The sequence below is a fragment of the Ruditapes philippinarum genome, unplaced genomic scaffold (genome assembly GCF_026571515.1).
Source record: "Ruditapes philippinarum isolate M1 unplaced genomic scaffold, ASM2657151v2 ctg2946_1_1_1_1, whole genome shotgun sequence".
Taxonomy (NCBI): Eukaryota; Metazoa; Mollusca; class Bivalvia; order Venerida; family Veneridae; genus Ruditapes; species Ruditapes philippinarum.
The window spans coordinates 69718-141806 of NW_026856303.1; the positions used below are offsets into that span (position 1 = coordinate 69718).

The 72089-nt window shown below is 32.2% G+C and overlaps 1 protein-coding gene across 1 annotated transcript; it reads left to right on the top strand.

The window, feature by feature from the left end:
• The first annotated feature begins 9494 nt into the window (after window positions 1-9494).
• LOC132746167 (uncharacterized) lies at window positions 9495-53511 on the top strand. The gene is made up of 21 exons (XM_060735244.1): window positions 9495-9529; window positions 20229-20276; window positions 21476-21519; window positions 21729-21827; window positions 22134-22232; window positions 23332-23431; window positions 23590-23765; window positions 24644-24807; window positions 25156-25323; window positions 25939-26009; window positions 28394-28608; window positions 28938-29193; window positions 30754-30888; window positions 31262-31465; window positions 31699-31869; window positions 32758-32826; window positions 33126-33263; window positions 33929-34024; window positions 39771-39872; window positions 42855-42991; window positions 49981-53511. The coding sequence occupies exons 2-21, from the start codon at window positions 20229-20231 to the stop codon at window positions 51500-51502; spliced, it is 4014 nt and encodes a 1337-aa protein (XP_060591227.1). The 5' UTR covers window positions 9495-9529; the 3' UTR covers window positions 51503-53511.
• Window positions 53512-72089: the final 18578 nt, after the last annotated feature.

The following is a 72089-nucleotide window of genomic DNA, read 5'->3' on the forward strand; positions in this document are numbered from 1 at the left end:
TTGATCGCATAGACAGTCACGGCGTTCCATAGTATTCTATCAAAAGATATGTTAGTTTGATGATTTTGACACGTCGTGGTATTCTATCAAAAATTATATACTGGCTTGGTGATTTTGTAACGTTGTGATATTCTATCAAAAGACATGATTATTTTGTTAGTTTGATGATTTTGTAACGTCAAGGTATTCTATCAAAAGATATGCTGGCTTGGTGATTTTGTAACGACGTGATTTTCTATCAAAATATATGCTACTAGCTTGGTGATTTTATAACGTTGTGGTATTCTATCAAATGATTTTCTAACTTGGTGATTTTGTAACGTCGTGTTATTCTATCAAAAGATATGTCAGCTTGATGAGTTTGTAACGTCGTGGCATCTATCAAAAGATATGCTAGATTGTTGATTTTGTAACGTCGTGGTATTCTATCAAAGGATATGCTTCTACATTTTTGATTTTTTAACGTCTTGGTATTCGATCAAAAGATATGCTAGATTGGCGATTTTGTAACGTCGTGGTATTTTATCAAAATATATGCAAGTTTGGTGATTTTGTAACGTCGTGGTATTCTATCAAAATATATGCTAGATTGGTGATTTTGTAAAGTCGTGGTATTCTATCAACAGATACGCTAGCTTGGTGATTTTGTAACATCGTGATATTCTTTCAAAACATATGCTAACTTGGTGATTTTTTATCGTCGTGATATTTATCAAAAGATATGCTAGCTTGATTATTTTGAAACGTAGTGATATTCTATCAAAATATATGCCGACTTGGTGATTTAGTAACGTCATGCGTATTCTATCAAATATATGCTAGGCTTGGTATATATATCTCTCTCTCTATATAAATAATATCTTATATCAAATGTTGGTCCAGATCTGTGTAGTTTGCCTTGTGGATTATTCTGATTTGTAGAAGTAATTTGCTTCATGTAACTTACTCAGAAACCGTTCCAAAATGTGTACCATGTGTAAAACATTGCCATTAGCTAGAATCAGATCAATTTTACAGGGACATTGTGAAATTAGCATGTTACAGATGTGCACATTTTGGGTTTTGCGCGTGGATTAAATTCAGTTTTCCTAAAGTATTTGCCTGAACATTAAGTAACCAATTTTGCACTGTTTTTAATTTGTGTCGCACGTAGCCCATATAATATTTTTAAACATGGAGTCATTGATACATTAAAATTATTTATATTTGTAAGCATGGTAATGTATTCACCGGTGGTGTTGCTTGTGGACTATCTCAGTTTTCCCATACAGTTTACTGCCCAAATGACAGTAAAAAAGATTTAGCATGTCTTGTCAACTCAAATTGTTGACCTAGTAAATGAAACTTATAGAAACGTTTGTAGGCGATGAGATCGTGCATCTAAGCTGTGACTAAAAGCGATTAATAAGGGGGTGAAATGAGTTGATACTCTATAATTTCGTTAGATATTGGTAAGATAAACGATGTCACGAGTGTTGGCTGTCAGATTTTTGTTTACCTCAAAACACAGATGAGTCGATGTATAAAACGATTCAACAGCGATCTTACCAAGAATTTGTACAGCTGACTTCTTGTAAGCAACGGAATAATTAACAGGAGGGCAAACTTGTTAGCTTTTAAGTTATATTATGTCAAAGCTGATGCGTCTTGCTCTAACGACCATTATCTGAACAATTACTGATTTTACTGGCACGTTAAACTCCGCTTGTACATTTATCTCATCTATCTGTGTGAACCAAAAGTATTATATGTGCTAAATCCTGAGGCCAGCTTGAATATTCAATTATTTTTGTCGGTAATTTATCGAATTCCCCGGGTTAAAGCCAAAGCCTCCAGTCTCACTTGACTCCCGGCAAGACCCAGGGACCATCCCGGTAAGTTAACCGGGATGATCCGGACGATCCGCGGATGGAAATTATTGTGCCGGTCACACTTTTCCCCGGCAGCACTACTGTAGTTCCATATTAAACACCAGGATGCGCTGCCGGATCAATCCAGGCAGAGCACCAGGTGAAGCCTACGTTTCATGCCGGTGCTTCCCCGGTCGTAACCTCGATGACCCCGGAAGAGCCGCCGGGACCAGGCAGAGCCGCCCGGTCGATCCAGGCAGATCCTGGCTAGAGCCGAAGGACCGATCCAGCAGAGACCCCGGTAGAACCGCGGTGATGAAACGCCCGAAAATGATTAAACACCTGATACATTAATAGAGTTTTATTTAATATAATATCTATTGTTCCGAAAATAGTAACTCATTAGATGATTTCTGAAAAAATCCTGTATGCTCCAACTGGAATAGAAGAAATTGGGAAGGCTTAATACATAAGCAAAGTTAATCTCGCAAATATTTCTCGTTATGTCCTTTCTTAAAATGATCCGGGCTTTTGCCGTGTGCGCTTACCGGGATCAAACCGTAGCTCTACCTTTATCCTCCGGGGCTCTGCCTGTTTAGTTACCGGGGCTTTTCGGCATTATGTCCGGGGCCACTCGGTAGCTCTACTGTACTGCTACCGTGCAATCATCGCGGGATCATCCCCGGTTTTGTGCCCCGGCAGAGCTACCGGTGTCTTTCCCGGTATAACCCCCGTTGTCCCAGTTTCCCGGCAGAGCTAAGGATAGCAGCCGCAAAATGCGGATACCTTCCGGATCATCCCGACCACCCCGGTGATATTTTCCATCCTGGGGTCGATTCCCGGATGTTTCCCGCGATCATCCCGGTAATCAGTCCAGTATATTCGTGCCGGCAGAAGGTACTCGGATTGTACCCCACGAGTTTCCCGGTAGTACCCGGTATATCGTTTCCGTTGTCACCCCGGACGTCTACCGGGCTCTGCCGGGGCTCTGCCGCGGATGTAAGTGAACTGTAGCTGTAGCTTTAAGCACCCTCTAAAAATGACCTGCCATAAACCATTGCACTAACATCAATAAGACCAAATGAAGAAGGTGTTGTTACTTTCTGATCTTTTTTATATTTTCTTTTAAATATATCAATTCTTTGCAAAACTATCAATACTTGCAGATACAATTGTATGCAGGCAATCAAATCATTGCAGAAACTTTACACATTGAAGATTGAATCGCAGAGATGGAGGATATTTATCAAATTACCCGAAATAAAAAAACACCTTTAGCTAAGCAAAAATTACGAAAATTAATAAAGAGCGAGCTCTTTAGCTACTGCAACAAAAGAGCTGATGATTATATTATATCTCATTTCTGTATGTAATTTAAAGAAGATATCTCAGTTGAGAAATCGTGGTAAGAACAATTCGGACGTTGTGATAAATAGTTCCGTCTCCGTTACTCACCTTTTAAAATATATCAGTAACTATTAATAATTATCATTTAAACTCCGTTGCAAGCTCCGGTAAAAGTCTTTTAATAATGAAGACGAAAACGTAAAATTAATGTATATAAAAATACAGGATTTGAAAGAAGAGATATACAGATCTAGAAAGTTTAACTCCATGTCGAATACATTACAGTTTTCTATTTTACTAAATCGACCTTTAAATTATCGACAAGAATGCGTTGCATGTGCAGTTTAATAAATATATGGCGATATATGGAATCTTTATGGTTTCAGCTCCATATGGACGCTTTTGATCGATGGCGCACATAAAGTTGAAACTTATGAGTTAACAATTTAATTTGTTTGTATTCTATTTGCTAAAGCGCAAAAGATAATATGAAATATATTATGTTTCTGAAAATCAACGACGAGATGGCGTGAATTTTAAATGTATAGTAAGATAAGGTTAAAATAGAAAACATATGTAACGAATCAATTTTGAACTGTTTTTTAAACTTTGTTAAGTATACCTACCGCGTTATTTTGTATAACTCAAAACGTAAATTCAATATACTTAAGGTAATTTGGTAGAATTGTATAATGTTTATAATACTGAAAGAACATACAGTGAAAATCACGTTATGTGTTGTCATTCAGCTTTATGATTGGGATAAACGGACCCGTGAACCAAACATATTACTTTGTTCTGTGTCTCCCGGTATGTACATGCGATATCCAGTTCAGGTAGGTATATAATTCATGTGCAGGAATACGATATTTTCTTTTTGGTTTTGCTTTGCTGGATTGTGGAGAACCAACTAAGAACCAACTGAGTAGAACAACCGACCTTCAAAGTTTCCTAAAATGAAAGAAATCCAATGTCTTGGACGGGGTGTGAATCCTCAGTGGTGATTGGCGACCTTAATCACTCGGCAACAGTTTCTGCAACAAATACAAACTCTGATTTCTTTTAACATTTCGTTAAATCACTCACCTTTAAAGTCTGGCGACGAGACAGAGTAGTCTTCAAATATGAGAACAATCGCCTCAGTTGCCATTTATTATCAAATTATAATAAGAACCAAGCAACATACATCTTTTAAAATTGAAATGCAATGTCATGAAGAGGTCAAATTTTCCGGAAAGTTATCACGATGGCAACAATTTCATTTCGGAGGCAATGGCTAGATATTTTCTTCTTTTCATGTTAGAAATAGAGAATGCTAGAAATAGAGAATGTAATGTAAGTGTCTTAAATTACAAAAAAATGACCAGGCAAGGCTATGAAAAAAGAAGGACCAGTCTCATTTTGTTCGTGCCAAGCTCGATAAATTTTATAACACCAGTCACTTTTTATTCTATTAATCATGTTTTCAATTTCATTTTGCATTTCTTCATTAAATTTTTAAATGAAACATAACCCTGTCAAGAAGGTCTCGAATTCATGACTATATAAGAAATATTTTCAATTTTTTTTAGTATTATGTAAGAGAAATCAACCTTTGGAAATCAAAGTTTATCAGTTTAACATTTAAAAGAAGTTAAACTATTCTACTCTCTTTATTCAATTTCAATATGTATTGATGTGGTATCTGATGGTAACAGATAAAGCTGAATTTATCAGGCATGTGCTTTATCAACATAAGTCAATGAAATGGCATGATACAGTGGTTTCAATTAAATGGAACACAATGAACACAATGAAATGGGGAATAATAACTGATGATTGTGATTCTGTCATGCATCTATGAATATAGAGAGATGATTAGTAAGAATAAATAAAATAATACATTATGCTCATTTCATTCATATGTCTAATATAAGTGAATACTTGATCTAGTATATTTCTCTCAAAGAAGTAACTGTTATTGTAGATATGTATTTTTGGCCAACAATTAATGCCTGGACAATGTTTAGAAAAAATCATAAATCAGCCTATAAATTAAAAAAGTAATTTTTTATGATTGAAAGGAGGGGTAAATTCGAGCGATATTAATAGATTTATTTTTAGCCAGTGCGTTATTTTTTGTATCTAAAAAATTGTAAGTGAATACTAAAGTGAAATCGGTAACATTATTTTGACTGTTGACATAATCTTCTTTCAAATATATACCCCTTAATATGCGACAAATGTCACTTAATTAAATAAAATAGCGACATGAACAGAGAGTAAATTAATTTTGCATGGTGTTATTATTAAATATTTTTAATGCTATTACTTTGACTCTAATCTTTACAAATCAAAGAACTTTCACGTTATGCACAATTATCATTCGGAAAATTTATGCAATGTGAAAAGTTAATTTGTTTTCAACGTAAATATGTCATGTAAACTATTTTCATTGTGATTAAATAGTTTTTAATTTGTCTAGCATAGCCAAGACTCATCCTTTTAATAAATAATAATTCCATGTTCATCGCTATTTTATATACTATTAAATTGTTTTTTATTATTACCAGAAAAATTAATGACTGAATTACATATATTATCGTTATCTCTTATATTTCAAATAACTTCAATGCAGATGATTCCCAACTTTAAATACGCCTTCCATACGATTAACAAAAGCTGATGATGACCAACTTCACTTATCAATGTGAGATGCATTGGTATGGTGTGAGTTTGGTCATCTTTTATAATCATACAAACAGCTAAATTAAATATACCATTAATTCTAACATGACCAGCACTTTTCCCTATTGAAAATAGAAGAACCGAAAGTGAGTGTTATTATGCAACAAAGTCACTTTTGACGTTCTATATTAAGAAATATGACGTTATCATTATACATGTGACGTAGCCATTAAAAAATGCGACGCGCTGAAAATAAGTCGGAAACATATCGGGGAAAAATTTTAGCTTAAACAACGCAGCATTTATTTTTTGATTTGTTTAGAATCAAAATAAAAAATTTAATTTTCCAAATCGGGAACCTTTTGATAAATATTTTTTTTGTCGCAGAGCGCATCAAAAACGCCCTGGATATAATTCTCTCCCGAACTCCAAACAGTAAATGTTATTTGAGCATAAAATACTTTTTTGGGAAATTTTTACGATGATTATGGCCATTCGAGTGTATCCGTGTAAGCCGTGTATGATTTTTAAAACCTCAAAAAACTGGCACGAATGTCATGTCCGTGTATGATCGTATAAATGACCGTACAAGACCATGTGAAACCGTATGAGATCTATATTAACTACAACCGTATTTGAAGTCCACTTCACAAGTGAGCCCAACCGTGTCAAGATCGTATATAAATCGTATGGAATCCTTCGAGACCGTCCCCATGTCCTATATCCAACACCTAAATGTAACACGATCATGGTACAATACACACGAGTGTACACACGGTTACATACGATTGCCATACGACCAATACGGTTCACGTACGAATCATACATGGCACTGATGGCAGACACGGTATAGTACGGTTATAAAGGTCTCGTATGGTCTTACACGGCCTATACGTCAGCACGAAATGTACAAAGCAAACCACAACTACATAGAGTACTTGCTGCATCACACTAGAATGCATCTCAAGAAGAAGTTTCCAATGCACAGAAGAAATACAAGAAGGGACACCCGGCCCGCCGACCACTTCATTGACCATCCTGCTAACCCTGCCGATCCTGATGAGCTAGAGGACCACCGGCACTAATTGAAGAGATACCCATATCTCCCAAGGATTCAGACTCGGATGCCAAACAATTAAATGTTTCAATTGATATCAAAACATAAACAAATATGTTATAATACGAGCAAAACTTGAACAGAAGTCGACGGGACCATATGATTACCCTGTGAAACCGATTACATGGAGTAGAGGTCGTGTTTAATCGTACCAGACTGTACTAGACCATACTTGAAACCGTACAACAATCGTATGAATTCTTATAGAACTCAAGTTCAAACATTGCTTGACCGAGTATGTCCGTGCTTTATTCGTACATAGTCGTGCTTCATTCGTGTCTTACTCGTACCAACAGTTTGAGCTAAATACCCGTACCAGACAATCCGTGTATAATGGAGTATACCGTATTGGAACAGTGTGCTTTACTGTGCTCTATGTGAATCGGGCTTAACATAAAGCCCATCTCACACAGAATACACGGCTTATACCGTTGGCAAACCGTGTAAACCGTACATACAACCGAACTAACCGTGAATTTAATCGGGTTACACTCGGGCCATTCGAGTGTATCCGTGCAAGCGGTGTATAATTCAAAAACTTAAAAAAAATTGGTGCCGATGTAATGTCCGTATATGATCGAATAAACGACCGTGCAAGACCGTAAGAGACCGTGTGAGACCATTATACAATCGTATTTGAATATATTCCAAGAGTGAGCCCAACCGTGCCAAGATCGTATATAAATCGTATGGAATCGTTCAAGATCGTCCCCAAGTCCTACATCCAACACCCGATTTACATCCGAATGTCACACGATCACGGTACGATTCACTCGAGTGCATACACTGTTTCAAACGATCGCCATACGACCAATACGGTTCAAGTACGAATCATACATGGCAGACACGGTATAGTACAGGTATACACGGTCTCACACGGCCACGTACGGTCTCAAACGGCCTCTACATCAGCATGAACTAACGAAAACCACAACTACCTGCTGCCACCCTCAGTTGCTAGAACTATACACTATTTTCATCCAAAATTTAACAATATTGAAACGATGTCTACAATGAAAAGATATTCTACAAAGTTCTCCATTAATAAGATCATTTTATGTAGTTTTTTAACTCCTAAAATCTTTTTTCAGAAAACTGATATGTTTTGTGGGAGTTCAATTTATCATGAGGGGAAGCTGAAGTGTGTATTGAAACAATATTTCACATCCATTTATGCAGAAAATCTTTGAACCACTTATTTGTTTCACAACATTACTAAAATACGAGTAAAATGTATTTTGAATACAGACGCCACCTTATTTAAAGTTTTGCAATTCAAAAGTAATCATTTTGGATTAATGTTTATTCTAGATAAAATTTGATCAGCATTGAATTCATTAATAGTGTTCAGGAGACATGATTGTCTATCGCGTCTGGTTTTGTCATTTTAATAATGTGGCGTAGATCTTTAAGATTTGAGTCATCATTTAAGTTACTTTTCTGCTATAGGCTTACACCTATTTGACTTACTTCGGCATTAAATTTTGAGCAAACCAATGAGAACTAATAAAATTTTACGGTTTTAAACCTAGAAAATTAACGCAACGGGTTTACAACTCTATTATGAAAGGTAGTGCGCCTTGAGCTACAACGGTAAAAATGCACAGGTGGATAAACTTGGGGAAACACAACACATTTAACAACTTCCGTAAATAGAATACAACAAACAGTTAAGTCGATTGACCTTTATCCAGAATTCTAAAACCTGTTTGGCAATATTGACATGAGACTAAAAACTTTTCGGGAGGCTTTTCAATAGTTTCATTTTTTGTTTACAGATTTGCGCTTAGGCTTTGTGGTTAAATATAGTTCTCAATGCTTTAAACCATAATTACGACCCGAAAGTCCAGTTTCGCAAATTATAATATGTTACTTATTCTGTAAATACCCTGCCAAAGAAAGGTAATTTATCTCACTTCCCAACTCAAATACGAGTACCCTTTATCAAACTATGGAAGGCATTTTTTTAAATTTAATTCCCCCTTAACTGAATTTATATAATATGTCCCAAATTTAGTTTAAAGTATCCAAACTTAGCATAAATTCGCTAAAGGATCATCAATGAATTGCTTTTCCCGTCCTTTAGAAATCTAATGTATAATGTATATAAAAATTATTTTGTAGTTTTTAAAAGTTTTTCAAAGGGATAGGATCAAACAGTTGCGAAGTACAGTTAGTGGTCTCATACGCATTTTGTAAACAAGTTGCATTATTTATAAAACTATTAAATTGGTCAATGCTTTTAAATTGATCAGTTCATTTTAAGTACAAAAGCCAAAGAGAAAATGTTTAATACTCTTATGCTTTACCTCAGAAAATGTTCATAATTAAGTTTTTTGACAGTGTGTGTCTTATAACCCTTCAGAAAAATAAATACAAAAATATGTTATACCAAAGTCGAAACTTAATCCGTCTAAACTTATGCAGAACAACTGTCTACATATTCTTGCGTTTTGCTCTAATTAGTATTTGCCTATATAAAAGAGCTAGCGCCCACGGTATCGTGGTATTCTGATCTTATTGAAAACCCTCGCCTGGAAGATACAAAGTAAGTGTTTTTTTAGATTTACTTTTTAAATTTGATTTCAGTGGCATTTGATTTAAACGTTTTACGTTCGTTAAATATATTTTCAACTGCGGCAAATAAGTTTGACTTCTTTCATTATAATCTTACTTTAGAAGAGTGCAAAGAATCTACCATAGTTTTGAAATAATAAGAAACTCAACCAAATAAAAGTGTTTATGAAAAAAGAAACTGATGTAAACTGAAACCTGTATCATAACAGAAAGAGGAGAAAAAACCGGTTCAGATTTTTCAACCTTTGATGGGGCATCCTTGTATCTTTATACAATAATTATCTAGATACCATTCTGAACATTTGTTCCAAAAATTAGGAAGATTTACCATCCCGATTTGGAAATATAGATATTTCAAATTGTAAAACTTTCCTATTTTCACTCATTTTACACTAAAAAATATAACACGTGTACAATTTTGAGAGATTTCTTTATTTAAGATTTTTCAAATAAATAAAATGCTAAATCAAAATTTGACCAAGCAATATGAGCAAAAAAAGGTGAATACTGAAAAAAATGCCCCATCAGGAGAGCTTGAACTGACACGCGACATATACTTATTATCGTCATTGAAAATGAATACTATTCAGGAAAGAGGCTCTACATTAGGTATCAAATACCTTGCCACCTTTTGCTAATTATTTTGACTCACAGATCTTGAAATTTTAAATTACCATCGCTGGATGGATTCAAATGTAAGGTTTATTTTATGTCTGAATGTGATGGTTTGTTTTATTTTGAAATAATAGATTATTAGATGTTTAGATTATTAAACGCTTAAATTATAAATGAATTTGTAAGATAATCAGTGTACAGACTCACTTATTTTTTTGCTGATTTCAAAAAAATCAGCAAGGATAAATAAAAATTTTCCCACACAATTTATCAAAAGTTTGTTTAAACATAAATTTAATTTCAGTTTAAAACGCAAAACAAAAAAAAAATCGGTTGGTTGGCCTCTAATGTTGAATAATGTCCAATTTAGCTTACCAGTTGAATTTTACAACACTTACACGAGCATTTATTTATTAAAGATAAAATAAGTTGAATGTAATATATTTAAAAAAAAACACAATTCAACCAAAGTTTAAGCTTTAAAAATTGTAAAATGATATAACTGTTTATTTATATCATTCTGTTGTTGCTGTTTAATTATTAAAAAATGATAAATATCTGTGATTTTTTATGTATGCGTACATGCGTGCATGTTTGGTGTTTCTTTCACCAAAAAATGATGAGTTATGTCATATGGCCAACCTCAATGCCAAAACGTGAACTTACAAATCTTAATATGCTTTCCATTATCTCCGGTCAAGTCTATTTATTTTTAGTTATTTTATTGACCCCGTCATAGGTACAAAGGGGTCGGGGAGAATCCCAGGTGTATCTTACAATTACAGAATTAGTATAATTATATGATATGCAAAAATATAGAGAGTATTAATTTATATAACATTTATGCAAAGCAAGATAATAAAAAGTTCAAAAACACATACAAGTTCATATATGTGTCAAGCCTTTAAAAAGAGACAGGTAATTCCATAGAAATTTTAAGATGTATCTATATATTAAAAAAAGGGTTATAAAATTATATTAAAAATGAGTTCAGAGAGGTTCTTGTTATTTGCAATTTTGAATTGTATATGTCAGAACTCAAAAGCTGGTTTTGATATAAACGTACTACTGCACGCATAAAGCTAACCAATTTATCAACTTTTCGGGGCACTTTCCGTCAAACTTCGGATAAAGATCACGAACGAAGTTGTGAGAATACATAGAACGAATACGGTATAACCTACTCTAGGAGACATAACGTGTTTACAAATAATAATTTATTGCTGGAAGTTGTTGACTTAGTTTTCAAAATATCCATTTTAAGTCCACCTAAATTAAGTAAGTATATAGATTTAAAAGTGTACTAGTATATAACATTATTTATGTAATTATCAGTATGGTTTTAGAAACCGAAAGTACATAATGCCTACCCATGGACAATAATTCGGATTTGTTTATTATTGTAAGCTTGCATTTTATATTTAACATTATTTAATGATATTCAGACATATTTTCAAATATAATTTCACAGAAAAAGGCTTTATTTTTTTTTCGATCTCAAATATATACATTTGTATTCATAAATCAAGGATTACACCCTCTGTTTATGTGTACATCTAAGTACTATCTTCAATCCGTATTAAGTTTAGGTTACAAGATGGTCCGATTGCAAACCAACTATGATTCATGCAACCCATCGTACGATACGAAGAAATATTTCTGAGGGTGTAAGCACATCATGCATATTTAAGCAAGCGTAATAATGCGCATACGGCGGTGTCTGAACGTTCTCACAACGTCATAAGCGTTGACGTCAAAAACATAATATAAAGTTTCCAAATTATTTTGGCACTATCATGTTGATGCTTTAAAACCTATTATTTGGTGAATAATTATGTTCTCACAGTCACCATAAGGAGTCCTTTTGTTGGAAAAGTCAGGATATCATTCAAGGTACGTTAAGTGTGCTTACAACTCAAACCTTTAACAATTAAACTTTTATTTGATTTAATTGTGTCTGTGTGCGTGCGTGCGTGTGTGTGTGTGCTATCAAAACATACGCATCTTAAAATTGAATGCATAAATATGCTTAATTTATTTATATAAGAAAAGAACTTCTATTATTTTAGTTTTTGTTTAAAACATAGAATTGAAAGCAAATGTGTCAGTCAGTTTTGATTTACTTCATTGCAATAAGAATAAGTTTGGATTAATAAAGTGCATACATAAAACATTTAGATATATATATTTTATCAGTTAGAATTTATTTAAATGATAGCATTACAATTTCTTCAAAGGCATTTTGATGCATGATAAATGTCATCGGACGTCGCTTTCATTGTGATACGCCGCTTTTTCGTTTCCATTAGTTATTTTAGTCGAACTAAACAGTTATTGATGACATTACATCGATAATGTTCTGCAGTTTAAACCGATTCTGCGTAATTCTGGATTATCCCTCATTTACATATTTTATAAAATTTGAGTTTACAAAATAATATACCATTTGCATTAACTAAAAGTTATATCTTCATTTTATTTTTTTGAATGACAGTGGACGAAATTTGTGTTTGATGTAAACATCGCTATGAAATATTGTCAAAATATTGAAAAAAACAACAAAAAAGAAAAAAAAAAAACAAAAAAAAAAAAAAAACAACAACAACAAACAAACATAGTGTTAATACTCAAGATGCAAGATCATTCTGTTTCGGTCTATAATCATTGAACTTGGTCAGTAAGGTTGTTTACATGATTTATAGGTCAAGTGCCAATACAAGGGGTCATAGGACGCACGCGCATCATCAAAATTCTGATATACCGCAAACACTTTTCTACTGGTATTTTGAACAAAAACGAATCATGTAAAGCAATCAGAATAGATTTGAATTTGATTCTTTTGCAATCTTTAAGAAGATGTCCTTACTTCTAGTTTTGATATTCCAAATGCCTCGACACAAGTCTTCCCTTTCTCGTCAGTATTTCGCGCTGGATGCGATTTTGATTGATGATAATGCGTACACCCAGCTTTGAAATGTTACAGAAATTGAGAAATTGTCGATTAAACTGAAAGTTTCACACAACTTAAAGTTAGTTTATTGTAGAATCTGTTTCATTAATATATTTTTAAGCTTTGATATTTTTCCTTTGTACAAAAATGTATTAAAATGAACTAATTACAGGAAATAGACATAATAATACTGCGTACACTCTCAAAAAATCGAGATACTGCGTACACATTTATGTGTTATTGATTCTGGCTACACTTTTTGAAGCAGTCTAAGTTCATAATCGGACACTGGCAAAAAAAAATATGAATGAAAAAAAAAAGACTATAATCCTGTGATAAAAGTTTGCTCCATTACAATGTTTAAAAAAGGTTTGAGTTTAATATTTTTCATTTAATTTGTTTACACATTTATGTAACACATTATACTGATAATGTTTTTCGTACACTGCATAACTAACTTTTTATAATCAAATTTATAGCTCATTTAAGAAAATAAATGTGTGCCGAATATCTCGCAAAATCTTCTTCAGACAACATGAAGGACGGCACCGGCATGTGATCTTTGTACAGGCATGTGCTTTTTGTCTGAGAATATACGAATTGTCATACCTCTGAACGCATTTTTGAATGCCATTGTGGAAAATGAAAATAGAAAGAGATATATTTCCCATAAATTTTGTATTCATGACCTCTTATTTAGAATTCAGTGCTTTTATATGGCCTAGCAACCCTTCGTGCACATATAACGATTATTTATCAAAATAAACTATTCTAAATTAATGGATTATCTTACACATATCATCAAGTTGTTTATGAAGTTGTTGAATACGAAATGCGACATCCGTTTCTATGGGAAGTTTTGAGGCAAACAAGATGTTAAAACTCGTATGACTACAATCTTGTATAAAGTAAGGTGAGAAAGTTAATTTTAGGGTGCATCAAAAAGTAAATATATCTTGATTTTGAGTTAACTGTGCTATGAAATAGCAGGGTATGTGGTAATATAATCACGGAGGCCGTAGGCCTATAAACATCTGAACAAAATATCGTGCTATATGTATAACACAGAGCAAACAAAATCAAAATGTTTTTTCCATTATAACATGTCAAGAAAAAAACTTAAGTTGGACTTGCATGGTGCGTTAATTTGTCTCTGATGTTCCTTAGCCATTATTCGCCAGTAACATGCTTTATTGGCAATAATGTACAGTGCGATATCTCAGATAAAGCATATAATTATCTCTTAGAAAGAAAAGTGTGCCTTCCTTTAAATAGAGCACATTTATCTATGTTATGTCCTTATATCATATATAACCAGATTTATAAGAACACAATAATAGTTGTCACTCTATTCCATGTCCAGGTATCACTGTAAGTACATGTATATATCATATTGCATCTATTTATAAACTAGATTACAACAATACATAATAAAGTTATAACATCACTCCTCAAGTTGAATTAAAACTTTGTTCTTAATGAAATACAAATTTTAAGCAAATAAAATGTTTTAAACAATAAACAATAGAATGTCGGAATAATTTCTTTGTATCTAACTTTAAAAAGTGTTGTAGATAATTCAATGTTGTATTGAAATCTGATACCATCAATACAACATTCCTTTTGTTTGTAAATTAGATAAACAATTATATTTCTACTACATGTTACACATTACAGACATAAACTCATGTGATCCATCGTACTAATGTTTTGAATAAAGTACCATTCAACATTATCATTGTTTAACATAGTTCAAAGAATTCCAATAATAAATAATCAATTACAACAATTTCAAGAATATTTTAAACAAATTCATAGGTAGATAATATGTATACGCGCAAATAACCGAATCTATTTAACTTTCACAATTAGGTTTAATACACTTTGTTACACTATAAAATCCAATTTTGTCTATTTAATGCTTTAATGCACGTAATCGCGAAGATATTGTCGCGATCGTCTGTTTCTTACTTGTCTCGCATGATTATTTGTTCGTTCAGTATTATCATAACGCGATGACCACATAGACTTCAAATCATCATCATTCGTTTCGCCATAGTGCGTATACGAAGTTCTATCATTTTGAAACTTTTTCGCACATGACGTATTTCTCGTAACAGATCGCCCATTTCTCTCCCCTGTTATCATAGAAACTAATTTCTTGTAACAATGTAAGGATCTTGATCGTATCGTGCTGTCATTTTTGTTGGAAAAACACTTTGTTACAAACTTTGATATCTTTTCGTTAAGCCAAATTCTTGCGATCTTGAAAGGCTTTGCTTGAGATTTCGATTTTTCGTCATTTTGCCTAACCTGTTCATCGATAGAGTCGTTGTTTGATTGAAGTAATTGTGAAAGTCTAGTCGAAGGTTCTCTTTGAAAAGCATCTTAAAAGGCGTAAAAGATATATGGACATGCTGAGTAGCTCTATATTGTCGTAAGAAACGAAAACACTCTTGTTTCCATTTTCTTTTGATCACCGCGGAAAGAACACATTTCATTTACGGCTTGTTGAAAGCCTCAGCCTGAGAATTACTCCTAGGCCTTGGACTAATTTTTCTGTGTATAAAACCCATATGTCTCGCGTAATCTGCAAACTGTCTGCCTCCCATTGTCTGTTTTGATTACTTTCGGTATTCCAAACTGTGATATAATTTTATCGATAACTGGTATAATTGCATTTATTGCTGTTGATCTGACAACTTCCACCACCGGATATCGCGAATATTCATCAATAACCACAAGCAAATATTCTCCTGTATCCAATGGTCGCACAAATCGGCGCTAAGATTTTGCCAAGGTCCTTGTGGCAATTCAGACATTTTCAAAGGTTTGCGCTGGTGTGTTTCTACCGTTTTGCTTGACAAGCTATAGACTGTTTGCTAGCAGTTTCTATTGTGTCGTTTATGTTAGGGAACCAGCATTTCGATCTTACAAAAATTTTTGTACGATTAATACTATGATGTCCCTCATGACCATGACCAAGCTGTATTGCCCTAGCTCTTAGTGATTTTGGCATGACGATTCTATCATTCTTTAATAAAACAAATTTACAATGAATTGATAGTTCAACTTTCACATTCCTCAATGAAAGTACTTGTCTATGTCAATTTCAGGATCCTTCCAGTCTTTAATCGTTTGCATGTACCTGACCTTGTACATTCAATTTCCTTTTGGATATTTTTGTCATTTTAAGATGAATGCTTAACTTCGTCCTTGGTCAAAGCATTTGATATGGCTTTCTGAGAAATGAAAGGCACTATTCTTCTGCCAAATTTCGTTCGTCATTGTTACATGCCAATGGATGATTTGACATGTACTCTGATAGATTGTCTTACCCTAAGTACACTTGGTTCATGTATAAGCTTGACCGTAGACAAATACACGAGGGCCTCTGGACGGTACTAAAATTTATGCTGGAAAAACAACGAATACATTTAGATTGGAGAAAGATAATGGGGAACTAGGGATATGGCTGTCAGTTTAGAAAAAGTTTTGTCTTGGGCTTGAACGTACTTGTTTATAAAACTTTGAATCCTTTTTCCTGAATGGCATTTGGTGGAAGGAGGCACTGTCTGTATAACATGTTAATGAGTAGATATACTCGCAATATTTTCAATGCCAAATCCCCGAAAAAAAATAACGAAATGCGCGTCAAAATTATTTACAGAAATGTTTTTTCTATGGTCATCCAACAGATCAGGAACACCCACTTTACTTCTGAGTGGCTTTTACGTTAAAGCTGAATTGACTTAAGATTTCAAAAGATTGACTGTTAAAAGGGTGTTTGACCAACAGCTAATATTGGAAAATGCATAAGATAAAATTATAAATCTGCCTAAAATATAAAAAGACTGCCCCACTCTTTGTATAAACTGAGCGTTATGGGTAAATTCTTATAGATATTTACAGAGATTTTATTTAGATCTATGCATTATTTATTGTTTAAGGGAAGTAAAATATTAAATTGAACGGAATTATGACAAACTTAAAACTTATATTGATATTCACCTAATCACTTACTATATACCCTTGTATGGGCATAAGGTCAATGGGGTTTACAATAAGAAAAACAAAAATATGTCACTTGCATGTACGATAAAATGTAACAGAGTGCGGAATTAAATCTATAAAGGAAAGCAAAATACATATTTCAATTTTATGTTTAATCAAAAATTTTATTTATGTTTACCATGCAATAAAACAGTTCGAGCTCGAACTCGACTGTTATGTGGAAATATCATATGATATTTCTACATAACAGTCTCGACGCTATACTATAACTATAAGGTAGTGAAGGGTGGCAATTTGGCACAATTTTATATAATTTTGGGCACAATGGCACTATTTTTGGGCACTATGGCTTAATTTTGAAAACCTATGGTCTGTGTTGGGAAACTTATGGGCCCGGGAAACTTATGGCCCTTTTAAAGATGGATAGGGAACACTTAAACCCTGTAAGAGGTTAACACTACTATAATGAGGGTATTGTGTTCTAAAAACCTGTACTGACATGTTATCACTGTACCAACTCTCAATAAGCTAAAGCGTTTTAACGACACAGATCAGGATACAATTTACCACGGAGTTGTATATCGGGTATAAAACCACTATTTTTCAGGCAACCAAACCAGTGCTCGACCAGGTGGTTTTATCTCTATCAGAACTTTTATTTTTTAAAAACAGATATGACTTTTTATGTTCAACAATTCTATTTCAAAAATATTTTGAAACATTTATGTTTTGGTGTCTACAGATGTAAATATGAGAGTAAATATGATACGATAGAAATGCTAAACATTGACAAATAAAGTGTTTAAAAGAGTTTTGGAATTTACAGTTAATGGAGTGTTTGAGATTACTAATACTCAAATTTTTTTAAATAAAATCACTCTGCAAACGTAGTTAAGTGTGATACTTGGTGTAATATACAAATGGTCTACACTTTTAGTGGTGTGTTCCCGATTTGTTTCCGTACAGCTGCCATATTTGTTTACATGTTCATAGCCCCTGCCCTTTATGGAAAGCTGGGTTTTGATGTTTTTTTGGGCGCCTTTCCTATTGAAATCAATTGGTAGCATTAAAGTAAAGACAGTTTAACAAAATATTGTCCACATTTGCCCTAACTTATCACTATTTCAGTTTTTTAAATAGTTTTTACTGCTACTTTTATTATAGAATTGTATTTTTTCGCTGTTAAATAGGCCAATCTTCTACCAAACTTAGAGTACTTGTACATGGTGTAGAGGTTACAGGTCAGGTACAAATAGCACGCACACACAAACTCCTAGGGTTTTTCCACTTTAATACATAAATCGTACACAAATAGAAGTATTGGTCGACTGCACTGAGCTGGTCTAGCACAGGTACTGTGAATCTATATATTGATCAGTGTACTGTACTTCAAGACACGCGCAAATTTAAATTCAACGAATCGTGTGTATAAGATCTATTCTACTTTCAATATCATTTAACTTTTATAAACATAACTTTATTTTTTCATAAATATTTTATTAAACTTTACAATTAAACTTTATAGATCTAGATATTATATTAATCTTTACAAATAAACATAATGTATAATAATCATTGAACATAGTCTAGTTTTTAACATGAAAACATTGTCACATTTTTGAAAAAGTCTTTCTAGTAGTCATTCTGATATAGTGACATTTTATTTTTATATTATCTATACCGTAAACTAAACAAATAATTACACAAGTTGAATAAAGAGAACAACTCGACTTAATGCTTTATTTCATTTCACATAAACATAACATATTATTATAACTCCTCACAGTCATTTTTCACTCCTGTTCCACTCGTTTTCTTCACTTAACAATTCAAAATTTATATAGATAAAACTCAATAAAAAAAGCTTCTTTTAGGACCAACACAATTCATCCCGAAAGAAAATACCTGTCATATAGTGTCAACGTATTTACCCTTCTTAAGTGTTTGAAATTATTTTTTGTTTCTTTAAAAGAAAAGTGAAATGAGTTAAACAGGAGTGAAAACTGACAGTGAGGAGTACAGAGGAATGAGGAGGAGTGAAAATGGTATAAGGGACAAAATTCATAATGATAATGCTTGTTGATTATTCAATACATAAAAGTAAAATAAATGAGCTTACTATTAAAATAAAATATCAGTTGGAATAAAAATATAATATCTACATTTGAAGCAATAAAATGATAAATAACAAGAAGAGCATATCGCCGGGTTTATTACTTGAAAGGGCAAATAAATTAAATTTGAGCAAACTTGATAAAGTTTTGAGCCTTAAAGAATGCTACAGACCAAGTGATCATCCATCCATAAATTTGTGATACAATTTGACTATGACTGTCTTTCGGTATTGCGATATTCTTTCTTTTACTAATCTTAAAACCTAGATAATTACATAATCTCAGTATTTTGATATACATGTATACTGTTTGTCAGGATGACAATATGTATTTAAGATAACACAGGTATACTAGTCAACTCAACCAGAGAGTTAAAGTTTCAGCTTGAATTATCTTACTCTCTATAGAAATAGGAAAATTTGAAACTTTAACTACACAGAGGAAAAATGTAAATGGTTGTTTTGATGAAATGTATTCAGTAAACAAGATTACTCTTTTAATAAAACAACTTTAAACACAGGGTGGTAAAGTGATATTGTATGAAACAGTGCAAAATTACTTTGAACAAGTGATAACCAAGGTTACAAAATGTGATTCTGAATAGAAATAATTGAAACTGATGCTAAAGTATCACAAAGAATAAAGATATGACAAATTACATTAAGACAAGCAAAAACAAATTGCTAAAATTGACATGAGTTCATAAAAACTTAAGTTTTGTCCTATATGTAAAATGCTAAGTTACAAACGATTATAAAGTAGAGCCACAGTATGGTATTCTCAGTGTCCTAGCTTCGACCACAGATCTGGCTGCACAATATTTTGTTTTGCTTTCTTTATTTTGATTTCAATTATTTTTTGATAGTTATTTCATGTACTTGACTGCGAAAAAACAAATCAATGGAACAAATCAGAGCGTGAAAATAATTATTGGCTCTATGATGGATGTATTGTTTTATTTGAAAATACTATTTCAGATGGCTACTGCGAAACTAATATTTGAAAATGAAAGAACAAAACAGGAGGTAATGTATCTTTTCACGGTTTTCAAAATTAAATGTTGAATCATTAGCTACATTTACGCTTTTAAAGATTAGATATAACATTGAAAAATTAAATATAAAAATTGAAACAATACCGTAACGATATTTGCTTTTGTCAATGTTATTTATATCATGGAGGTGGAACCCCATATGTATCTCAAAATGAGCATCGGTAAAAATATATGTGAATTTCCGCTGCACCAGATGTGAAGCATAACACCAGATGTGACTATAAAAACAGGGCAACGCAGGGTAAGTTTTCATCTTTTCAAACATTTATATAAAATTAAAATTTTTTTTTCCACGTAACCGTCTGTCGCTAAAACTAATACTTGTGGAATATTAAAGTGATAGATAGTTTTATGAATGTAAACATTATTATAGAAACATATTTTATGACACGATAGCTTGACAAAGTTCAATACTTTCAGTTGGTTTGTCCAAGTTACATATCCTTTATTAGTGAATTGTTTATCATACAAGTACTATCCGCTCTGCGTCAACATTTTCATGTACTCGGGCCTTTTAGTATCTCTAATGCTAACATAAGCTAGTGAGCACTGTCCTTATAATATTACAAATGAACGTTCAGCCAAAGCTACGAAACCTAAATTGTTAATATACACCGGCTATTGAATGATTATATGGAAGTGGTCCCTAATTTTGTAGATGATTTTCTACATCATTTATGGATCTCTTCAGCACATATAGAGCTCAAATGCAATTTTGAGCAGCGATCTCTTCGTTTGTAGCCAAATCTCAATAAATGTTTAAATCAGGATTTGTCTGTCGTAGAAATTCAAAACAGGAATGGGTAATATAGAGGAGAGTAAGGAGGGTAGAATCCCATTTCGATTTTTTGAAAAAAAGATTGACCTATTTTTACAGTCACATCTGGTGTTATGCTTCACATCTGGTGCAGCGGAAATTCACATATAATTGTTACCGATGCACATTTTTGAGATACATATGGGGTACCATCCCCGTGTATATGAATCCAATGAAATGCATTGCTTAATTCATACACGAATATAAAATTAGATTAAATAAAGTTTTTCATTTTGCTGTTTTTGTCTTCCTGTTAATTCTGCATAATTGTGGCGTTTATGCACAAACTGCCATAGTCAGATGGAATTTGTTTAATTTGAATATAATTGAAGAAAGTATTTATATATTTTTAGAAAATGAACGAAAGTGAAAGTGCCACACTTCCTATTGAAGAAAGGTATTTATGTCGTTGCATTTTTAACATATTGAAATTCCTTTACTGTAGTACATGTTAATGGACACGTTGTAAAAAGGTACTCCATACTATGATCATATGCTACAGCAAAACCTTTAAGTTTCACGTAAATATAAATTACTAGGTAAAGCTTTGCATTATCTCCCAATGTTACAATGTATAGTATATAATTCCAAAATTTGATTAAACAGACAAAAAGGTGGGATATACGAGTGTGTGTCTAAATATCCAACAAACATTGATTATTTGAAAATGATTCTGGACCGTGGAACAGAAGATGTTAACTTTAGGTGAGTACATCCCAACAAATAAACGATAATTTTAAAAAATAAAAAGTAAACTGTAAATTATAGCATTCGTGTAATCCTTTAACATAAGTAATTGTTCTTCTTACTCTTACACACAAAATTTAAATCAAACTTTTTTTTATATCTTTTTGATGCTCATTTGATAAATGAATTATGTTAAGAGGAAACATAGTTCACTTCTTGACTGTACCACTGTTGATAAGGGCTGATCAACCAAAAGTCACAGATGAGTTCAAAGAAAATAATTGTAATTTGTTAAATTACTGATTTTATATATATTATTTCCAGAGGTGAACATGGAAGAACGGCTTTACATGAGGCAGTAAGGAAAGATGCAGTTGAAAGTGTCAAGCTTTTAATGTCAGCTGGTGCTAGTTTAGAATTCAGGTTAGGTTAACTCTTTCTACAAAAACTTTTGCTGGATCCTATGAACGTTGCCTTTGCATTGTTGATCTTTGTGTTTCAATTTTAGGGCACGCGCAGTCATTTATTTGGGGCATGGAATGGCACTTGAATTTTCCATAATAACTGCGGTATGAGCACATTTAAAGATTTTTCTAAAAACAAAATTTAACCATTTTCAGGATTAGATGTTGCATTCTGCTAAAGCTGGAGCTAGGGGACAAGGACGATTACTTGAACTTGCAATTAGCACAGTCAAACCGAACCTGCAACATATTCATTTTTCTCGTTTCAGTCATTCTTTAGGGATTCCGCTTTTCTTTTACTTTTGTTGCCGAAACCTTACTCTCACTACGATTTACTTCATATAAGGGAGCGTCCGTCGCCAAGTGGTTAAGGTCGTTGACTTCAAAATAGAGAGAAATAAGAATCCCAAAAAGAAAGGCGAACAAGACAAAATTGAAAATGTTGCAAGCTCGGTTTGATTGAGCCAGTTCATGGACGGCAATTGAAACTGCAAGTTACCGTCTACGCCCCCTAGCACCGGCTTAAGCAGAATTCAACATTTAATCATTGTAATGGTGAAACTATGAATTTAATGCCATCCGCAGATGTGTTCGTACGGCGGTTGTCATGGAACCTTCAATGTGACACTTTCGTGCCATTCCATGAAAAGCGGCATATGGTCCCCAAGTAAAAGAATGCGTGTGCCCTAAAGCACTTCAAACCATTTGCCCAACACCGGTATGGGTAAGAATCCCGACAAGGACTTTAGATTCTTTCATGTGAGGAAGCTATCCAGCTAGCTTACGGAACGCCTTAAATAATGCACGGAAGGGCACCTGAGCTCTTCCTCCACCAGAATAGTTGCAACATTGCCATATGACCTATACTGTGTCGGTGTGACGTAAAGCCCAATCGAACAAAGAAACAAACAAACTTCATATAATTTGATTTATTGTTTTCAGCTTTACAGAAATTGACTCATTATTTTTAAATTTGGTTCAATCATAAAATCAATATCATAAATACTGTCAAATATTTAAACATATGAATATAAAGTGTGAAATCAATGTATTTTCAGAGATGTAGATGAAAATACTGCTTTACATTATGCTTATTTGGATGCAAAGCCTGAAGAAAATGCAGGAGAAATTTTCAAAATTTTATTTCCCCGAGGCAAGGTACTATATTATACTCCTTTGTTGAAACAAATTATACAAGATAAAATGAAATTATTATCTTTATATTACTCTGTACTGTGATCAAATACTTATTTAGAAATATTTTTAATACAATGTGACTAGATTTAAATCAATACTTTTGTCCTGTCTTCGTTAAGAACGCTGAGAGCATTAGAATAAGTAAAACCAGAAAATTGTCCGAAATTCAAAAGTGCCGTTGCCATTTGAGAACATTTGAACAGACTTGGTTCGACGCAGCAACGTCTACAAATAAGAATGGGGATAACATACTTGAACTCGTCTTAAAAGGGGACAATCTGAACGAAACTAAAAGGTATTTGAATACTGATATTTATCTTTGATAAGTTGATTTTTTTTCACACAACGTTATACTTGAAGCATTTGTAATCTGTCTAGTATATCTTACTTTTGAAAACTTTGTATTTTTTCTTAAAACGTGCATTTTTATTCGTTAAACAACTTATCTAAAAACTGTGATGTACATGTTTTGTTTTCTGGTGACAGACCTGTATTTCATACAGTGCACCCAATGTCGTACGACCCTCTATAAGGCAATTGTGTCTAAACATGGATAGAAAGATTTATACCCAATGTTAAGTAGATGCTTCTGGTAACACCTCTAATGTACTACCAATGTTTTTTATTCTTGAGGAATATTGCTCTCCAGATTGTTCTGCATTTTAATAGAGGAAAACAAAAGAGAAAAGGGTATCTTAAAATATGTACTACCAGTAGAATGAATATGCAGAGTAAAAGTGTTTTTTCTTGTTTGTTTGTGTGAAATGAAATGTAATTATTAAATTGCATTGAGATAAAATTGAACACTCACAGATTTTAGCTGATTACTTTTAAACCAAGTTTGATATTTTCTTATTTCTTTCAATGTCAAATTTTGTTTTTGTTCCACTCAGAGTCATCTCGTTTTGTAGTTTCATACTTTTCATAGATTTCATTGGACAAGAGAATATCAGTACAAACTTTCCTGTATTTAAACTTTAGATTCCATTGACGCCCGAACAATAGGCATCGAAGCAAGTCTTTCATGCTCGATTTAAGTAACCGTAATCGTGACCTTTGTATGAAGTTTAAATTTACAAAAAAATAAGTTCGCTTCTCAGAATATTTCAAAACCACCCAAGTTAGTAAATGCATCAAAATTTTAATATACACATTTAATTTCGTAATTTACAGGGAAATTGTTCAGTACTTGATCAAAGAAACAGAGATATTTTACCTCTTAAAACTTCTTAGAAACACACAACGGAACTCAACAGTTGAAGTTGGTATACCCTTTGAAAGCACTGACAACTTTTCAATTAATTCACCTTTTAGACGGCTTTTAGAGCTCTATCCAGGTACATGTATTGGAAGGTTTCCCGTTTCTCATCCCTTTTGATATTCAAATATGAGTAGTCAAATTGCAATTTACATTGCATTCAAAATTTCACAGTGAATGCCTATAGCTATTTGAAGTCTTCGAGAATTTAATTGGAAAGAAAATACCTTAAATAACGCGGCAAAATCGTAACAACTCTTGTCTAACATGAAAATAATACAAGTTGCCTCTGCTTATTATAACACATGATAAAGTGATTAAAATAATTTGTTTAATTTCAAACGGATATCGTTGTTTCATTTTTATAACAAAGAACTAAGCTTTATAAATCATTATGATAATATATACATATAAGATGTTTGTTCAGAAATTATCTCTGACCTCATGGATAGATGCATAGTAAAAGATACAGGAAAAGTTCATTACCATTTTGAGCTCCTGGATGATACCTACCTTTTACATACATGGCCACCGCAACAGGAGTACTACTGCAAATGGCTATACGAATCCAAATGGGAACATATTCATGCTAAAGGTACGCAAATTACAAAAATTGAATCACTCTATATGTACAGTTAATTATAAACATCAAATTAGCTACTGAAGATTTTCAGGTATTAAACTTCAATTTTTGAAAACAGAGTGTAGTTGCATTTACAAAATTAATATAAAAACACATTATAAATAAGTAAAGAAATGTTAATACAAATGAGTCGATTGTACCATGTAAAATGATAAAATGATTTCATTTGACGTAATGTTAATATTTTATCTCCTGTTCTCTTGACAATATGTACTTTATTTGACAGTGTTTCTAATGTGTTGCTAATTATATATTTGGCTGATTTGTGCCATGTCGTCATTTCGTTCCACCTGGCAGCAGGAAAAAACACGTGTTTTCGCCTAGCGAGCAAAAGTACAAAAAGCTGAAATTTATCGTATTATCGTGTTTTTGCAATTGCGCCGCGAAGCGAAAGAACGACACAATGTTGAGCGGAGCGAAAATACGACATTAAATAAACCAGCCACCATATATGTTACTTAGAGGCGTTATCGGTAATGATAACAAACAGCATAAAGGCGTTATTAATCTTATGCATTTAAAATAAATGTGATAAAGTGAAAAAGTGAGATAATTTACATTTCACAGAAAAAAAGAGTCGTGAAGTCTACACAAAAAAATTGTCGAAAATAAGTAACAACCACCCTTTGATGTTAATGGTAAGAAAATGCTTATTACATTCTAAAAAGTAGATTCCAAAGAAATATTTAAATTAACTCAAAATTTGATATTTTTGCTAGAGGATAGTGCCTACGTGTATTTTGCAAATAAAATGACAGTCACAGAAAAGATCAACAAGGCAAGGCGATGTTCACAAATTGTTGCGTTACAAAACCACGCAACATCAGCAGGGAACTCAATAAAAACAGAAAGAGTAGATATTGGTGGTAGCTATTCATTTGATGCTCGGGTTATGGTGAAATAGTAACAAAGAATAACAAGTCACACTTAGTTGAGGAATAATGGATGTAAAGCACCATTGACTGCTAAATAAGTGTTAGCATTATTGTGAACATCCATTCACTTTTGAAGTAACAAAATAAATACTAATTATATAAATTAACCGTTACGCAAATTCGTGCGGACTATTTAACATTGTTTTACTGTTGTTGTCATTTTCACTAATCATTTTATTCCCTTTTTTGTGTGGGAAATCTTTATTTCATGATCTTTGTTTAAAAAATATCCTGACCAAGACCTTTGACATTGTTAAGAATCTTGTTTATTATCTACTTGGAATTTTATTGGTTTAATAATTAGAAGAATTCAGAAAAACAAATGAAATTTGGTGTACGGAAGTTTTCACATTTTCACTATCGCTCATGTGCAGATTCCATCAGCAATTGCAACTGTCATGTATTTCTTGTGATAAATGCTATCGATGGATTACCCTTTCTTTTTATACTTCACAACAGTGTCAAGTGTCATGTGACAGCCGTGAAAAGTTCATTTCTCTTTAGTGTTATTATTTTTCTGGATCATTGATGATTCCATCACTTTTAAGTGCAGAAAACTGTATACCACCCAAGCCGTTCCTGGGGGGGGGGGGGGGGGGGGGGGTGGGGGGTACGTGAAAGATGTTGCACATTTCATTGGCCCTCAAGTACAAACTTAATCAGAACGAGTCTGCAACTTTCATGTAATTTTGTTGTAATTGATGCTTCCGAGGGATCACCCCTTTCAAGATTTCTTTACTGTTTTGTTTACCTACACATTTACTTATTTGTAATATTTAGACTTGATAAGGGGCCTAGACGATAACTTGCACTTGACTGTACTGTCCATGAACAGCCTTTTTGTTGTTCTGGACTTTCTTGAGGGATTCTTATTTTCTTTATTTTGATAAATTCTGATCTATTTTTAAAATCCAGTTTTTGATGTTCCACTCGTTTAGAGCATTTGCATTTTTTGACTTAGGTTAATTGCCCTTGTCGTTGAATGGCACGAACCAAGCCCCTTCAAAGTTTCCTGATTCCGTCGTTTGAACTCATCTGTGGATCGTTTGAACTCAACTGTTGATGGTTGCAATTCAAGTTCTATGTTTAAATGTTGACATCTGCTTAAAACGGTCATTAGAAGTATGTTCGGTAGTTTTAACTTACCACTTTTCTTCATGAACAGACTAAAGAAACAAATGTGCAAGATTTGAATATTGCTGGTTTGACGTTCTTTAATGTATCTATATACTCTACATATTATGCATAAGTCAAGTGAAAAAAACTGTGTACCACCCAAGCCGTTGCTGGGGGCGTGAAGGATGTTGCACATTTCATTGGCCCTCATGTACATACTTAATCAGAACGAGTCTGCAACTTTCATGTTATTTTGTTGTAATTGATGCTTCCGAGGGATCACCCCTTTTCAAGATTTTATACTGTTTTGTTTACCTACACATTTACTTATTTGTAATATTTAGACTTGATAAGGAGGCTGGACGGTAACTTGCACTTGATGTTACTGTCCATGAACAGCCTTTTTGTTGTTCTGGACTTTCTTTAGGGATTCTTATTTTCTTTATTTTGATAAATTCTGATCTATTTTCAAAATTCCAGTTTTTGATGTTCCACTCGTTTAGAGCATTTGCATTTTTTGACTTAGGTTATTTGCCCTTGTCGTTGAATGGCACGAACCAAGCCCCTTCAAAGTTTCCTGATTCCGTCGTTTGAACTCATCTGTGGATGGTTGCAATGCAAGTTCTATGTTTAAATGTTAACATCTGCTTAAAACGGTCATTAGAAGTATGTTCGGTAGTTTTAACTTACCACTTTTCTCCATGAACAGACTAAAAAAACAAATGTGCAAGATTTGAATATTGCTGGTTTGACGTTCTGTAATGTATCCATATACTCTACATATTATGCATAAGTCAAGTGAAGAAAAACGATTACTTTGAAATAATTGTTTCACGTTTTTTTATATGTATTGATGACGTCAGTAAAGGCATTTTATTTGATTAAATATTATACGTAGGTAAAGCAGTTATATTCCTTGTTCCTTTAAAATGATTTGCTATGCTTCAGAGAATCTCTTTCGCTGATTTCAGCTTAAACATAACAGAGATAATACCTCTAAAGGCCCCGGAAAAAGGGATGTTTACAGACAGCTTGTCGATCATCCTCTTGTAAAGGCTCTGATTGAACATAAATGGTTACATATAGGCAGAAAGTTTCACATCTTTAGCTTGATTATATACATGGTATTTCTATGTAGCCTGACGACGTTCCTAATTGTTATCGACACTCTTTACGTGCGCTTCCAGTAAGTTGACACAAAGGCATTATTTTCTTTATCTTTTTAGAGTATGCTGGATGCTAATTAGTTCGAAATAAATTTGGAAATAGATTTAAAAAAAACAACTAAAAACAACTGAAGAAATTAGGGTATATGATTCCAATACTAAAATTATCTTAAGTGTTTCCAAATTGAATGCATCTTTAAAAAGTAGGCTGTTTTGGATGCTTTACTTTAAGTTTATTCTTGGGAATCACATCGATTTGTTGTTTTTTTTGCATGTAAGAGCTATTTCAAATGTCGATATATTATCATTTTAATTAGCATTCTCTAAATTTCAAACTTATCTTTGGCAGGGATTCAGAAAACATATCGACAACTTCAAACAAAACAGGCTGTATAAATTCTACAGTATGCACATCAACGTATATATGCAGTTACTCAAAGGATTGCAACAACACGACCCCTTGTTACAGTACGAGTTCATATAATGTGACAACAACACCAACCACTCAAGATCTTGTCACATGTGAAACATATGGTAGCGATCCAATGATTACTGTTTTGCAGATATTGGTCATATTCCTGGGAATAATCTTGGCTATTAAAGAGGTATTTAATTATTACAGTTTACACCTAAATTATAGATTTACTGCTTGTCAGTAAATGCAGCCGCATTTTGTCAGCTCGTACACATGTTACGATTTACATACATAATGTATGAGCTGTGCACGTTAAATACAGCTATTTGATTGCTGAATACGCTACAGCGTACATAGCTCAGTTGTATTGGATAATCAATGTTATTTTCTAACCAAAATGGTTATCCTTATCATTTCAAGTCCAGATATGACTACAACAAGGACTACATTTATGCCTTTGGAGACTAAGTTTGTGCCGACAGATATGACCACGACTATGACTACAGCCCTTACTTCGACTAAACATTTACAACAAATTGTTGGACTTAAACGACTACGATTTCTAAGACATCTTTCACTACTACCGGGACTACTACGAGATTATATAAGGTAACGTCTTTTAAGATTACATGTAATTTAAAGTCTATCACTGCTTAGACTAAAAATATAGCTTCAACGATGACGAATATCATAGGACTTCTACCAATACAAATAAATTTGATCATGACGGCGATCATGCCCTCCACAACTTCGTCTACGATGAATACAATTTAAACGACTACGTTGACAACAGCTTCAATGGTGACCATTGCCGAATACATCTAAACGACATGACATTGACGACGACCAAAAAAACTAAACATAGAAATGATCAAAGGCCAAACAAAATTAGAAAACTACAGGGCGACAATTATAATGAATACAGTTTTATAACCTGTATACGTGTTTAACAAACGTATCATTCACGCGTAAGCCCTTAAAAAAAAAAACACTTTATGGTTAATAGATGATTATTTCCTTCACAAAACAATTTATGGTAATTATTATTGGCACACAAAGTAAACGTAATGAAGTGAAGGTCGAGTTAAAATTTGCTTTTTGATCACTTATTTATCAAATAGTTATATCGGATTTTACTGACAAGTACATCGATTTATACTTAAGCTTGAAACATGATTAGAGTAATGTTACCTTGACATTAACTAGCATTATTATACGATCCTTGATTACGGGCGTACCTGATCAGGGAAGTTTTCCCAACCACTGTTTTGACATGTCATCATTTTAGACTAATTAATTTTTGTTTTCGGATATTGTGTAAGTCACGCAGTATAATATGCAAAAATTGATTTATTGACAATTTTGTCGTACTTATTTCTTAAAGGTGGTCAGTAAAAATGGTTTTACAAACAAGGCGTTACGAGACCAGTATACGGTTATATCAAAATTTTCTTTCAGTCTTTTAAATCTTTATTTCACTGTTTTAAGGTGGGAGATGCGGAATTTTTTACTTTTATAACTGATATTGTTTCCTCTATTCATCATTTAGTAATTTTCTGTTTTTCATTATTGTCGAGTAGTTTTATAGAAAATCGCCAAATGCATGTTTGTATGCAAAAGCCAAGAATCATTTAATATATGCTTTTGTAATGAAGTGTTTAACATTTTGTCAGACATACTTTTTCAACGTTATGTAATTTGAATTGATAAAAACATTAATAATTAATTTTTTCTCTATTTCTTACCGCAGATTTACCATATAGTGATGACATATGGGTGGGAGTACTTTAAACAAGTCAAAAACTGCATTAAATTGACAACTTATGCAACCTCATTACTTTTTGTGATCAACTTATCGGAGTGCAAGGACACAGCGTATAGAGAGGTAAGCTTTTGATGAGATCAATCAATATGTATGGGGTTTCAATATAAGAATTGAGCTACGAACATTATAAAGACTGATCATACTACCAAATTACACTGACGTATGAGCTAAACTTACTTTACAGTATCATCCAACCTTTTAACCGTTACATTATCATCGGATTTTATTGTTTCATAATTGTAAATTAAGTGAAAAGTATATGCATATTATTGAGTGTTTGTGTGCGTATGTTACACGTGTGTTTGTATAATATCACGCATGATACTTGTTCATGTCTCTATTCACGAGCTATTTTCACAAGATAAATCTCCTTATTAAATTAAAAAATGTAAATATTATAATAAACACTCATTTTATGTATTCACATTTTCAGACATGGCAATGGGTTTTAGGCACAGTGGCTATTTTCCTGGCATGGGTCAATCTGTTAGCTTATGTAGAGAAATTTGACTGGCTTGGGATTTATGTTTCTATGCTGAACAAAATTACAAAAACGTTTTTATGTAAGATTCTTCCAATCGTTGCTATTTTACTAGTAGCATTTGCTTTAGCGTTCCTGTGTGCCCGCAAAAAGGAGGTTTGTTTGTTTGTTTTATTTCATCATTATGACATGAGCATGAATTCTTAATTTTCTATAAATTAGTTATGAATCATTTATCCTTGCGGATTTGTGAAATTTAAGCTTACTTGATTTGATTTCGATCGCTATTGGGGGATCTGCCTCATTGGAATATACCTTTATACATGTTTTAAACAGAGATACAGTGGGACACGGCAATGTTTCGTAGTGTTGTTTTTGTTTTGTTACAGGATAAATTTAAAGGTTTCCTGGTGTCATTGCTGTCAACATCGTCAATGATGGCTGATGGGTTCGATTATGAAATAATTAGTAAAGATCGTAATACTTTTTTGGTTTTTATCAGCCATTTGACTTCCAGCACCTTTTTGATTATTATGACTATTATAATAATGAATTTAATGGTAAGTATTGGATTTGTTTGGAAAAATATATTTCATTCAGAGTATGTATATGAAGACAATTGACACAATGATGGACCGAGATCTGCGAAAGTCAATAGAAGTCTTCTTATGATTGAATTGCAAATAATGCCTTATCTTATCAATGACTTTGTTGAAAGAATTGTGTTAATTAAAGATCATGTAACACAATAAATTTTTTAATCATAAATATGATGCTCATATTAAAATTTATCAATATTGTACGTTCCAAAAAAACATTATTTATAAAGATATTACCGATTTATAATTTCATGTAAATAAAGGAGGGAATAAGAAATTTATTTTCTATAAAGTTAAGTCAAATTTTACAATAAGAAATTAATGCATATATTTTGATGATTACATGTAATATGCACACATATTTGCAGTACATATGTTACATATTCTTCGATGCTTGAAAATTGTTGTACATATATATAATTTCACTTAGTGTGGTTAACCATTTTGACCCGAACATACAGGCTCTTTAATACAAGATTTCTATGGATTTCTTCTTCACTTCATTATACTTATATATATATATATATATATATATATATATATATATTATATATATATATACTTTATATATATATATATATATATATATATATATATATATATATATATATATATATATATATATATATATATATATATATATATATATATATATCGATCGAGCATTCAAGTTATAACATAATGCAAAAATGACCACTGTTATGTACTCGATTTTACAGTCTCATTTATTACGCTTACCAAAAACAAACGTGTATATTTCCAAGTGCATCAACAAGTGTTCATCACATGATTAGATCTTTGTTCTACAATTAAACAAAATGCTTGACCGTTTATGATTTTAAATGATAGGTTGGCGTAGCAATACGTAATGTCGAAGCAGTTCACATGCATGCAATGGAAGCACACTCAACATTGCAGGTTTGTGCTTATTAGTTATGATGGCTCGAATTATTGAGTAGATATTGAGAACACGCTCAAAAACCGAGACACTACAAAATCAAACAGTTAAAAGATAATTTCTGAAGATTATTTAGGTAAACTTTCTGTTTATCTTAGTAATTACACTATTACAAATCAACATATTTATAATGACTTGCTTTTGATCAGTCAGATTGAAGTAGAGACCTAAACTTCCTGACAATAACTCGTTTAAACATTCAAAAAAATCTATCATGTCATAGTTTGCTGATTGTATCAGTGTATTGTTTATTTTACAGATTGAACACAGTTTGGAATTGGAGCATATTTTCCAGGTTTTTATCACATTTTTAATGAGATTTAGACGTACAAAGAAGTTTGGTATACAGCTCAAGGTCAAATTCATCCAGCAGCCTAACAAAGAAGTACTAGCATATGTACGTACCGTTAACATTTCCAATTGTATGCAGCATCATATTTTTAATTTTTTTAATGAAGTTATAAAAAGAATGCCTTGTTTATTTTAAGTTTGCTATTGTGTTGTGAATAAAGAAAATGAAAGTGATTTAAACTACTCAGGTAATATGCATCCTTTGTTTACAGTAACATTATTAAAGTTTATAAATCTGAACTAAAATGGTTTTTCAAAACCTTAAAAAATAATATACATGATTGTATAATGACATGCTTAAAAAAGACATATCAATTCTTAATTACTTATTAAGTGGTTATTAGTTAAACTCAAGTAAAATGTGGTATTTATGAATTCGAGCTATGTAGAACCAAAATAACACAAATACTAACTCTAACATATGTGATACATAAATGAGTTATGATAAACTTTGAAATGCTGTATTATTTTAAAATATCGTAGGTTCACGCGACATGATAGCGATAAACGAAACGCAAAAAAAAACAACAAATAATTATTCAAAACTGAAAAAAAACCGTAAAAATCATTTTGAGAAAAAACATTTGTGAAATAAAGAAAAATTTTGTCGCGGCAATTCAACAATAATTAGATATCTATTATGCAAAGTTTCTTTTAACAAACAAACACATGCATATAAGTGATTATTTAATTAGAATATTATTCGAACAGACACGATCTTTGGACATCGGAAGAAAGAGGTACTCAAAAATAGAATATTATGAGTCGAAACCGGAATGGCACACATCGGCACCAGAATATGTAGCGGTAAGATTTATATACATCATTCCACTGAAATATTTTATCTAGAAAGATATGGGTAAAATATTGGTTTGCTTATTAAATATGGTATCATTAAGTGAAAGCATTAAACGCTTGTCTGATCGGATCTATTTTAAGCACGGTACGTTCTGTATGATTAGGGCCTTGTTCGTGTACATGTATTGACATGACGCTTTATGATGGAAACACTAAATATTGACCCGAACTTTACGACGACATGCTGGGTAAAAATCTAGTGGTATAACCCTTTAAATGCCATCAAGATTAAAAGTAGTGCATAAATCCTTTTCATTTTCCGTGTTACCATAAATTTAAAGGTTCGATGCAATGGTACTCAAGTGGTTGAATGTTTAAAAAAAAGAAAGAAGAAACTAGAAATTAGGAATGTGTCCATAACACGGGGACCTCAAACTCCACTGTTTTGTCAATATTATGACTCTAGGGCAAATGTTTTTCGGGCAACACGTGGCACAAGTTGAAAACAAAAAATCTGTTACAAAGTAAAATGTAAGAACTTTACAATTACTGAATAAATCCACAAACAAACCCCTTAGTGCAAAAATACACATGTTGACCAATATTTTTGTAAACTTTCAGGACAACAGGTCAAACACTTTTTGAGTTATGCATGAACGAGTAAAAAAAAGTGCAAATTGCAATGACTCTAACAATACTGAAAAAAGATCCTCATGCAAAACCCCAGATGCATAGCTTCACAGTGATGTTGATCATTATTCCAGTAAAGTTTGTTGATTTTAACTCAAGCACTCCAGTGCAACATGATGGAATGGTCAAGGACAATAACTTTGACAAAACAGAATAAATCCTTACGCAAAACCCTTGGTGCAAAACTTCACATGCTGAGCAACATCACTGTCAAGTTTCATGATTCTAGGTCAAATACTTTTGAGCTACGCACGACACAAAATGATAACGGACGGTCGAAAGGACGCATGGACCGACGGACGGATGTTTAATCTAAATCCCCCCTCCCCCTAAAGTGGGGCACATTAAAACGTCATATTTCAAGATGCAGCAAAACTATAAAGGTGAAAACTTACCATTCTTAAGATTGATGCAAAGAAAATTTCGGTGTCCAAACAATTGCACTCCGCCACCGTATATAAAGGAATAGATCTTAAGCGGAATTGATCGTTTACTAGTATTAAACGTGTGTTTTCAACAGTTTAACTTGAACACCAAAAATGTATATAAAAAACCCCAACAACAAACAAACAAACGTTTGAATTTTGAAATATACGGATTTACGCTTATAAAATAGACAAGCCTTTACATTTATCTTTTACGTTTTTGTAACATATTTGTGGCATCAAAATATTGGCGTTTTTTTTTTACCTCATCTGACTCAAAATGCTCAAGACGAGCTTTTTTATCACAATTTGTTCGGCGTTCATTGTCCGTCAATGTCCACGTGTGTCCGTTGTAATTTTTTCCCTGTGATTAAGCTATTGTTTGCCCACCTTCAAAGAAGAGGGGGTATATTGCTTTGCATTTGTCTGTCGGTCGGTCCCTAGACCAAATTGTTTCCGATCAATAAACACACGCTTAGGCCTAGGAACTTCACACTTGGTATTATGATTGTTCATGACCAGTAAATGACGATTGATATTGGGGTCAAGGGGTCCAAGGTCAAGGTTAAGGTCACATTAACTTTGAAGGTAAAATCGGTTTCCGATTAATAACTAAGAAGTGCATAGACCTAGGATCTTCAAACTTAGCACGATGATTGTTCATGACCAGTGGATGACTTTTATTGATTTTGGGGTGAAGGGGTCAAAGGCCAATGTTACATTGGCCTTGTAGGTAAAAGTGGTTTCCGATAAATAACTAACGAACGCTTAGACCTAGAAACTTCAAACTTGATATGATGATTATACATAACCGGTAGATGACCCTAATAATTTTGGGGTCAAGGGGTTAAACGGACAAGATTACATTGACCTTGTAGATAAAAAAGGTTTCCTATCTATAACTAATGAACGTTTAGGCCTAGGATCTTCAAACTTAGTATTATGATTTTCATGACGAGTACATTACTCCTATTGATTTTGGTATGAAGGGCTCAAAGACCAAGGGCACATTGACCGAGAATGTAAAAACGTTTTACAATCAATAATTAAAAGAACGCTTACGTCTAGAAAGTTCAAACTTGGTATGACGATTGTTCATGACTGGTAGATGACCCTATTTATTATGGGGTCAAGGGCCAACGGACAAGGTCACATTGACCTTGTTGGTAAAACGGTTTCCGACCAATAACTCAAGAACTGAAGTTGCCTTGGTTGATATTTTTTATTAAACTAAAAACGCTTTTGATATACACATTTCAACGTCTTATGTAATATAACAAATTAGCTGTCATTAAGGAGGCCTACATGAATCACAAAAGTTATGCATATATTATTTGGTAGGATTTGTGATAACTTTGTCATAAAATTGCTTCATACTACTCAAACTTTACGGTCACAATTACCCAGTGACTTGACATGAAAAGTAGATAGCCCCTATTGATTTTATCGTTCCCTATGTCAAGAGTTAGTCATAATAAACTGACCACATGACTAATTGGCTGCCGATAGGGGGCATTCATGTTTTACAAACATATATTTTATGGTTTCTAAATTGTTTGACTTTTGATCACCTAGGGTAAAAAATTGTCACACACTCCAAATTTGGAAAAACCTTTAAACGCTCTACAGTCTTCTGTTTCGGTCCAAATATCTTTGAATATAGTTAGAAAGGTTGTTTTGATGATTTTAAGCTCAATAACCAATATAGATCACCCGGAAACAAAAACAAGGTAACATTGTCCAACTGTTAAAAAACATTGTTCTTTTACTCAAGAGTTTCTGTTTAAGTCTTTAATCATTGAAATTGGTCAGATAGGTGGTTGACATGTTTATACGTCAAGTGCAAATATGGGTCACATGGGGCAAAACGTAGGTCACACAACCAAAGTATGGAAATAGCATCATAATACACTACAGGAAACATTTGTTCCTAAGTAGCCTTGGAATTTGTCAGAAAAGTCGTTAAGCCATTAACAAAACATAGGTCACAGAGTCAAAGGTAGGAAAAACGTTGTTAACATTAGGGGTAATATTTCATTCAAAATATCGTCTGAAAAATGGGTCAAAAACTAGGTCACAGATTCAAATTTATAAAAAAAATGTATTACACTCTTAATTTGTTAATTTTCTTACTTTTTTATATCCCGGCAGTTTCACATAAACAACATAAGCTATAGACTTGAAACTTCATAAGAAGATTGATCTCATTGAGAAAGAGATACGAGGACTCTGTACTTCATGATTTTAGACCGGGCTAATTCTCCTACAATTAAAAGCTTTTGACTTAAAACTTCATAGGATGATGGATCTTATTCTGAAGAATTGCAGTGCACAAGAACTTGTATACCGCATTTCATTATTTTTTATTTATTTCCCTATGTTAATTCTTTTACTTAATAGGGTTATCCAGAGCATAACTTGGTCACTTGTAGTTTGATTGACTCAAAATTTGGTATATTAGTTTTTTTCATTGACCTGAAGTGCAGCGCTTAAGAATCCAACACGGAGTCCTCCAGTTGATATGTCATTGTAAAACATTTCCATTGTATTCTTAATTTTTAATAATATAACAGTTTTATTGATCTTGATGTAACATTGTTACAATCAGTTCAAAAGTCACTAAGGTTAAAGGTACATGTACATTGTAAGAGCAATATTTATAAATAACCTATATGTAAGAAGAAAAATGCCTGTAACAGCTATTGTACTGTTTACAAGGCAACACATCCGACTCGCGGAGTTCTATCACTTTGCTACGATTTACCTAAAATAATTGAATAACGATTTATTCTAAAATGCACTAGGGTGTGAGGTATCACAGTAACGCCATCTTTATAATCATAACAACAATTAGTTTAATTATCTTAAAACAATTGTTTAACCCCTTTACTATGGATCTAACGTTAATACGCATTTACAGATTTTTACATGAATAATTATACACAACAAGATTTTTTTCCACTTTTTCCTGAATTGGACTTTCAAAAGAGCTGCAGATACAGTTTGTCCTTTCGTGATCGTCAGAGGCAACTAAGTGGGTTTGAATAACTGGAGCGCGTGCAACCCTAAGCTTCAACAGTTGGGATTGTGTTACTTTGAAGACAGCAACACCCGAGATCAGCCAAAATATTTTTTTCTGCGAGGTATAGTCAAAAAGTTCCCGAACTCTTACCATAACTTTGTTATTTTGTGTATGTTTTTATAATGACATATATCACATTAAAATTTAGAGAAATCGCTGCATGAATATATAAGAGTCAATGATTTTCATAAATGTTACACATATTTAACACCCCGTTAAAGTTACACACTATGTCATGTACGGAACACTTCGCGACGTCGACGACGCTAACGACGTTCAGGTAACGTTCATATTCCAGAAACAACTTTGCTTTGTTTTCATCTGTTAGTAACCTAGGTACCAAGCGGGCGCATACCTTATTCATGTTTAAATCCTTCGTCACTATCTTATGTACAGTTCCATGACAAAGCCCGACGGTGTCTGTGATATCATCAATCGACTTTCTCCGATCTTTGGCGATGACGTCCTTCACATTTTGATTTGAGCGCTGATCGTTACCCGGTCTTCCGCTTCGTGCACTTTCGTTAATTTCCGTCTGACCTTCCCTAAAACGCTTGTGCCAGTCAAACACAAGTGTCCTAGAACAATTATGAACTCCCTCCTTCTGATTCAAAAACTTCCAGGTATCAGTCGGAGTCATTCCAGACATCGCACAGAATTTAATACTGCCCGCTGCTCCGTACGTTTTTCTGAGGTTGACATTTTTTCGTATAGAAATTTTCACAAGGCTTGAATAATCGTGCACAAAATGGCGATACGTCATCCGATCACGCTGAATTTTTGCAGTTGTTTACTAGTAACGGTCAGTTGACGTCACGTACAAAAATCACGACGTTCTTGCGCCAGTATTTTGAGACATTCATGAAAGAGTATCATTCACTTCTAGAAAAATCAAATTAATTCTGAAATGCTCCGTACACGGGTTGCTTGCATGTTTATGTGAAAAATGGTCGAAATGTTTAGGCATTCATATTATCGTAACAAATTTTCCCCAAAGGTTTCCGTATTTTGTCTTATTATGATATACAGGAAATATGCCACAAATGCAATGTCTGGTACTTTGCGCTAGAAATTAAAATAATCTCAAACTGCGATCATCCACAAATAGCTTAAAACCAAATTTGTAATGGAAGTTATAGAGCCCGTTTGATTAAGACTGTATTTAAAAGGCAATACAAACTGTAACTTAAATATAACTCACGCCTCCGGCCCGGTCATCCGAGTATTCAATCTTCATATATAGAAATCATTCAGTCTTAGTGACCATGACATATGTTACAAAAAGTTGTCTCAGTTCAGGTACTAATGTACGCAGATCATACACACATTTATTCAGAATAAAATGTTGTTTTTTTTTTACTTCCGAGCATTCTGTTTATTTCAAAATGGCATATGTCTGCACATAATGATTCTATATCAATATGGATACCTCATTTTTCATTTATTTCAGAGAGACAGGTATTCGCGGCACTTTAACAATAATTAGATACCTATTATGTTTAGTTACTTTTGAATAGACAAATGTGTATAAAGGATTATTAGAATATGATTTGAACAGGAACAGATACGACCTTTGGACATCGAAAGAAAGAGGTACTCAAACATGGACAATCATGAATCCAAACCGGAATGGCATCCAACGGCACCATATAATATAGCGGTAAGATTTATGTATCATTTGTACAGACTCAATCAAACCGAGTCTGCAATTTTCATGTAACTTTGTTGTGATTAATGCTTCCGAGGGATCATCATGTTTCCAATTTTTAAATATTGGCTCGCTTATGAAATATGGTATAAATTAGTGAAAGCCATAAACGCATATCCCCTCGACTCTATTTCAAGCATGTATGATTTGGGCCTTGTTCGTGTACATGTATTGATATGACGCTTCATGTAATAAATACTTTTGACACAAATTTTACAACATGCTGAGTAAACATCTAGTGGTTAAACCCATTGCATTAAATGCCAGCAAGATAAGAAAGTAGTGCATGAATCCTTTTCGATTTCCGTGTGACCATAAATTTAAAGTTTCGATGCACTGGAACTCATGTGGTTGAATGTCAAAGAGAGGCGAAGAACGTTTTATTTCATAACGAATGAAGATGTAACAAAACTATAAAGGAGAAAAATTATCATTCTTAAGATTGAAGTTTAAACAATTTCGGTATCCAAACCATAGCACTCCGCCGCCGTATATAAAGGAATACATCTTAAGCGGAATTGAACTTGTCCAAAATTTAACATGTGTTCCCAACAGTTTAACTTGAATACTAAATAGTATATAAAAAATAAACAAACAAATTTTTGAGTTTGAAATAGAAAAGCCTTCACATTTATCTTCTATGTTTTAGTGACATGATACATGTGGCAACCAAATTCTGTTATTTTCTAGGATGTTTTTTTTGCATATTTTGTTTTTTACCTCATCTGTCTCAAAGTTGTCAATGTGAGCTTTTGTTATCACAACTTGTCCGTCGTCCATCGTTTGTTAAAGCGTCCGTGTGTCTTTTATTTTTTCAAGCAACTTCTACTCTGAAACCGCGATGAATTTTCTTGCCATGAGGGTAATGTTTGTGCCCCAATATACAGAACATTTGTCAGAAACGTTGTTTTATATGATTACTTATTCGTTTGATTACTGGTCATCTAGGGTCAAAAACTAAGTTACACAACCCGAATTTGTAAAAACCCTGTTAACACTCTAAATGCTTCTGTTTCGGTCTGAATATCTTTAGATATAGTCTTGATTGTTTTGACGATTTTAGCTCAAGAACCAGTATTGATCACCAGAAAACAAAAAGTAGGTAACATGGTGCAAATATTGAAAAACATAGTGTTTTTACTCATGAGGATTCCTTTTAAGTCTGAAATTGGTCAGATAGGGGGTTTAAATAAAAATTAGGTCAAGTGCACATATTGGCTACATGGGAAATAAACCTAGGTCACACAGCAAAATATGGATTTTGCTTCGTAAAACTCTTAGAGAAACATTGTCTCCCAAAAACCCTGGGATTTTTCAGAACAGATGTTTAGCAATTATGGTTCATTTAGGATCAAAAGATAGGTCACAGAGGTACTATTATCTTTCAAAATATCGTCTGAAAAGTTGCTTCTATAATTGCTTGGGTCCAAACTAGGTCACAGGTTAAAGTTTATTAAAAATGTATAACACTCTCGAGGTAATATTTCAAGCCCAAATATTATTTAAAAAAAGGCTTTCTTCATTCCTATCTTAACAACTTTGAACTTTGAACTTTATAGGAAGATAGATCTCATTAAGAAAAAGGGCAGTGCACAAAAACCACTACTCTGCACTTCTTTTTTGAGTTATTGTCCTTCGTTAGTTTTCATACTCTATGACCGGGCCATATCTCGTAAACTATTAAAGTTATGGACATCAAACCTCATAGGATGATATATTTCATTAAGATAAGAATTCATTAAGATAAAGTGCAATGCACAAGAACTGGTACTCTGTTCTTCATGAATTTAAGTTATTGCCCTTTGTTTATTGTCTTACTTTTTTATATCCCGGCCCTTTCACATAAACAACATAAGCTATGGACTTGAAACTTCTTAAGATGATAGATCTCATTGAGAAAGATGAACGAGGACTCTGAACTTCATGATTTTAGAGTTTTTGCCCTTTGTTAATAATATTTTTTTTGACCGGACTAATCTACACTTTAAAAGCTATTGACTTTCATAGGATGATGGATCTCATTCAGAAGAATTGCAGAGCACAATAACTTGTACACTGCACTTCATTATTTTTTATTTATTTCCTTTTGTTAATTTTCTTACTTAAAAGGCTTATCCAGAGCATAACTTTATCACTTGTAGTGACTCCAAATTTGGTATATAAGTTTTTTTTATTGACCTGAATTGCAGCGCTTAAGAATCCAATACAGAGTCCTTTATTTGATCTGTCAGTGTTAAAAAATCATTTTCATGGTATTTTTGATTTTTAATGATATAACAGTTGTATTGATCCTGATTTAACATTGATACAATCAGTTCAAGGTTCTATCACTTTGCTACAATTTAACTGAAAATAATTAATTAACGATTTATTCTAAAATGCACTAAGGTGCGAGGTATCATAGTAATATAATCTTTATAATTATATCAACAATAACCTTTTTTAAAACAATTTTTTAACCATTTACTATGAATTTAATGTATACGCATTTACAGTTTTTCAAAATAACTATACACAACAAGATATAATCCACAGGAAATATGTCACAAATGAAATGTTTGATACTTTGCGCTAGAAATAAAAATAATCTGAAACTGTGCTCATCCACGAATAGCTAAAAATCAAATTCACAATGGAAATCATAGAGCCGGTTTGATGGAGACTATTTATAAGAGACAGTACAAACTGTAACTTAACTGACGCACCTCGGCTCGTTCATCCGAGTTATCATTTTTTTCAAATATAGTAATAGTTTAGTCTTTTAAACCATGACATATGTTACCAAAAGTTGTTCTATACAAACATCTTATTTATTCACATAAAATATTGTTTTGTTTTTTTTACTTTTGAGCAATCTGTTGTTTTATGATGGTATATATCTGCCACGTAACGATTCTATGTCAACATGGATACCTAATAACTTTTTTATTTCAGAGAAACAGGTTTGACATGAATACACACAAGTTGAATGACTGGGAATGTTTTAACCGGTTTATATATCTAGGGTCTGAATTGTCATATAATCCGCATAACAAATATCCATATCGTAAGAAAGCTGAGTGTATAGACAGGTGAGTATTTAGAATTTCATAGTAATATTTGTTATATGTAAAGAAGCTTTTACTCATCTCTGTAACGAGAATGTAATTTTTAGGCAAAGTAAGTTTTAAAGACAATTGATTAAATACTTAAACTAATAAAACCCCCGTACAACGAAGTTGTAAGGGGGTATACTGGAATCAGCTTGTCCGTCCGTCTCCCCGTCCGGCTGTCCGTCGGTTTTTCCTTGTCCGCCCAATAACTTAAGATTCATTTGATAAGTAGATGACCCCTATTTATTTTGAGGTCACTGGGTCAAAGGTCAAGGTCACAGGGGCTTTGACTTCAAAAAGCTTGTCCGCCCAATAGCTGAAGATTCCTTTGACCCACAGTCTTCATATTTGGCATGGAGGTTAGTCATGATGAGAGGATGATCCCTATTGATTTTGAGGTCACTTGGTTAAAGGTAAAGGTCACAGGGGCCTTGACTAAAAAATCTTGTTGCCCAATAACTTAAGATTCCTTTGACTAGAAGTCTTCATATTTGGCATGAAGGTTAGTCATGAATAATAAGAAGGTGACCCCTATTGATTTTGAGGTCACTGGGACTAAGGTCAAGGAAACAGGGACTTCGACTTCAAAAAAATGTTTGTCCGCCCAATCATTAAGAATCCTTTGCCCCACAGTCTTTATATTTGGCATGGAGTTTCATCATGGCCATTAGGTGACTCCTATTGATTTTGAAGTCACTGGGTCAAAAGTCAAGGTCACAGGGGCCTTGACTTAAAAGGTTGGCCGCTCAATTGCTTAAGAATGCTTTGGTCAAAAGTCTTGAAAACATATTTGGTATTGAGGTTGTTTTTGACTAGAAGATGACCCCTTTTGATTTTAAGGTGACTGTGTCAAAGGTCAAAGTCACATGGATTTTACTATAATAAGCTTGTCTGCTAAAATGCTTAAGAATGCCTGTCCGCAGTGTATTGATTTTGACATTTTCACATTTGAAGCATGTATAATACATAACTTAGCAATGCACTGGCTTAGTAACCTCAGATTTGGCAGGGAGTTTGTCCTTGAGCTCTAAATGGCCACTGTTAATTCTGTCAAAGTGGTATGCTTGGGTATTCACGCCATGACAGTGGCAGTTTTAGTTTATTTTGTTTACTTTTTTTTAATAAATAATATGCAAAACAAATAAATGATATTAAATGATGTAACAGGAATAATTGGTAAAAACACAAATTGTTGTTAAACTTAAAGATACAAAGTAACACAAAGTAAAAAAAAATGCATAATGACAAGTCCTGAAAATAATCCTGACCTAACATAGATAAACAACCTTTCGAAAAAGATAAGACATTCTTTATCGGAACCAAATTTGAACTTTGCTACCTGTAACCAACACCTCAGATCAGTAAAAGATCTGATTTCCATTTGGTCGAGAAAGGGTGAAACAGCACATTGACAATTGTGTCAAATTTTAAAAGGTCCATTCGGGTGACTAAGAACTTTCTCGATTGGCATGTGCCTTATTTTGCCTACTCAACGCACACTTAAGCACTATCGGTGCCTCGCTTCAAATCAGGTGTGCTATTTCAGGTGCTGCTGTTGTGCATTTATACTTTTTTTATCAAGATCTCTGCCGAGACAAGACATATACGGTTTAAAAGAAGGTATCATGGCCAAAAATGTAACTTTAAGAAAGACAGCATTGTTTATGTCATCTTTGTCAATTTTAACACACTTTTTATCATATCCCTGTGCTACCAATCCAGTCTTCCTTGAAAAAAAAACTCGGATAGTGTCTGACTATTGATCCCTCATAATATCCGAATCAGCGCTAAGAGACAACTAAAATTATGACAATTGTAATGATAAAGACTGTGGCAATTAAGATAATGATGATATTGATTATGATGATGAAAGGGATGATTATAATGATGTTGAGTCTTAGTTCAGAAAATTCAATATGAATGCTAAGTGATAATCTTTAGATTGAAATCGGGAGTATTTTTGCCATAGACTTGCCATGGACAGCATCTGAAAACTTTGTATGTTTGTTAGTAGTAAAGATGGTAAAACGAAACACATTACCTTTGCAATATGTTTATTATTTGAACAATTCAAGAACAATTCAAGATTTCATAGCTTTTACAGTGAATTATATATCAATATCGGTAGCTTTTTTTGCGAAATCAACTAAAACGGAGTCATTTTTTCCGCGTACCGTCGTTAATTTATCATCCCGCGCACAGCACAGTATCATTTGAGATAAAAAAACCCCATATAAACACAACATGCATGATGGAAAATGACCTGAAAGTCACCATTTGAAGTAAGTGTATTAATAAAAGTGTGTCTACAGAATATTATGATCATTGAAGGTTATGGTTTTACCTAGTATTTATCAAAAACTTGTATGATTTCTTGTTTTAATGAAAACAGATAGAGCTGGCTTGAGAAAATTATCATTTGGAATACTTTTAAAATGAGAAAATTCTGTTGTCAGTCAAAAAAATTATTTAGTATAAATGTAAGCATCAAAGATATGTATACACAGAATATTGTACACAAATTTATACTGTTGATTTTTTAAAAAAAAAAATCATAAAAGCATGACAAATGACCGAGTTCTTCGTACCGTATCATGGATCCGCACCGAAAATTGTGACACCGTATACATTAGCGCTAGACCTGCATGGCATTATGATGCCTTACCTAATGCTGAATAATCTTATTTATATTTATTTATTGTTGCCAATCTGTGTGGCGAAGCTTGTAGATGTATATAATCATTTACAAACCGGAGGAAAATGCATAAATACTAAAGATGCTTCAGTTCTAGAAGTAAAACTGGTTCTTTTATTTGTCCGGCGTAAACTTATGGGACCACGGTCATATTCGAAAGAATTTGAGTTTTGAGATCAATTCGATTAGGGCAACCTGAGTGAAAATTGCTAACTTTCTTATAATTGTAAAGAAGCAAGTTTATATTGAAAATGTTATGTATATTTAGCACAAATATGCATAAATAATTGTTACCATTTTACACATACTCTTTGAGATAGTGCTTACGACGAGAGTTCTAAAAAAGCTTTTCAATCTACCAACTCGAACCGTACAATTTATTATTTGTCAATTATCATGTAAATGAAATGTTTATAAGTTAAATATTTATAAAACTTAAGAATTTGAGTAAATACATTGGAAGAGTTAGGAATCGAACCCTTGACTTCTGGACTGAAACGTCGGACTTGCAATTCTGGCATCGCTTGTCAAGGCGTGAGCTCGAACGCCGCCAGCGACCATCCTATGTTTCCTTGAGCATGAAACTTACATTGTTGTGGTTAAAGTTATCTATAAGTTTTAAAATAGCCTATCAATAACTGGAACTACAAGTATCAACAGTGTCAAAACATACGAGCAAACCGACACAGATATAAATAAAGGGAGAATTACTCAAGCACATAGTTGCCGCCTTTCCTAAGCTCAGTAACATGAGTAAGTTACGTGTCCTGTCAATTAGTTAAGTAACTAAAATTCAAATATAAAAGAAAGACTGTTAGAGAAATACGAGCTTCGGTTTGCTTGTGCATTGTATTAGCAAATTTGAGAGTTCAAGTTCAATTACTATTATCAGCAAATAATATGCAATTCGCGAGTCAAAATAAAAGTTTAACTTCACAACAGACATAATGACTGCTACGAAATCATAAAATTTTAAAAGGAAATTATCTTTAAAAAAACTATAAAGGTGCAGATTGCTTCCAGGCCAAGGTCATCCACTGCCCCGCTTACCTTTACTGGTAACCAAACATGTACCTTTTCTTGTCTACAATAAAAATAACCACAAAAAAACGGTTAAACGCATTTCAAGCAGCACACCTCCAGATTCATGTTTATTTTCATGAAAATTTAAAATTGTATTTAACAGTATAATATTGTAAAGTTACCAAAAGAATGCAATTTACACATTATCAATAGCATTTGCAATCTATTTAAATTACTATAAAGAGGTCAAAATATGCAAAATAGCCCTTACTAAGTTAGTTATACTGAAGAAATATAATTATACATACTGAAAAATTCGGCCATTAATCGTACATAACATGTCCATTTTTACTAGAATTTTGAATCTTTTTACCTTTCCTAAAATTTAAGTACATTTTTCTCAGGTTTGATTTTATCGAAATATTTTTGCTCATATGGAGGCGTGCAGCTTTTCAAAGTACATGTATGCAGTATTTAAGCGCAAAAAGAAGCGGTGCCATGGTTCTGCATGATGCGGTACCACGTTTATCAAAGTTTTCTTGATTTTACAACATTATTTTGCATATTGTGTATAAAATTGTATAAAATTGGTATGTGATCAGCTCGTGTCAATGCTTTTTGTGATTATTTGACATATGATACTTCTTCCGACAACTATACTTTCGGAAAAGGATGAAAAATGTACGCATCAAGAACGCAAGTGTTTTACATGTATAAAGGTGTTTTCATTAGTTTCAGGTTATAATAGACAAATATTGTTGCAATTGGTTTTACACACATAGATGAAACATTCAAAATATCCGTGATGTATGCAAACTCTCTAAATAGAATCAATTTTAGTAAGAAATTTTCGCATTTCTGAACTAACCTCTTGCACTTTTCAGAAGATTACGTAAGAATGATACGGTGTTGCGCGCACGATGATAAATTATCGACGATACGCGGAAAAATGATGCGTAAACCCTTGTCACGTGTCTTTGTACATACATAGGTCATTCTCTGCTGAAAACAAGTAGGCAACATATTGCACCAATCTAGTAAATTTTATTTTACTGATAAAAGGTGGAATGTTAAGTTTAAAAGAAGTATACCACAAAACACTAGTATGTCTTAATATGTCTATATCGTTCTAGGGAATATGTTCATTTTTTTCAATTACTTCAATCCAACAGTAAGCTAAACAAAATCGTGATGTTTTGCCTCACCTACCGCCTCCAAATGAACCAATTATTCTTACACATTCGTACACATCGTACGTTTTACACGTATCCATTTTTATATTATCTTTTGGCAAATATAGATAAAATGTCAAAATATGAATCTCAAAATCATTAAAAAACACCTTACTTTCGGCTTCGTAGCGACACAGATTATCTCTTTGCTACCGAGGTTTCTGGTCACAGGTACCTTCTCTCTATTTAATTAAAAGCACGGGTACCCTTTTAACTGTATTAATTAAGTAATATTCAATTCAATTTTTACTTTTTTAATATGATTTTCGTTGTATTAAGAATTGAGTATTTGAGAGAGAACTCAGTAAAATAGTATAATACAATCTTTTTTCAAGAATCGTTTTTTTCTGTAATATAAGAAGTTGGTAGTTATTTCTAAATGTTCAAAAAGATTTATTTTCAAATCTACGAAGTGTTTCGTTTAGTTTGTAATTGGCAAAGGCTTACTTAAAATACGTTACAGGCTTTGGCTGTTGGATATTCTGGCGTGTACAAGGGCTATATACTACAGATACAGACATCTATGGAACATCAGTTTGTAATCGGTCAGTTTTGCATTGAAAATATAAATGACTACCGAGAGATTTGAAAGTAATGCTAATCTCGATTAGAACCTCTTTTCTTTGAGAATTGATTATGAAATGGAAAGTTTAATATTGTGTAGCTATCGATTACTTATACAACAGAAAAATAAAACGATTCTGGGTAAAATGTTGTGAATGTGTTTTACCATGTTATTGACTTCTTAACTCGTTCTCAATCAAATCAGACAACAGCACGCCAAAATACTATAACTTTTATTTTACGTAAATACCAGTAGTGCGTAAAATTAAGTTTTTTGGTCGCATACTCGATTTTTTATTCCGCCGTTTTTTCAAGAAAAATATGATAAGAAAACGGAAGGTATTTAATTAATAAAGTGCTTAACAAGAAACAAAATGAGAAAGATGGAATATGTGACAGAAAAATTCAAAAGCAAAGAGCAAAGTAAGATGTTTTTCTATGAATTTAAAATGCATTTCAACTATTTATTTGTCCAAAGATAATACAAAAATATGCTATTTACATAATCAAATCATTTGTAAATTTTGGTCTAGAGAGCGAGACGGTGGGTGTAGCGAAACATCGCGATTTTGTGTTGCTTATTTTAAAGATGCAGTAATTGAAAAATGGACACACTCCTTAGAAAGACAAAAATTCTAGTGTATCGGGGTATACTTCTTTTCCTCGCGACATACACTCATTTATCGGATGAATGAATATTACCTAGATTAGTATATATTGCTTACTTGCTTTCAGTTGAGAATAATCTGTGTATGTGCAAAGAGGGCACCTTTTTCGTACATGTCGCAAAGAGTGTACTGAAATTGATATGCACTGTTTTTACTTAAGCGAGTAAAAACATGGGTTGAATTGAAGTGGGAAAAAGAAACAGGCAGCTATTTCAATGTACTTACATCAACAGACAGACAATCGTTCTGAGTTAATCTGATTCCTTTGATCTGTTGATCTCTAAGACCCTATAAGCATTATTTTCCAAAAAAAAAGCAAAACAAAACAATAATGGCACTTGTGTCGGAACGGACAGGCGGGCGGGCAGGAATTTGCTATTATAATAAGTAAACGAAAAACATGTTAAACATCTTAAACGTCTCCAGGCGAGTAAAATTGAACACAGAAGTTCAACAGTTCTATAATTAAATCATGCCATATTATTTTGCAATATCATTTTCTCATTCTTTAAGTGATAAGATACATTTGAGTATGTGAGAGAGTAAATTGCAAAACACTACAAACACAGTATAAAAACTAACATTATAATGTTTGTAAAAAATAATAAAAGATGCTTTTAGAGATCAACGAAGATGAAAGGAGTAAAATCAACTCACAAAAATGTTCATATAAATTATCCGTTGCAACCATAAGATGTTTAACAAAGTTAGAAATAACAGTTTCAAAACATTGTTTGTAGAGATATAAAATGCGCTTACTTTTAATACATACGCCTATAATTTCAGACTTATTGGTGCTGGGAAAGGAGTAGAGGTGGTGAAACAATTATCTACTATAAGTAAATATGGCAGATCATGGCGACAAAACTATTTGATATTTGCACTTGCAATATGTGCAAGATCTAACGATAAGGAAACAAAGAAAGAAGCATATAAAGAACTCAGTGCGATATGCCATTTGCCGACACATTTATTTTTGTTTGTCAATTATTGCAAACAAGAAAGTTTGCGGTCAGGATCCAAAGGTTGGGGAAGAGCACATCGTAGAGCTATAATCAAGTGGTACGAAGAAAAGGCTAAATATCCAGTTGTTTTAGCTCGATTTTTGACAAAATACAAGTCACGTAAAATGCAAACAACCTATAAGTATGAGGAAGGAGAGAAGTATAAGGAGGAAGAGACCTGGTCGCATACTGACATATTAAAGAACGCACATCCACAGTTCAAAGATGATTTCATGAAAGTAGTTCAGAAATATCTTTATGGTGACTTTAATAAAGCAAAAAGTTTTGCATCAAGTATGGAAAGGCCAAATGAAAGTATTTTAAAATTTCTGAACTACATAGAAGGTACAGAAATAGCAAAAACATGCACTGATGTGAAACTCGAGGCACTTATTAAGGAGTATAATCTGGAGCGAGAGCATATTCCAACACAGAGACCGATGATTCCCATGGTTTGTAAAGCGATTATGTCAAACATGACAGCGGAAAAAAAGATTCTCAATATCAATCTGATGGCTTCTAAAGGCCTTTGTAACGAGGGGTCAGAATGCGAAAAAGAAATGATTGCGATACTTAATGACGAGAAATTTTTATGTTTTGAAAAGATTCATCCAATCAGAATTCTAATTACTTTATTGTCGTACAAACTCGGAAAACAACAAGAGAAAACTAAAACTAAGAACGCTAGGGTCAATAGTCGTAACGTAGAATGGAATGTGAACCAAAACATCTGTCGGGCGCTCAATGAAGCCTTTTATCGATCATTCAATACCGTTCAGTCGAGTAAAAAGCGCTTCTTGATAGCGATTTCTGGTAGCGAACATATGGATACAAAATGCACTATTTGTCCTACAATTAACTATAAACAGGCTGCAGCGGTTATGATGATGCTAACAATTCGCACTGAAGAAAAATGCAAAATTGTTGGATTTTCTGATGGTCTAAAAGAACTAACAATAGAAAAAAACGACAAATTGGAGATTGTAAGCCAGAAAATAAGTGAATTAAAAGCCGGCGAGACTGATGTTTCTATTCCAGTTCGTTGGGCTCTGGAAGAGAAAAAGAAATTTGATGTTTTTATAGTGTATTCCGACAACGACAAAACAAAGTGTCATAATGCATCTGAAGCTCTGACTGAATATCAAAAGGAAATGGAAATACCTGAAGCAAAATTGATCGTTGTTTCGCTGTTATCCACTGACAACACCATTGCAGATGATCAAAATCCTTTCATTCTTAACATTGTTGGTTTCGACAAAAATGCTGCAGTTATCATGCAAAAATTCGCCAACTCAGAAATTTGACGTATTGATTTATTGTTTGTAATATATGGTCACTTGGCAATTATATATGTAAAGGCCTGAATTAATTTGAACAATTGTATAGACATATGTGGCTACAAATTTATTCACCGACATGCTCTAAGGAATCTTTTTCTAAACATAACAACGGACGAATTAAGAAATGTGTATCTCAAATAATGACTTTTTATCTGACAAAGTATAGAAGTGACTCAGCATATGAAGCAAGGCTACTCCAGAAAGATAGCTTATCAAATGTGATGAATATATGGACTTTAACTGGTTCAATATACATACAAACAAAATTTGGACTGGTAAAAAGAAATTGCATAAACGGATAATCTAATGATGTACTATTGAAATGAACTCAATAAATAACATGAGTTTTTTGTCTTTAAATTTTGAAATCAACAACAAAATGACTTGAAGTAACATAATGAAATATGTCAGGAAAACCATTCATGATCGTAGCCTTTAATGCAATGTAACCAGGCTCGGACGAGACTATGATGAGACATTCAAAGTTTATAAAAATGTATATGTGTTCATGCATGTGTTTGTGTATGTTTTAATGTGTGTGTGTGTGTGCGTGCGTGCGTGCGTGCGTCTGTGCGTATATGTGTGTTGATATAATCTTTATAACGTTCAGTACTGATATCAGGCAAACTCATTAGATATGTTATGTGTGGTTATCTTTATAACGTTCACTACTGATATCAGGCAAACTAATTAGATATGTTATGTGTGTGTGTGTGTGTGTGTGTGTGTGCGTGTGTGTGTGTGTGTGTGTGTGCGTGCGTGTGTGTGTGCGTGTGTGTGTGTGTGATGATGATAACACCTTGCTATTCATATATATGCATGTAAAGTGTGTTTGTACTTAAATTGTAAGGAGTCATATTCAAAATCTTTTCTGTAATTTATCTTTCTAATGACATATTATAAAAAAATAAATAAAAATAAAATTGGATCAAAATTGTCAGAAGAAATGCAAATTTATAGTTTACTATAGATTTACACATGCATGTGTTTTGATTTGTAAATTAACATGATATTGGCTATACAAGTGTTCAAGATTGTCAGCACATTCTAAAGTAAAATACCTCTGTATTAAAAAATATTCATGTCAAATTATTAACTATTGTTATAGATTCTTTATAAAATCAATTATTTTTATTAATCAATAATATTATTTTTATATCTTAATCACATCACAAGCCAGTAATTATGAAAATATTTTATATATTGATATTGTTCAAATTAATAAGTTAGTGTCGTTTTTTATTGAACTAGAGTGTGCTTGGATTGAGATATGTGTTGTATATATAAATGTACAAACTGCAACTGTTTTATATTTAACAGTTTAAATGTCTAACTGGTTTTGCTATATTATTAATTTAGTTATTGACATCTGCGGTGAAATAATTAGTCTGGCTCTACAGAACGGAAACAAACGATAATAGAGAAATAAGTTTGTTTTTAACATTGAACTTTTCACTTAAATTGTTCGTGTTTAATCAACGTGCATTCTGCTACAAAAAGAAAACTACTTTAGAATCTGAAATTCTTTGCTTTAGAAAAGTACTAATTTACTCCTTTGGTCGGCAGAAATGTTTTCAGATATAGTTCAGTTTTATGTTCTGTCAATCCAATGTTACTCAGCGCTTGATAAAACTTTTAATCTGATAACGTTTTTGCAAATGCATTAAAGAAAACAAAAATGCTTGATAAAATTATAATCTCTTATCTTATATTTGTGTACATGTATTATGTAGGATGCAGAAAAAAGTGTCGGACACGCACTGTCGCCACACAGGGATAATTCCGTCTCTCGGCTCGTCGGCTGAGCCTCGGAACAGCCTTGAACAGTAACTTGTTGTATCGGTCTGTACATGCAGTTGGTGTACTATTCTTTTTACAAAAGTAAGATTAGATAGTAGATTCGAGTAGTTTTGCGTATTATTGTTTTCTTTCAATAATAATAATAATAATAATAATAATAATAATAATAATAATAATAATGATAAACAAAACAAATTAAAAAAAAAAAAAAAACACACAATGAAAGCAAAGTTATTTTTTTATTTTCAAGCTCCATGAGCATATTCTAATTTTATTTTAGAATCCATTTTTCAATATTCACAAACCCAAAATTAATACATTACTTTATTCATTTTTTTGTTGCTTTGTGTATGCCGTTGATTTATGTTTTGTTTGTTTGTTTTTGTGTTTTACTTCTTCATTTCTAAAAGTATTTACATAAAACATCAAATATGTGTTACTTATTATCATCCATATCATGTGTGGCAAGATTGATAACTCAAGCATTAATATTTCATGAATTATTTTTCTATTGAACTTGGATATATTGTATAAAATTGATATTTTCTTTATTTTTTTTCAAAGGATTTAGGTTTCATATCAGCTCCAATATTAAAATATTAATATGAAAAGTTCGATATTGAATTATTTCACCGTTTAACTTAGAATTGTCTTTGTTATTTTCTGTAACTTCTTTATTTAATCAAGGATAAAAGTCAGACTTCACAAATGTGTTTGGTATCATTTAATTTCTTACCTTTAATAATTTGAAAATTGTTATATTTTAACAAGTATTACTTTTGTTATTACTAATAGTATATACTCTAGATTTAAGATAATTGTTTTTTGTCATAACTCACATCATGCACGACAGGCAATGCTCTAGCATCATTATTTCATGAGTAATTTCCTTTTTGGACGATTTTAAAGATTTTAAATTTGTGTCCTTTCCATTATAGCATGACATGTCGACATTGAATCATGCATATTATATGGTGTAAAAATATTGAATATTTGAGTTGTGCTGTCTTGGAAAAAATATAGAAATAAATAGAAACAGAAATGTATTTTATAGCATAATTGATTTTTCTCATAGTTTCGCTTTCTTTTCCTGCGTCCAGCATTAAATTGGTCGACCTTCGCTGTCTCCTCTGATAGCTGCATTCTTATCCCCTGTGAAAAATATTTAACAGCTGGTTTGTTTTTAAATGAATAATTATTTTATATCTAATTAATCTTATGAAAACTACAATCTATATATATATATAAATGGTGCGTATGTTAAATTAGCTAGTCTCCTCTTTTAAAACTTTACTCATCACAGTAAATGAGTTATTTATAATGATGGCCTAACTGAAGAGGATAAACTATGTTCCCAGGCGTCTTACTAAGGTTGAGTTAACCTTACGAGTGTTTTGTATATATGAAATAAAGAATTCAAACAAAGTTATAAGGGTTATAAAGTTTTATTCAATGTGTTGGTCCACAATAGAAGACGCACGCGTATAAGCGTCTTCCCCTTTTTTGAATTAGGTAGAACTTTTAAAATACAGCTTTTAAACGTAGTGTTGGATATAATCCCGCCCCATTCCTGCCCTATCTATGGGAACTGTTACCGATTTGCAGTAGGAAATATTATACTCACTTAGCCAAATATGCAAATTATTAATAAAGTGTAGTTTTCCCAATAATAAAATATGCTCGCCCATATGGTTTTATACTTTTGTTTGTTCACATCGACACAGTATAGGTCATATCGCGACGGTGGAAGAAGACCTCAGGTGCACTTCCGTGCATTATTTCAGGCACAAACGGGCACCTAAGTAGAACCACCGACGTTCCGTGAGCTAGCTGGATAGCTTCCTCAAATGAAAGAATCAAAAGTCCCTGTCGGGATTCGAACCCACAGCGGTGAGGGGCAAGTGGTTTGAAGTCAACGACCTTAACCACTGACTTCAAACCACTTGCCCCTGACCACTGTGGGTTCGAATCCCGACAGGGACTTTGGATTCATTCATGTGAGGAAGCTATACCGGCGGCGAGGATAAATAAACCCAAATACACGCACGCACGCACGCACACACACACACACAAACTAAAGACCTATATAAAAAACGTTAATTTAAGAAATTTGTTTTTTTAATTTTCCATATTTACGATTTTTTAAATTAAACATAACGTTGAAAGAATTAAGAAGACAAATTGTACACCGTAACGGTGTTTGCTGTTGTTGATAAGAATTGAATGAAATGCATCGTTTAATTCATACACGAATATATAAAAAAAAATTCTGCTGATTTTGTCTTCTTGTTAAAGATCCTGTATATTGTAATTAAGGATGTAATAACACTGAAGTGAAATTTCTAAAATTTATATTATTATTTTTCTGAAACAATTTCCATGTTAAATTTTGCATTATAAGCAGTCATCAAAATCTATGCATTCATTTCGTATTGAGAAATTCGAAATTTAGTATTTTTTTAGGAAATGAACGAATCTGAAAGTGTCACATTTCTTATGGAAGAAAGTTATTTATGTCGTTCAAACCATTCTTGCATTTTTTTTAAACATATTCAGTACAACTGCGGTTTTGATTGTTGCAAACAAAAGTCGGAAAAGGCAAAGATTGAAAGCATACATTGATCTTTTCATACTTCATGAAATTCATCTACTGTAGTGGATGCGTCTGGACACGTTTTTAAAAGGTTAACATTACGAACACTCTTTATATTATGATAATATGCTGAAGTTCAGCCACCCTGCAAATGCTATATTGATCATTAAGATGGTGACAAAAGAGATGATCTGATGATAACGATGATGATGTGGACGATATAAGAGGAGGGGTAAATGACAATAATTTTCAGCTAAAAAAAGTTGAATGATTATGATCCTTAATTATGATGATTATCATTATGATGATGATGACTGGGGTTATGATTTTAATTTTTACGCTGAAAATAATGATGATGCGGATGTTTTGAATCTGAATATGATGATAAGATGTTAACGATGATGATAAAGCCGTTTGTGGTGATATGGGGAGAAGGGAAATGACCCTTATTATATACAGAAAATTCCAAGTGAATGATAATAATGATAATTTGAGTTGTGATGGTGATGATAAGAAATATGATGATGATGGTGATGACAATAATGATTGGATTCAAATTTTCGGCGGTGATGAAGAAAACAACGATGCTTCTAAAGATTATGATTATCACACATTATGATTACGTTAATGTACCTGAGGGTTTAAATATTGCGATGATGATTGCAATGATGATAGAGGCATAATATTAATATTGGGTAGGAGGAGATGAGCAATGGTATAAAGTTCAATCAATTCTATGTAAATGATAAAAATGATATCTGGTGATTATGGTGGTGTTGGTAATGGTGGTGGTGGTGATGATGATGATAATGATGATGATTATGGTGCGTTGGTTGTTAATGTTTATGTTGACGATGATTTTGACTTCTTAAAGATGCTGTGTGTTGTAATTAAGGTTGTTTCCACACTTAAGTGAAATTTTATACATGTACATAATTATGATTCTGAAAAAACTTTCAATCATCAAAGAATATGTCAAATATGTCGTGCAAATATTTGTCCACATTATATGTAATCATTTTAATGAATGCATTCATTTTTTTTTTCTTTATAGAAAAAAAATTCCTTTATTAACATGGAATGTAAATTCGGTTTTATCTAAATAATGCTTTTTGTAACTAACTATATTAATAAATCTTCATTTAAGCATTAAATTTATGATATAAAAACATAAAAGATTGAGTTACAGGAACTTTAACTTGTTATCAGTATTGTATCCAATAATGCTCAGAAACAGCAACACGATAATACTATTACAAGTAAAAAAGCAGTAGTGCGTAAAATTTAGTTGTTGTTGTTTGTCGCATAGCTACTTAATTCTTTCTTTCGCCGTTTTCTTCAACGCAAAATATGATAAAAAAGTGGAAACGGAAGGTGATTAATTAAAACAGTGCTTTAGAGGGTACCGGTGCTTTAAACAAAATGAGAAAAACGGTTTATGTGACAGAAAAATCAAAAGCAAAGAAGAAAAGTAAGATGTTTTTTATGAATTTCAAATGCAATTTAACTATTTATTTGTCCAAAGATAATATAAAAATGAAAACATGTAAAGATATGGTGTTTACATAATCAAACCATTTGTGAATTGTGGTCTAGAGAACATAGCAAGACGGTGGGTGTAGCGAAGAATCGCAATTTTGTGTAACTTATTGTAAAGTTGCAGTAATTGAAGAATGGACAAAACTCCTTAGAAATAGAGAAACACAGAATCCCTAAAGAAAGCCCAACACGGCAAAATTGTAAAATGTTGCGGGCTCTGACATAGTTTAAAGATTTCTAATATTGTAGGATATTCTTTTCCTCTCGACATACCGTCTTTTACCAGATGAATGAACATTAACTAGATTGGTGTAAATCGCCTACTTGTTTTCAGTAGAGAGTAACCTGTGCATTTGCAAAGAGGGTACTGATATTAATATGCACCGTTTTTCTTAAGCGAGTAAAATGGGTTGAATTGAAGCGGCAATACGACGAAACAGGCAGCTATTTCAATTTACTTACATGGAAATACAGACAAATAATCTTTTTGAGTTGATCTTATTATTTTAATTTTTGTTGATCTCTAAAACCCTATAAGCATTCTTTTCCAACAAAACCAATAATGGCACGTGTGTCGGCAAGGACAGGCGGGCGGAAAATTACTATTATAATAACAAAATACATCTCGAACGTCTCTGGGCGTGTAAAAATGTAAACAGAAGTTCGACATTCTTATATTTAAATCATGCGATATTATTTTCTTATTCTTAAAGTGATAAAATGCATTTGAGTATGTAGTAAAGTGCAAAACTCTACAAACACAGTGTAAAAACTAACATTTGTATGTTTGTATAAAAACATAATAGATTCTTTAAGTGATCAACGAAGATCAAAGAAATAAGATCAACTCACAAAAAAATCATATAAATTATCCGTTGCAACCATTAGATGTTTTACAAAGTTACAAATTACAGTTTCAAAACATTTAGTTTGAAGGGATATAAAATGCGCTCCCTTTTCATACAAACGCCTATAATTTTAGACTTATTGGTGCTGGAAAAGGAGTAGAGGTGGTGAAACAATTTTCTACTAAAAGTAAATATGGCAAATCATTGCGACAAAATTATTTGATATTTGCACTTTCCTTATGTGCAAGATCTAATGATGATGTAACAAAGAAAGAAGCATATAAAAACTATTCCGTATCCCAACACATTTCTTTTTGCTTGTCAATTATTGCAAACAAGAAAGTTTGCAGTCAGGATAAAAAGGTTGGGGAATAGCACGTTGATAAACCATGTACTGTTAGTCCTACAATTAACTGTAAACAGGCTATAGCGGCTATGATGATGCTGACAATTCGCATTGGAAAAAAAGGCCAAGTTATTGGATTCTCTGATGGTCTGAAAGAAATAACAATAAAAAAACTCGACTCACTCGAGAATGTAAGCCATAAAATAAGTGAATTAAAAACCGGTGAGACTGATGTATATATTCCAGTTCTGCAACCGAAAAAGAAATTTGACGTTTTTATAGTGTATTCCGACAATACCACAACAATGGGGCATAATGTAACTGAAGCTTTGAACGAATATGAAAAGGAAATGAAAATACCTGATGCAAACATGATCGTTGTTTCGCTGTTATCCACTGACATTATCATCGCAGATGAGCAATATCCTTTCATTCTTAACATATTTAGTTTCTACAAAAATGCTGCAGTTATTATACAAAAATTTCGCCAACTCAGAAATTTGACATATTGATTTATTGTTTGTAATATATGGCCACTTGGGATTAATATCTGTCAATGCCTGAAAGAAAATAATTTTAATTTGAACACTTGTATGGACATATGTGGCTACAATTTTATTCACTTACACGTTCCTAGGAAATTTTAAAATATAACAACGGGCGAACTAAAAATGTGTATTTTTGACTAAAGCAACGCTGATCTCACGATCATATAAATACATTAATAAAATAAAATTTGGTCTACTAAGTTAATGACATCTACTGTGAACTAATTATTCTTGCTTTACAAAACGGAAACAAAAGATAATAGACAAATAAGTTAGTAAACTTTAACATTTTTCTTTTCACTTACATTGTTCATGTTTAACCAAACTGCATTCTGCTTTAAAAAAAAACTACTTTCGAATCTGAAATTATTTGCTTTAGGAAAGTACTATCTTTACTTCTTTGGTCGGCAGAGATGTTTTCAGATATAATTCAGTTTTACGATCTGTCAGATTTTCATATTTATTCAGTATTGTCATGGTCCATAAGGTCATGGTTCATCAGAACATGTGACATAAAATACAAAATTGTGAACATGTAATAGCCGGAACACAGAAAAATATACAGAAACATATACATAAAAACAGGAGAATAACAGGAGAATGACTGGCAATTATATTGTACCAATAAAATAAAAGATATGACTAGATTCTCAATTATAACCGGAAATTATGCTTCAAAACCAAATTTCTACGAGACTAATGATACAACAGTATATTTATTATTTGCATGTTGTAATTATTTCCTTACTCAATATAACCAGGTTTTTAGTGTACTAACAAACCCGAAATTTCCAACGATACAGGGTAACGCTCACTATATTGACGTTTCATCACCACTATATATGCTATATTGTATTCTAACATTTTTCAAGGAAGTTGAATTCATAGTGATCATTCGACCATGACCGACGCATAACCGCCGCGAGTGAAAAAAAGTGCTCTGTATTTCTGAAAACTTTGATTTATTACGAATAGAAGAGGAAATTAGATATTTATTTTTTGAAATTCATGAGCAATTTAGCTTGAATTACGGTATTAGAAATGTTGCGGATATAATTTGAAAGATCGAGTTATTCTATGAATGGATCATAGTAATAATATGACTGGAGAGCTCGCAATATTCAACTTACTTATCCTGCCTTATCATCGATATTCCAGATAATTTTTATCGAATAAATTTTGTAGTTTATAATTGCAAAGTGAATATTGAAATAGAAATAGCCATCGATGTAGATAATCTATGTCTATACTGTACAGTAATGTACAGTAATTAGATGAATCCGACAACTTCCGGTTTACTTTATGACCTACTTGACAAGCATATCAGCCTGTTTAGCCCATAAGGTAAGTTTGAAAGCAAAATATGTTATGAATTTGATGAATAATAATAATTAGTTCATTTATTGATCCAAACCTAAAACTTTTGTTAATAATTTCGAAGTAATTTGAGAGATTTCGAGTATTTCGTCCCCAAGACATTTCGACCCTACTGTAGCCTGTGTCAGAATTTTTGGACTGCAAAACCAACAGAGCCCCTGCAAATACTGCAGGTCTTGTGTAATTGAGACATTAGAGGTAGAAGCACTGTCCTATTATTTTTGATTAAACTCTTATTGATTTCTAATTGATTCTTCATACCCACAAATGACAAACGAGCTTTATTGTCATTTTTTATTTTACCCTCACCACCTAGTGTTTCCCCTTTTTACAGCAAATAAAGGCTGTTTAACCTAACCAAAATAGGTATATTTTCCCCTGAAAATGCTAATATTTTCCCCTTAAACCCCTGCGCACATTCTTCACCACAACGATGACTAAACATCAGCTGACTTATATCAGCTAGAAGACAGAAAGCTGTCCCTATAGATAGAGTCTGCTATAACAATACATTACATATGCAAAGATAGTTATGAAATATACTTTGAAATAAATTGAACGTATTTTTATGCTTTTTCAGCCAGATTTGAGTGAAAATCGTATAAACGCTTTTCATTTTTGGTCTTTTTTTACAATTTGAATAATTATTCTGGAAAAAAGAAGTGCGCGAATGATCAAAGATTAGTGGTTTAAACTTACATCAAATGGTACATTCATCTGGAAGAATATTTTTAGTCCCATCATGTTAAATACCTCAGTGAAATCCCTTTAAATTGAATTAGAATTGAATTTTTTTAATGTATGGGTAAAGTCCATTCTCAGTGGTTGAAATTTGATTTTCCCCTTTTCTGATTTTCCCCCTTCAGAAAGCCAGATGTTTTGAAAATTGAAAAAAAAATCACTGCCACCATGATAATTGTTAACCTGAAAAATCTTCAGGCACTTAAAGGGATTTGAACCCAAACCTCTTGTTTACTTGGCAGACACACAACCATGTTGCGAAAATGTCAAAACAACAGCAAGGCTGTTGGAAATGATCTATACCTGTTCACACTACCCTGTTGAAGTAATTTAATCAGGGTAAACTAGAGATTAACAATTTTTGATAATACTGTTATTCACATTTTTTTCACAAATCTACATGTAATAAATAAATATCATAATAAAATGATGAGAACATTTCCTATTTTAGTGGTAATATTGTGGAGTAATATGAAGAAGTATTATTATCATAATTTTTCAAATTTTATGTCATTACATGCTGTACACAATCATATTATGGTGTCACATATATATACATTGTATATACACACATTAAGAGAGTAGTATTGGATAACTTTGAAGATGAAATCTCTAAATTGATATTTTCAGGGAAATAAAAGATCATTTACTCCAATATTCACTTGGAAAGGCTGGTACATGTAGCTAGAAAAAAGTATAAGGTTAAAGAAAGAGTAGAAGATTATCACAAACAACAGGTACTTGTATACTATTTGATGTATATTTCACAAATCAAACTGCTTTCCAAAAATTATTCATGAAAACTGATGCCTTTTTACCAGTGGCACCACGGGCCAGATTATCAGACCCACCCATTCCCAGTGGCAAATAATGCCAAATATGCTTTTTTTCCAAGTTTAGAAAAAAAACATAATTGAGACAAAATTCCCGTTATCAAAGCTGACAATTTATTCTTCAATCCAATATGGTACCAGACAGATGATGTTCAAAAACACATCTCATTGTCAATTTTTTTATATATTTTTATGCTTTGGATGATATACAATTTGTTGGATTAACAACTTTGCACATGGTACTGAATATTTTTCCCAATCAAGATGCAAAATTTCCTAGACTGTACTAGGAATTATTTCCCAAAATGTCTAGGAAAAGGCTAGAAACTGAAATCGTTTAGTTTGCATTTCTAATCTACATACTGAAATAGTCCAAGACTTGTTCATATATAGTACCGCATAAAATAAAAGAGTGTCAGTACATGCTCACAGTATATTATAGTGTTAGTTAAGAACATACTTTATATATTTCTGTCAATTGGCATTAAGATACTGCCTATGCTGAAAATGATCACTTACATGAAATATCATAGTATGGTGTTTTAAGGTGGTACAAATCAATCTTTCAGGGCATTACAAGGAACTGCAAAATTTACAATACAGTTTTGTTGCCTTGAACAAGACCTCAATATGTATGCAAAATTTACAATACAGTTCATCCTTATGAACATTGTTTACATTTTGACTATTCAAGATTGAAACAAATGAAAATATTCAATAGCAATTAAAGCACAGATGTGAAGTGATTGTTTCTCCACCAAATGATTTAAATATGTTTCCCTACCCTTTGATTGACCATTTCTTTCTGCTTAGTGTGCCTCAATTGATTAGATCTGCTTAATTGACAGGCTGTTTTTAAAGTTTGAAGGGATAATCTTTGAAACATTCATATGGTTATTAACCTAACTATTATTTACATTTATTTGTAGCCAATTAATAATTATACCTTTAAATTGTATGCGGTCTAAACAAATAAATTGTATACTGTCTGAACATATGTGACAGAAAAAATATCACAAAAAAGGAATTTTGTATTACTATGAGTATTTATTAAAGAAATTGTTCTTCAAATATATTTAAATAGTGTTATTGAAAGTCATTTTATATAACAGAATCACAAATCTAGTGCTCTGCACTACTGAGGGGTACTCTGAGTTATCACTACAGTTGAATCCCCTGTCAATAGTAAAGGGACAGTCATGAACATTGTGTTGAAGGAAAATGTTAAATCTAGTTGTTTTGGTTCAAACAAAACCATCACACTTACCCAGCAGTGATAAATTAAATAAATTGTGATATTTGGACTGATTTCCCCAACAGTTTCCATGAATTGAAGCTCCTGGGACTTGTGTTATATATGACTGCACATTCCAAAATTTATTAAAATATTGTGAAAAATTTAGCAATGTTGTGTAAATACATTCAGAGCTAGCATACTTCATAAATTATAACATGTATCTTAGCTTGCCTGGTTCAATGAAAAGTAATAAACCTGAGAATTGAAACTAGAATAAATTGTTGTTATTAGTCCCCTTCTGTTTTCACCAAGGGAGACTAAAGGTTGATCCCTTTCTGTATGTCAATGAAATCTGAATTCTGATATTACTCAAAGGTACAAAAGCAAGGTTCGTCATACTGGTATCTGAGATAGAACCATACGGAGATTTAGTATGTTATTATAAGTTATGCTCCCTAAAAGGAGAGAATACAGTTGCGGTCTTAACCATCTGTCTTTATGGACTCAAGTAATATATTATGGATAAATACCCGTGTTCATTCCATACAGACTTGTACTTGTGGGGAAAAAAGGTTGCTCATGGGAGGAAAATATGTTTCTTATGGTGTTTTTTGGATTTTAGATGATTAAAGAAAAAAACCCACATTGTAAACTTAGGAAGACATCCGTCCTTAACACTCTTGTCTTGAATATGAATATAACTAGATACGTATTGAAGGGATTTTATGTAAACTTCACAAAGTGATAGAGACTTTTGAGAGGAAGTGCAGTATTCAAGAAACATAACTCTACCTTGCTTCATGTATTAATTATCTCCCTTAAGTTAAAAATGCTTATTTCAAACTATCACTTAAACTACACCCAGTTGTACAGACTCGAATTTGCCAAAGTGTCAAAGAACCATAACTGCATTCCTTAGTTTTTTTTTAATTATCTCCCTTTATGATACATGTACTAAATTATGTTTGTGCAGAGAAATACTGGAAAAGAGTTGATGGAATTAATTTAAATTTTACACAGCGAAAACATTCAAGTGAAAGGAAGTGTATTTTCAAAGAACCATAATTTTTCCTAGCTTAATTTTACAATTATCTCTTATAATACATCAACATTTAAAATATTGGTTGTCTGGAGGATATCTTGTTCAAACTAAATACAGTTGTAGAGACTAGTGAGCAGAAGTGCTGTGTCAAATAACCAAAATTCTACATTACTTAAGTTTTAAATTAACTCCGTTTATATTATTTCATGATACTTGTTCAGAGAGAGGTTTAAACTATTGAAGGAATTTGATTGAAACTTCATACAGTGAAAGAGATTAGCATGAGAAGTGCAGTGAACAAAAGCAATCATAAGTTGTAATTACATGGCCACATTCATAAAATGTGATGCAAAAATATTAACCATTTGAGTGTTTTCTTGATACTGATACAGAAAATTTAATATATTTATATCACAATTGATTATTTTTTCATAGCTTTGTCTTCCTTTATTATGTCATGTATTAAAATAGTCGAGCATGTAGTTTCCTCTGGTAGGTCTTATTTCACTTGCTGCTCTTGTCAAAAAGGTCCAAAAGCGGTTTCTGATGGACCTACACGTACATTTAACCTAAATATTATATTTGAACATGTGTGTCATAGAATAATTGTATCAACTACTGTTCATTTACTGAATTGTGCACTTTATATTTTCAACCGGCAACACCCTTGACTCATTGAATTATCTGCCCCGAAATAGTAAAAATTCGTAATTTTGATCCTTAAAGTAAGTCCCAACAGCAGGGCCTCAGCACTTTGATTTTAGATGTGACTTGTTTTTAATATTCATAATATCTTCAAATTTCAATGCATTAGGATACCTATAATAATACGTTTTATTAAATTTACGTCTACTATTAACATTATGTGAACAATAAAAGAGATCGTGAAATTCGTAACCCAGTTGATTTGACTCACATAAGGTACATATACGTAAATTTCTCTCTAATCTACCATTCTCAATTGGCATTTTATGATTCATACCTCTAAATTTTAACAAGGCTTAAGACAGTTGCCAAGGAAGTATGTTAAAAACTTCGAATACAAACTCTGATTTATATAAACGGTAGTTTAAACATTTGCTTAACGATTGGACATCACTGTTCCAACTTTGGATGAACTGATCTCGAAGTCTGGACTTAACATGACTTTTGAAATTAAACGGACTTGGTACAGATTGACTCAACCGATAATGTGATATTAAGTTCGTCCAAAGTATCATTAACAAAAGAAAGCCATGATGGTAATTCAGTTCTATATCTAACATATACTGAGTATGCAGTCTTAAAAAAATACAAATCTTATCATCTTCACCTTCCAAAAGCATACACCAGTAGTTAAACTACAGAGAATATTTGTGTGAGGAACAGGGTATCTAAAGGCTAGAATAGTGTAATTCTTCTTGCTTCTTGAAATTTGTTTAGTAATAGAAGTGCAACTCAACTGAAAGCAGTATCTTTTATAGTCTCTACTTTGTTTTAGTTGACATTATATTTATTATTATATTATGCCCTCAGAATTTATATCATTTTCTAGAAGGCACTGTATTAGGACAAAAGAAATACCGAGTCTTGACATGAAAACAAGAATACACAAGAAATTTTACGATATGTTAAAAATAGATATACTTTGTTCATTCTTGCATATTTTAATCAAAGAAATTCATAAAGAGCTATGAAATTTTTACTGAATATGTCTTATTTGCATAAAAGAATGAATAAACTATATATGGGAAGCTGCGTTCCCTACATCGGTCAATTAAGGCTGGTCTTTTCTTAAAAAACTGCCCGTTTTAATAACACTATATATTCCTATTGTGAACGCTCATAGCGTGTTGAACTTTAAACACAATATATATACTTCGTAAGAAGTCAAAATATGTTCATTTCATATTTACAAATAGACTGTGGAGAAATTATCAGTATTTTCTATTTTTGTATGATCTAAATATAGCTGCAATCTCATTGGTCCAAACAGTAGTCAACAGAACTTTATATAGAATCATTTTCCCCGCGCTTCAACGAAACAGGAGAAAGTTGTACATGTATAACATGTATAATATGTTGTCACTTTCCGTGATTTTTTTTAAAGATTCGTAAAGCCTATTAATATAATAAAACAATTATTGACTAGTCTGTCATTGAATATGATATAATATTCACCGGCACAAAGTCATATTGACCTCGGCTATCGCCTCGGTCAATATGTCATATGCCAGTGAATATCACATCATATTCAATGGCACACTAGTAAATAATTGAATAATATCAAATTTGAGCATAGTATAGTATAGAGATTTATGTGTTATGTTTTATGTTTTATATTCCTCAAATCATATTTATGGCTAAAACGTACGGTTTAGCTATATATATATATTTATGAACTTATTGTCTTTTAATTAATTAAGATGATTCTGCATCATTCATAAAGTGATAAAGTCCTAAGATTTATTTGAACATCTCGATTTATGAAACACATACTTGATTATATTAGACAACAAGCAATACCACGAAATATCTTACTGAAAACACAAATATTGTTTTATCGTCTCATGCAAAAAGTTTATTTGGTAATTTACCGAAAAGGAATTATTTAAGTTACAATTCATTGTTATTATATTGAATTAACGTACATTCAAACCATCACCAAATCCCGTTATATGGCACATGTGTTACATTAAATGAATGTATATTTAATACTGAATTTATTGAACGAGTTGAATTATATTATTTTATGTAACAAGGTCAATAAGTTCAAAATAGTTTAAAGTGAAAAAGAATCAATTTTCATAGACTGTCATTGAATATAGTGTGATACTGACATTGAACACGTATTTGTAAAACGCAAATAAGGTCACGTCAATAAATATGCACGACCATGTTATACCATATTCACAGAGTCGCAAAAGCGACAGAGGTCTGTGATGAATAATGGTACTATCGGTTGAAAAATTTAATTTATTTGAACCATAACTGATATTATGACTATAAATGTGAAATAGTATTGTGGATGTGCGAAATAAATGTAGAAATGTACAATTTATAGTATCAAAGTTGAAAATTACTAGGCCATTTTCATATTATTATTTTAAAACCAAAATTCAATTTTCTTTTTCTTAAAAAATAGTAGCTTACCCGTTCACTAGTCATTGCAAGACAGAAATGTAGTACAAAAATGATAAATTCTACAAACAATACATATCTAATTCTAATTTCTTATATTTGATCAAATGTAAGAAAATGATCCTTAGACTACGTTTTTCAGTATTGGTATTTTCAAAAAGGTTTAATCGGTTTATATGCCATTTTGCCAACCAAATGCAAAGACCCTAGTTATTCTTAATCATATATTTGTTAAAGTCTATTGCTATTGTGCATTTTCTTTGATCTATTTCCTAACTCTTAACAGAGTCGTAATGACTGAAACTGATCTTGAATGATTACAGGAGCAAATTGTTTTTCTCTCTGACTGTCGATGCTTTTTGTATTTTCATGTTGTCCTTATGATCTATAATCTTAAAATCTATACATTTTACTTTGTGAAAAATATGGCACAACTTCAAGACAAAAGAAACCTGAGCATTGATAGTTTATTGAGCATCTAAAAATACTTCATAATTTAGTAATTGTACCATAAGTTAAGCTTGGAGATTTTCGTGTTTTGTTATACAAAGTATTTTTTAATATCCTGTTCGTATTTAGCTCTTAGTTCATAGACATTTGTATTTTTCAAAAGTAATGCCAAGGTTTTTCATAAATAACTCTTACATAACTATAATTATTTGCAAAGTATCTCATTTAACAAAAATGCCATGTAACGTAATTCCATTTTGGCGTATTTGAACACTCTTACGTAAATTGGTTCATATTGACGTAAATTGGTTCATATTGGAAGGTCTATAATACAGTACCATAAATAATTATGTTGATTTAGCATCATCTAGACAACAACCCATGAAATACTTATACATAGATGTTGTTGGTGTGAGATATATGATCAAAATTGACAGCTATATTTAGCGACAAAAAAATTCAAGAACATGATATTATCATTTATTATATGAAATGTTCACATTAAATCACTAAACATGTATCACATTCTATCTCAAGACTTTCTTTTATCAGACTATCTAAATACTACATTTCTGTTGTTTTTACAAATCTTTAAAATTACCCGCGGAAAATGTAAAGATATGTTTTGATATTTCAACTTTTCTAAACAAATCGTCGGTGTGTCTGTCCTCCACAATTCCTGTTAATCACTATATTCTTATTCAACAGGTAAAAAAGTCTGGAAACAAAGTTGATATCGTTTTGAGACATAAAATAACCCTTATTCTTGATAAATTATCGATCTTGTAATCCAACTACATCATTCAGTTTTTTAAAGAAATTAATAAAGGGGGTTTAAAGCCTTCTATAAAACAAAAATAGTCCAATACCTTTGTGCCATACAACAAAAATTTAGGCCCCAAATTAAAATTCCCCAATAAATGCCTTTAAACAGAAGAATTTGATACCCCCAAATAAATTTTTTCCCCCCCATCTTTATCGCACTTGCCGGGTGCAAATATTAAAAGAAGAGAAATGAAACAAACATTAATTTGACACTAACAACATTGCGCTCGAGCTCGTATTCAATTTACAAATATGTTATAACATATGTACATTAGTTTAAAACATTTATTAAAAATCGACTATGAAACAAGACTTTCTCGTCCGCTTCCTGGAACTAACTAGTACTGATATCATATTGAAAAATCTTGGTTGTGATTTGATTAGGGTTGAACCTATGACCCTAGGCTGAGAGACAGACACCTTGACAATAAAGCGATTGCTCTCTCCACATCAATAGCTTTCATCTTTTTTAAAAAAAAATAAAAAAAAAACAATTAAACTCCTTTCCAACGAGATTTTATTTGTAGCCTTTTGCAAAATATTTGTTCTTTCCAGATATTCAAAGTTTCATTTAGTTAGTTATAATTCCATTTTTAAATACTCATTTTCATAAATGATTTATTGCCGTACTACAAATTTTCCTATTTTCCAAAAAAATAAGTCCTAGTTCCCCATATAACGTGCAAAAAATTGATTTTGACTTTGTATTCATCCCTGATATTCATAAACCTTTTTTATATTTCAATCTTTATTTAACATCCTAATGAGAACACTTGTTTATTGTTTTGTATGTAAGGTTTAAGACTGCCGTTGTTTAAATATAATGATAGAAACTAAAACATTCTGGCGACTGCCAAATGGTTCAGATCCAGGAATATTGAATCCAGCAAGTTATTCATCAATGCTCGTAGAATATCTAAAACAGTATGCCATCACTGACAAAGGTATTTCTTATATAGTACAATTGTTCTGTAATATGTTAGGAAGACGATGGATTATTACAAATTAACTAAACCAATTTATATTGATATATGTCTTCCAAATAGCTGATGATATTTGTTTTTTATATAATGTTACCATATTTCCCATATTTATACTCGTAACATGTTTTGCCAACGAACCTTATAGCTATTTTCTTTTACTTTCGTACTAGATCCCAGTTTTAAAAGAGTCATACGTTTTTTATCATTCAATAAGTACTTTGTGAAAAAGTCATTTATGTTATTTATATCTTAATTAGTTTTATTCATTTATCGTCGGTTTGTATCACCAGAAAATATTTACATGTTACAATGTCATATTTCATGTTCCAATTTACACCTTCTTGTCAAAAAATAATGAATGACACTTTGAAGATATTGTATGTTGTAATTAAGGTTGTTACCACACTTAAGTGAAGCATTATATATGTACATTGTATATAATTATGCTTCTCAAACAATTTTCAAACATAGAAGAATATGTCAAATATGTGCTGCAAATTTGTCAGAATTATATGTTATCATTAAATGTATGCATTCATTTATTATTGATAAATTGACTTAGACTTTATAGAATTTTTTTATAATTATCTCCCTTTATTACCATGAAAATGTAAATTCGGTAACATCTTTACAAATAGTGCTTTTTGGAACTTACAATATTGATAAATCTTCATTTGAGCATAATATTTTTCATATAAAACCACAAGAAAATGTGTTACAGGATCTTTAAAAGTATAAATCAGTGTCTGAACAAAAACGTCAAATACTTATAAATGATAACCCTTTTGTCATAATGACAAAATGATGTATTCAGTTTTAGACAGTTTGTTATTGGTCCTGATGCAACTGCAAATTGCATCTGAAACAGATATCTTGAAGAAAGTATGAATAAGTACAATAAGATTTTGCATCTCCTTTAGTCATTCTACTTGTATGTCTTACATTTTATAAATATTTATGTATTGTCCAGGTCAAGCAAATGTAACTGGCAAGACGAACTTGTTTGGTATGAGATAAAACACAACACTTAGGTTGAATGAAATAGGGCATTTAATGACAAATGTTATATAATAACCAAAACATGGAATGTTACATATTTTGTATCGAAATTAACCAAACTGCGAAGGTAAAAAACCGGGCCTATTTTATTTGGCAATTTATTAAATGCCATAAATGGACAAATGTTATAGCAAATAACAAAACATTGGCATATGTACATATTTGTATCGAAAGAAACCAAGAACTGAGGGGGAGGTAAAAAAACCGCCAAAGATTAATAAATATACATTGTAGTCTAATGAATTAACCCAAAATCAAAATACTCTTTCAAATAAATTTAACAATCTTAAAGCAAAAGTTATATTGAATGGCAAAGTTGAACCAAAAACCACCTTAACAAATATAATAAATGAAATTGCTGATCAAAAAATTGACCAAAAAATAAATTTTCAAATCGTTGGTCGACTCGCCCAAAGGAAACACCATAGTATGTAAACCTTGTTGCCCTTTTAGTCTTTTATCTTGTGCAAGTACCACTTGAATGATGTAAGGAGGCTACATCCTTGAAAAAATATTTTACAACACACTATACATGTACATGAATAATTTGTATAAACATATGACTAGATCATAAATATTTATTGACAACCAATAAATTCTTTTTAAAAGAGATTAAATATACATAAGGCTAGTTTTATAAATTACTTGCATGAACAAGATACGCACTATACATTTGTATATTATATAGTGTACATCATGAATAGTTGCACTAAAGTTATTTGGGAGATAAACAAATATGATGGAAAACGACTGTATCTATTGAACCAATGAACATTAAATGAAAAAAATGGTATTTTATATCTGGTATTTATAATATCGAAAACAAAAATAGAAAGAGGAGGGAATGGAAAGTTGGAGAAGGTGGATTTTAAAGTAAATAAAGAATGGCGAAGATAATCATTCCTCGCCAAAATTATTTCTTTGTGATAGGTCTAAGTAATCATTGGGTTAAAATTAACATCACATTGATTTAGGTCTTGATATCGATTGGCTAAGACGTACTTAGATAAAACCCGACCATAACGGGTAATATTCTGTACAGTAATGAGAATAGGGACCAAAGACTTGACTAGGATATGAGCTTGACCTATTATAAGGATTGAAATAGAGGGACTAAATTTTCTGAAGTAACCGATAATTTAATCAAGTCATGTTATGACAAAAATGTTAAGACAAATCATATATCTAATGACAATATTATGATATGACC

What these genes read in the sequence shown, in the direction of transcription:
- LOC132746167 (XM_060735244.1), top strand. Translation starts at nt 20,229, where the DNA reads ATGGCTACTGCGAAACTAATATTTGAAAATGAAAGAACAAAACAGGAG. An exon ending in ACAGAAGATGTTAACTTTAG is followed by an intron (nt 21,828 to 22,133) that starts GTGAGTACATCC and finishes TATTATTTCCAG; the next exon opens with AGGTGAACATGGAAGAACGG. An exon ending in TAATCTTGGCTATTAAAGAG is followed by an intron (nt 29,194 to 30,753) that starts GTATTTAATTAT and finishes TTCTTACCGCAG; the next exon opens with ATTTACCATATAGTGATGAC.